The 55,692-nt window shown below is 41.8% G+C and overlaps 1 protein-coding gene and 1 non-coding gene across 2 annotated transcripts; both read left to right on the top strand.

Moving 5' to 3' along the window:
* Positions 1-11,768: 11,768 nt before the first annotated feature.
* Positions 11,769-52,738, top strand: LOC138440990 (putative adhesion G protein-coupled receptor E4P). Its single transcript, XM_069591305.1, has 17 exons — positions 11,769-11,850; positions 13,807-13,901; positions 17,310-17,360; positions 18,507-18,623; positions 23,276-23,428; positions 25,857-25,897; positions 28,724-28,859; positions 30,326-30,433; positions 35,774-35,958; positions 36,521-36,688; positions 38,730-38,924; positions 41,609-41,844; positions 43,466-43,532; positions 44,100-44,191; positions 45,034-45,214; positions 47,838-47,933; positions 52,071-52,738. The coding sequence occupies exons 2-17, from the start codon at positions 13,871-13,873 to the stop codon at positions 52,179-52,181; spliced, it is 1,968 nt and encodes a 655-aa protein (XP_069447406.1). The 5' UTR covers positions 11,769-11,850; positions 13,807-13,870; the 3' UTR covers positions 52,182-52,738.
* LOC138441901 (U7 small nuclear RNA) lies at positions 14,931-14,995 on the top strand. The gene has a single exon (XR_011257471.1). It is a non-coding gene; the product is annotated as a U7 small nuclear RNA (small nuclear RNA).
* Positions 52,739-55,692: the final 2,954 nt, after the last annotated feature.

Below are 55,692 nucleotides of genomic sequence, written 5' to 3'. Positions count from 1 at the left end.
TTTAACCCATTTTATAGTGTATATAATTCAGTGTCTTATCAAAGAGTCAAAATGTGCAACCACATGGGGTCATATGCAAATCATCATATGATTTTAACCAAAATGTGCAAATCACATGGTGTCATGATTTTAACCATCTTATGTTCCAAGCTTAAAATTAAAAGGTGCTGGCTCCTTGAAAGGAAAGCGATGACAAACTTAGAGAGCATATTAAAAAGCAAAGACATCACTTTGCCGACAAAGGACCATATAGTCAAAGCTATGGTTTTTCCAGTAGTCATGCATAGATGTGAGAGTTGGGCCATCAAGAAGGCTGAGCACTGAAGAATCGATGCTTTTGAACTGTGGGGTTGGAGAAGACTTTTGAGAGTCCCTTGGACAGCAAGGAGAAACAAACCAGTCAATCCTAAAGGAAGCAACCCTGACTATTCATTGGAAGGGCTGATGCTGAAGCTGAAGCTCCAATACTTTGGCCACCTGATGCGAAGAGCCGACTCATTGGAAAAGACCCTGATGCTGGGAAATATTGAAGGCAGGAGAAGAGGGTGATGGAGGGTGAGATGGGTGGATAGCCAACATGAACTTGTGCAAACTCTGGGAGACAGTGGAAGACAGTGGAGCCTGATGTGCTGCAGTCCATGGGTCACAAAGAGTCAGACATGATTTTGTGACTGAAGAACTAAGAGGTTCCAAGCACACTTGGTACAAAGAGTTTGTTTGAAACAGAAGTAGTGGTATACTCTACAGTCAAGGTTCAGTTCATGCCCAGTGAGCCAGGCAAAAAAGAAATCACTCACCAGGACCGTTTGACATCAAATCTAAGCTGCCATTCTAATAGGGCAGAGATACTGGGCTTTACTTTATTCTTGTGTCCTGCAGGATGAGACACCTTCATCATATTTTCAACCAATTCCCACACCAAAACCCACCATTTCAAAGTGTGTGTAGTTTGGTGAGAAACACTTGGTTGTAGATGATGGGCAATGGAGGAAGTGGCATTTATGTTTTGTGCTTTAGGTTCATGTGTTGGTCAAAGGAAAATGTTTCCTTCTTTTCTTGAAATGTAGCTTCCTCTTTCATGACATGGATTAGAAAGGTTTAGTTCAGGACTTCCCTGGTAGTCCAGTGGCTAAGAATCTGCCTGCCAATGCAGCGGGACTCAGGTTGGATCCCTGGTGCAGGAACTAAGATCCCACATGCCATGGGGCAACTAAGCCCGTGTGCCACAATTACTGAGCCCAGGTTCCAGAGCCCATTCTCCACAACAAACGAAGCCACCACAATGAGAAGCTTAGGTACTGCAACTGGAGAATAGCCCCTACTTGCCACAACTAGAGAAAGTCAGCAACACAGACCCAGCAGAGCCCAAAATAAATACACAAGATTTTTAAAAGACTATCTTAAAAAAAAGAAAAGTTTAGCTTCTTGGTAGAATGGTAGACATGTTAGAGTGCCAGGGTGTGTATTAGTTAGTGACCTGGTGAGAAGCAGCTGGACCAGTCAAGTGAATTAAACAGAGACTTAATGAAGACTTAATGAAGAGACTTCATAGTGTGGGCAGATAAAAGCAGTTCTGAACCTAGTTCCAATGTGTGTGGTTTTCACAAAACCATTCTCGGACACCAGCTGGTAGTCCAACAATTCAACCCAATGGTGTTACTGTCTACCCAGAGGTAGCATTATAAGTTCAGGGCTTGGTCCCACAAGACTGCCCCCTCCTGCAACTCCCAATTTCAGATGCCAACACAAGTCCAGGTTGTCACCTGTGCTTCTGTTCAAGTGATTATAGATCAGAGGTTCCCACGACCCCCTCCATGAGTTCCATGAGTTTGCTAGAATGGCTCACAAAATTCAGCAAACATTTTACTTACTAGATTACTGATTTATTATCAAAGGTATAACTCAAGATTTGTCAAATGGAAGAGATGCACAGGACAAGGTACTAGGAAAGCATGCCTTATTTCTGTTCCCTATTCCCAAATCTCTGTGTGTTCGCCAACCCAGAAGCTCTCTGAATCCCAACCTTTTGAGTTTTTAATAGAGGCTCATTACACAGGATTCCCTGATGGCTCAGCAGGTAAAGAACCTGTCTGCAATGCAGGAGACACAGGAGACGTGGGTTCAATCCTTGGGTCAATAAGATCTCTTGGAGGAGGAAATGGCAACCCACTCCAGTATTCTTGCCTGGGAAATTCCAAGGACAGAGGAGCCTGTTGAACCACAGTCCAATGGAGTGGCAAAGAGTCAGACATGACTGAGCATGAGCATGGGACATTACATTGGAGTGACTGATTAAATTATTGCCGTTGGTGACTGTTTTGACCTCGAGCCCCTTTCCCTTCCCTGGAAATCAGGAGGATGGGACTGAAAGTTCCTACCTTTCACCATGTGGTTGGTTCCACTGGTAACCAGCCCCAACCATTAGGTACTTTCCCAAAGTCACCTCATTAACATAAACACAGTTGTGGTAGAAAGGAGCTTGTTAAGAATAATTCATATTCACCTCTAGACAGTATATTAAAAAGCAGAGACATTACTTTGCCAACAAAGGTCCATCTAGTCAAAGCTATGGTTTTTCCAGTAGTCATGTATGGATGTGAGAGTTGGACCATAAAGAAAGCTGAGCACTGAAGAACTGATGCTTCTGACCTGTGGTGTAGAAGAAGACTCTTGAGAGCTCCTTGAACAGCAAGGAGATCAAAGCAGTCAATCCTAAAGTAAACCAACCCTGAATATTCATTGGAAAGACATGCTCAAGCTGAAGCTCCAATCCTTTGGCCACCTGATGTGAAGAGTCAACTCACTGGAAAAGACCCTGATGCTGGGAAAGATTGAAGGCAGGAGGAGGAGGGGGTGACAGAGGATGAGATGGTTAGATGGCATCACCAGCTCGATGGACATGAGTTTGAGTAAACTCCAGGAGATAGTGAAGGATAGGGAAGCTTGGTGTACGATAGTCCATGGGGTGGCAAAGAGTCAGACATGACTGAGTGACTGAACAACAACAATAATATTCACCTCTATGGCTGTAATGTGGTTTCAGGAATCAAAGACAAGATATGGTAATAAAAGAAGTTCCCATTGCCCTCATCACTCAAGAAGTTCCAAGGTTTTCAGAAGCTCTGTCCCAGAAATAGGATGAAGACCAAATACATATTTCTTATTTAAAAACACAATATCAGACTTCCCTGGTGATCCAGTGGTTAAGAATCCTCCTGTCAATGCAGGGGACATGGGTTTTATCCCTGGTCTGGGAAGATTTCACGTGCCAGGGGGCAATTAACCCCAGGCACCGCAGCTACTGAGCCTGTGCTCTAGGGCCTGTGCTCTGCAATAAGAGAAGCCACCTCAGTGAGAAGCCTGCACACTGCAACCAGAGAAAGCTTGTGCATAGCAACAAGGATCAAGTGCAGCCAAAAAGAGAAAAGAAATAAATTAATTAAATGATTTTTTAAAACCCACAATACTACAACAGGTTTAAAAGAAACAAAGGAGAGTGGGGCACCCTGGAAGTATAATAGCAGTGGGGGAGGTGGGGTTCTTATAACTTCTTGGCTTAAGCGAGCATCTGGATGGGGCAAGTATAGCAAACTGGAAAGGGCTTTAGCCTGTGACAGAAGAATCCAACCACTGTCCAGATATGCAGTCCCTGCCAGGAAGAAGGAGTTGGGAAAATAAATATCCCCATCTCTCTTTTTTAAATCCTTCTTCCCTCCTTCAAGTGGCTTTGTTGTTGTTCAGTCGCTCAGTTGTGTCTGACTCTTTGCAACCCCATGGACTGTAGCACACCAAGCTTCCTTATCCTTCACTATCTCCTGGAGTTTGCTCAAACTCATGTCCATTGAGTCGGTGATGCCATCTAACCATCTCATCCTCTGTCACCCCTCCTCCTCCTGCCTTCAATCTTTCACAGCATCAGGGTCTTTTCCAATGTGTTGACTCTTCACATCAGGCGGCCAAAGGATTGGAGCTCCAGCTTCAGCATCAGTCCTTCCAATGAATATTCAGAGTTGATTTCCTTTAGGACTGACTGGTTTGATCTTGCTGTCCCAGGGACTTCAAGAGTCTTTTCCAGCACCGCAATTAGAAAGCATCAATTCTTTGGCACCTAGCCTTCTTTACGGTCCGACTCTCATATTTGTACACGACTACTGGAAAAAACATAGCTTTGACTATATGACCATTTGTCGGAATTTTTCAAGTGGTTACCACTGATATTTATCTTGTTCTTTCTCTTACAAACCCAACTGGAAGAGAGAGCACAAGAAGAGCCTGATTATATGATCCATACAGGGCAACTCCAAGTACACAGAGCAGCATCTAAAAGGATGGTAGGATGGAGAGCAGATTCTTTCACAATCATTCAAATTGAGCGGTCTCATGTTTATTAAAGCTTGAGGGGTTGGCCATACCATATTGAACTGTTCCTTAGATGGAACATTTGCTCCCTTGGTTGGTGAAGGAAAGAACTGGAATCCTGTGATGTGTGACAGGCTACTGCTTGACCAAGGAAGGATGAGATATCTGAAGGAGAGATTAAAGAAGGAGGTCATCAGCAGATTCTCCTGTCTGATGATCTCTGCTTTTGTTGTTTTTCAATTTGTTCATTGGTTTATGGGACACTGCATTGTCTGCCTGGATCTCTCTCTAGGGGGCTTTGGATTCAGACTCTCCAAGAGAGGCACAACTTGGATAGATTGATCAATCAACATCCAATAGAGAGAACTGCTTTAAGATAGACTTCTCTGCTTGGGATACATCACAGGTTATTGATGCCCATGAACCAAACCATGGTCCAGTTCTAAAGGATAGGAGGTGAAGTCACATGGTATGATGCCTGGCAACATGTGTGGAAAGAACTCCTTCCAGTCCACTTTGTGAAGTGTATCAGTTAGACTTCACTGTGCAGTAAACAGTCCCCAAATTTCATTTCCTTAAAATAACAACTGTATTATTCTGTTCATGATTTTGTGGGTTGGCAAGTGATTTCTTCTGGTCTAGTCTACCTGGCAAAATGGCTGTCTGGGGAGGCCTTACAAATAGCTGTGAAAAGAAGAGAGGTGAAAAGCAAAGGAGGAAAGCAAAGATATAAGCATCTGAATGCAGAGTTCCAAAGAATAGCAAGAAGAGATAAGAAAGCCTTCTTCAGCGATCAATGCAAAGAAATAGAGGAAATCAACAGAATGGGAAAGACTAGAGATCTCTTCAAGAAAGTTAGAGATACCAAGGGAACATTTCATGCAAAGATGGGCTCGATAAAGGACAGAAATGATCTGGACCTAACAGAAGCAGAAGATATTAAGAAGTGGCAAGAATACACGGAAGAATGGCACAAAAAAGATTTTCATGACCCAGATAATCATGATGATGTGATCACTAATCTAGAGCCAGACATCTTGGAATGTGAAGTCAAGTGGGCCTTGGAAAGCATCACTACGAACAAAGCTAGTGGAGGTGATGAAATTCCAGTTGAGCCGTTTCAAATCCTGAAAGATGATGCTGTGAAAGTGCTGCACTCAATATGCCAGCAAATTCGGAAAACTCAACAGTGGCCACAGGATTGGAAAAGGTCAGGTTTCATTCCAATCCCAAAGAAAGGCAATGCCAAAGAATGCTCAAACTCCCGCACAATTGCACTCATCTCACATGCTAGTAAAGTAATGCTCAAAATTCTCCAAGCCAGACTTCAGCAATACATGAACCGTGAACTCCCTGATGTTCAAGCTGGTTTTAGAAAAGGCAGAGGAACCAGAGATCAAATTGCCAACATCCACTGGATCATGGAAAAAGCAAGAGAGTTCCAGAAAAACATCTATTTCTGCTTTATTGACTATGCCAAAGCCTTTGACTGTGTGGATCACAATCAACTGTGGAAAATTCTGAAAGAGATGGGAATACCAGACCACCTAACCTGCCTCTTGAGAAATCTGTATCCAGGTCAGGAAGCAACAGTTAGAACTGGACATGGAACAACAGACTGGTTTCAAATAGGAAAAAGAGTACGTCAAGGCTGTATATTGTCACCCTGCTTATTTAACTTCTATGCAGAGTACATCATGAGAAACGCTGGACTGGAAGAAACACAAGCTGGAATGAAGATTGCCGGGAGAAATATCAATAACCTCAGATATGCAGATGACACCACCCTTATGGCAGAAAGTGAAGAGGAGCTAAAAAGCCTCTTGATGAAAGTGAAAGAGGAGAGTGAAAAAGTTGGCTTAAAGCTCAACATTCAGAAAATGAAGATCATGGCATCCGGTCCCATCACTTCATGGGAAATAGATGGGGAAACAGTAGAAACAGTGTCAGACTTTATTTTGGGGGGCTTGAAAATCACTGCAGATGGTGACTGCAGCCATGAAATTAAAAGACGCTTACTCCTTGGAAGAAAAGTTATGACCAACCTAGATAGTATATTCAAAAGCAGAGACATTACTTTGCCGACTAAGGTCTGTCTAGTCAAGGCTATGGTTTTTCCAGTGGTCATGTATGGATGTGAGAGTTGGACTGTGAAGAAGGCTGAGCGCTGAAGAATTGATGCGTTTGAACTCTGGTGTTGGAGAAGACTCTTGAGGGTCCCTTGGACTTCAAGGAGATCCAACCAGTCCATTCTTAAGGAGATCAGCCCTGGGATTTCTTTGAAAGGGATGATGCTAAAGCTGAAGCTCCAGTACTTTGGCTACCTCATGTGAAGAGTTGACTCATTGGAAAAGACTCTGATGCTGGGAGGGATTGGGGGCAGGAGGAGAAGGGGACGACCAAGGATGAGATGGCTGGTTGGCCTCACGGACTCGATGGACATGAGTCTGAGTGAACTCTGAGAGTTGGTGGAGGACAGGGAGGCTGGCATGCTGCGATTCATGGGGTCGCAAAGAGTCAGACACGACTGAGCGACTGAACTGACCTGAGTCTACCTGGCTGGTCTTGGCTGGTTCTGTCGTACACTTTTGGTCAGTTGGTGGGTCAGCTGTTTGCTGGATGATCAAACAGCCCACTGCTACATCTGGCAGGTTGGCAATCAGGGTGAGGAATTATTGACTAGACAGCCTTGGTTCTCTTCCATATGGCCTCTCATTCTCTAGCAGGTTAACTTGAGCTCATTTATATGGTGATCTTAAGGTTTCAAGTGCATCAGGAGAGGGAAAGCCCCAATATGTGAGCATTTTTCAAATCTCTGCTTGTATCCTGTTAAATCGATATTTATTCCACTGGCCAAAGTCAGTTACATGGCCAAGTGTAGAGACAGCATGTTTGGACTACACACAAAGATGGATAATTCTTGCATCTATTCATGCAAATAATCTCTCACTTGCAAACTGAACTTCGAGCACACAGAATGCTCAGAATTTCATGGACTTCTCTTGGATTCAGGCATTTCACTTTAACATTAGGCACTTTCCACTTCACCTCAGCTGACAAAGATAGATCTAAACCTTCTTTAAGTTGCCATGCAAAATACACTTTTTTCCAAGTTTTAATAACTGTAATTTTAAAAATTTGATTGAAGTATGGTTGATTTACAAGGCTGTATTATTTCAAAAGAAACATTTTTTGAGTATCACATGAAGCAAATATTTTGAATACTACCAGGAGGGTTGACTGCCAACCTACCTATGCAGCCATATCTAGGTATTATTTGAATATTTTACTGCATTGACTCTAAATGATTTATAACAAGAAACGGGAAACTGAAAGATACTCACTACAAGGATGTGAAGCTGAATAAAGCAAACCTTATTTAAGATGGAGTTGGGAAAGCCAGAAAGGGGTGCTGTCATGCCTTATCATTCACTGCCATTTGCAGACCTCAAACAGAAAGAGAGCTACTTTGCATTTTCAACACGAAGACTACTGCTTTATTAGCCAATGAGAGAAAGAACGGTTTTCTTCTTACTTGGTGACAGCCCAGCCAATGAGAGATTGCCACAGGTCAGCCAATGAAAAGCCACTACACTTTCAACTCCCAGATTCCTCCAATGGACACTTTGTTTACAATAACCCTTCCCAACTGCTTTTCCCCTCTAAAACAGCAGGTCCTCTCCTTTGTTTCTCTGGACTTGCATAGAGTTTTTGCAATAGCATTCTTGTCCCATATTGCAATTCTCTGCTATTTCCAAATAAACTAATTTTTCTGGTAAAATAACTGGCTGTTTTATTTTTTTCTTTATTTAAGAAAATTTTTATTGACGCATTTACAATGTGACATTAATTGGGCTGTTTTATTTTCAAGGTCAACAGGGATATGTTTCAAAACTATAATAAAACTAAGGCAAGACATCAATCACTAAATGTATATTTGAACTTGTCAAACTAGGAGATATTTGCAATGTTTGTGGTGGATCATACCAAGACTCTTTAAATATGCATGAGAAGACAATTTCAGGACACCATATTAACGGGACCGGTCATGAATTTTACTAGTCAAGTGGCTGAACTTAATTACACTGGGTGAAGGGGCTTCCCCAGTGGCTCAACAGTAGAAGAATCCACCTGCAATGCAGGACATGCAGCAGGAGCCATAGGTTTGATTCCTGGGTCAGGAAGATGCCCTGGAGGAGAAAATGGCAACTCACTCCAGTATTCATGCCTGGAGAATCCTATGGACAGAGGAACCTGGTGGGCTACAGTCCACGGTGTCACAACCTAGTGACTAAACAACAACAATAACATGTTGGGTGACCCTATCTCTAAGACCAGAGTTATGGGTAGTCACTTTGCAGAAGTGGTAAGCTGAGAAATGAAAGGATAATAGGGAACTGGGTAACATAAAGTTTATCACACTCTTCCACACTCTGGACTTCAACCCTCTCATTAAAGGCGCCTTCTCAAAGTTGCACCCATTTTCTGGGCATAGATGGAGATTGGGACCACTTGCCATTACCTGGTTTTCCCCCTTGGCCACCATCATTGTTTCAAATTCATTTTCTGAAGTATGGTCCATCCTGGTAGTGTACTATTTAAATTACTTGGATGAAAAGAGAACTAATGGACCCATTAGCCAAGTGTTCTTACTGAAAGGTTGTTATGGAGCTGTGAAAAATGTTGGGATTCTTGGCCTCCGGAGGAAAGAAATTCAATCCAGGGCCAGTGACGAGGCTTGATCACTTGGAGCTTTTGTGTAATAAAGTTTTATTAAAGTATAAAAGAGACAGAGAAAGCTTCTGACATAGACATCAGAATGGGGCAGAATGAGTGCCCCCCTGCTAGTCTTTAGCAGGAAGCTATATACCTACAAGCAGGCTGCTAATTAGAGAAAGGAAATGTCTCATAACTCAGAGAGGGGCACCAGACCCCTCACACACAACATGCATTTTGAGATAACATTGGCACAAGGTGAGTCATCTCGGGTGATAAAATGATTGACATGAATCTTGAAGAAAGGCAGATTTCCAAGCATATACATAGTCTCATTAATATAGCTTAAGAGAACATTTACATGAGTAAAACATACTGGTTTGTTGAATAAAACATACTGATTCGTCAAGTCAGTTCTGAGTCTTAGGCAGAACCAACTTGAAGAAAGACAGTCTAAGGTAAATATGTAGTTCATCAACATAGCTTAAGAAAAATATTTCCATAAGAAAAATGCATTGGTTAGCTCAAGGTTTGAGAAAAGTTAAGCTTAGGTGTAACCAGGTGTTGTCATGGCAACGCAGAATTTTAAAAGAAACCTTTCAATTTTGTATAGAGAAGGGGAAAAAATCTGATACTTGTCCTCCTGCTGCTTAGTTCAGTTCAGTTCAGTCACTCAGTCGTGTCTGACTCTTTGAGACCCAATAGCCTGCAGCATCCCAGGTCTCCTTGTCCATCATCAACTCCTGGAGCTTGCTCAAACTCATGTCCATCAAGTCGGTGATGCCACCCAACTATCTTATCATCTGTTGTCCCCTTCTCTGCCTTCAATCTTTCCCAGCATCAGGGTCTTTTTCAAGGAGTCAGTTCTTCACATCAGCTGGCCAAAGTATTAGAGTTTCAGCTTTAGCATCAGTCCTTCCAGTGAATATTCAGGACTGATTTCCTTTAGGATGGACTGGTTTGATCTCCTTGCAATCCAAGGGACTCTCAAGAGTTTTGTCCAATACCACAGTTCAAAAGCATCAATTCTTTAGCGCTCAGTTTTCTTTATAGTCCAACTCTCACATCCATACATGACTACTAGAAAAACCATAGCTTTGGCTAGATGGACCTTTGTCAGCAAAGTAATGTCTCTGCTTTTTAATATGCTGTCTAGGTCTGTCATAGATTTTCTTCCAAGAAGCAAGTGTCTTTTAATTTTATGGCTGTAGTCACCATCTGCAGTGATTTTGGAGATCAAGAAAATAAAGTCTGTCACTGTTTCCATTATTTCCCCATCTATATGCCATGAAGTGATGGGACCAGATGCCATGATCTTCATTTTTTGAATGTTAATTTTTAAACCAGCTTTTTCACTCTCCTCTTTCACTTTGATCAAGAGGCTCTCTAGTTCTTTTTCACTTTCTGCCATCAAGATAGTGTCATCTGTGTATCTGAGGTTATTGATATTTCTCCTGGCAATCTTGATTCCAGCTTGTGTTTCACCCAGCCTATTATTTTGCTTGATGTACTCTGCATATAAGTTAAATAAGCAGGGTGACAATATATAGCCTTGACGTACTCCTTTCCCAATTTGGAACCAGTCTGTTGTTTCATGTCCAGTATTTCTCAAGAGGCAAGTTAGGTGGTCTGGTATTCCCATCTCTTGAAGAATTTTCCACAGTTTGTTGTGATCTACACAGTCAAAGGCTTTGAAGTAATCAATAAAGCAGAAGTAGATGTGTTTCTGGTATTCTCTTGCTTTTTTGATGATCCAATAGATGTTGGCAATTTGATCTCTGGTTCCTCTGCCTTTTCTAAATCCAGCTTGAACATCTGGAAATTCACAGTTCATGTACTGTTGAAGCCTGGCTTGAAGAATTTTGAGCATTAGTTTGCTAGTGTGTGAGATGAGCACAATTGTGTGGTAGTTGAACATTCTTTGGCATTGCCTTTCTTTGGGATTGGAGTGAAAACTGACCTTTTCCAGTCCTGTGGCTACTGCTGAGTCTTCCAGATTTGCTGGCATATTGAGTGCAGCACTTTCATAGCATCATCTTTTAGGATTTGAAATAGCTCAACTGGAATTCCATTACCTCCACTAGCTTTGTCCATAGTGATGCTTCCTAAGGTCCGCTTGACTTCGCATTATAGGATGTCTGGCTCTACGTGAGTAACCACACCATTGTGATTATCTAGGTCATGAGGATCTTTTTTGTATTGTTCTTTTGTGTATTATTGCCACCTCCTCTTAATATCTTCTGCTTCTGTTAGGTCCATACCATTTCGGTCCTTTATTGTGCCCATCTTTGCATGAAATGTTCCCTTGATATCTCTAATTTTCTTGAAGAGAGCTCTAGTCTTTTCCATTATATTATTTTCCTCTATTTCTTTGCACTGATCACTGAGGAAGGTTTTCTTATCTCTCCTTGCTATTTTTTGGAACTCTGCATTTAAATGGGTATATCTTTCCTTTCTCCTTTGCCTTTAGCTTCTTTTCTTTTCTCAGCTATTTGTAAGGCCTCCTCAGACAATCATTTTGCCTTTTTGCATTTCAGCTGCTTAAGAGAAATAAAAAATGTCTGACTCTTGCAGCCTATTTCCTCCATTTGGGGAGGCTCTACCCTTCTTGCATGTTACCATCTCACTACCAATGCCTGCAGCCATCTCATCCAGCCACAAGACTCCTTGAGAAACTAAAGCTCAAGATAAGAAGAGATGTACTTCCTGTTTCGGTTGTTGTTAGCTCAGAGAAGCTGCCAGACTGGGAGACCAGCGAGGATTTTCATCTTGTGGGTAAGGAGGAACTGGTTTTGTGTTTTTCCACAGAAAATACAAAGTGCTTTGTTTGTGATCTTGGGTCTTAAAAAAATACACTGGCTCTGGAAAGATTTTAAAGGGTAGCTCGTTATATATCCTGTTGTTTTATTTTTTAATTTAAATTTATTTTAAAATTTATTTATTTTTAATTGGAGAATAATTGCTTTACAATATTGTATTGGTTTCTGCCATGCTTTATCTCTTGAAAGATGCTCTAGAGACATTGTTTCTTATTTATTTTCCCATTTCAGTTTAGTATGTATAGAACATACTGAAATATTTTCAAATAGTCAAAAGAAATCATGAATTGTGTGTTGAGGGGATTAAGGAGAACTAAAATAAAAAAGTTTCAATGAACAGAGTCTGAAGCAAATACTCTTTGTGAAACTTGGTTCATTTTTCTCTCTATCTCTGTGAAGTAAAATGTATTTTTTATAATGGGTCTTGTTTAAAAACAAACAAAAAAATGCTCTCTAAATCAATGTTGCTAGATATGCGAAATATATCAGACCCAAAGAACAAATACAATATGATCTCACTTAGATGTAGGAACTACGGTAGTCAAATGCATAGAAGCAGAGACTAGAATGATGTTTTCTAGGGGCTGGGGAGGGAGGAAGATGGGAGGGGAAGTTCATAGGGTATAAAGTTTTAGTTACACAAGATGAAAAACTCCAGTGATGTGTTATACAGCTTAGTGTCTATAGCTAATGATACCGTGTTTTATACATAAAATTTTCTAAGAGGGTAGATCTTATGTTAAGTGTTATTCACACACACACACACACTCAAATCATAAAGAGGGCAGGAGGATATTTTCAGATATGATGGATACGTTAATGTCCTTGATGGTAGTGATAGTTTCATATGTATATGTTTATTTTTAAACTTATCAAGTTATATACATAAAATATGTATTTTTGCATGCTTTTTACATGATGACCATCCCTCAGTAAAGTGGTTGAAAAAAAAAAAGGAATCAACATAGCTAGACGTCTCAGCTTTTCTGAAAAACATTATCACCCTTTTCACACAAGATATTCACTTCAGTTAAAGTGGTTTCAAAAGAGTCTTTAAAAAAAAAAAGAATAACCACTAACTAGACTGGGTTTTGGATGGCATCATTGACTCGATGGATGCGACTCTGAGTGAGCTCCAGGAGTTGGTGATGGACAGGGAGGCCTGGCGTGCTGCGATTCATGGGGTCACAAAGAGTCGGACACGACTGAGCAACTGAACTGAACTGAGACTGGATTTCTCTACATTGAGAGTTTCTATAGTTTATCTTACAGTAGGCTTTTGGAAGGGAAGAGAAATATAAATCAAAAAGGGAAATGAATGTTGAGAGAAGAGAAAGGATCAGGAAGTAACAAAGTATAACTCCTGGCAGATGCCAACATACAGCATGTCTTGAGGTAAAGTCCATGGTCTCCAGATCTCCAAAGTTCTAATTATTCCCTCCAGATCCCCAAGTGGCCTTATTCATTTATATTCCAAGTTTAGACCCAGGCGACAAGGGGATTTGGGCTTCACAAGTGGCATTAGTGGTAAAGAACCTCCCTGCTAGTGCAAGAGACTTAAGAAATGCAGGTTTGACCCCTGGGTTGGGAAGATCTTCTGAAGGAAGGCATAGCAACCCACTCCAGTGTTCTTGCTTGGAGAATCCCATGGACAGAGGAGCCTGGAGGGCTACAGTCCATAGGGTGGCAAAGAGTCAAACAGTACTGAGTGATGACTACAGCTACTACTAACCTTGCTTCTAGGAGCCATTATGCTATAATCATCCTTGCAGAACCTTGCTTATTTCCCAGAACTGGAGTTGTTGAGTCAAAAGACAGGTAGAAATGAAAGGGTTTTGATAAACATCAACCACCTACCTTCTAAATTTTGTGACCATCCAAAATAAATCCTCATGGGGCTTATTTATCCCAGGAATCCTTGTCAGATCCTGCTTGGGAGTGCTTCTAAGGTTGTCATTCCTGGAACCTCAACTGCTATGGGAAGCAGGTGCCTGTTGCTACTCTCTGGTGAGTAGAACAAAGAATTCTCCCCACCCTCCAGTACCCTGCATACCCCAGCTTTGGTTGCTTTCCAGAATTTGGCACTTTCTCCAGAAATTCCTGTGTGTGTGTCCTACTCCAAACTCTGATACCAAGTCTCTTAATTGCTCTCCTCCAATGCAGAACTGAGACAAAAACTTGGGTTCAATTAATTTAGGCTTCCCAGATGGGGCTAGTGGTAAAGAACATGCCTGCCAATGCAGGAGACATAAGAGATGTGGGTTTGATCCCTCAGTGGGGAAGATCCCCTGGAGAAGGGCATGGCAACCCACTCCAGTATTCTTGCCTGAAGAATCTCATGGACAGAGGATCCTGGTGGGCTATGGCCCATAGGGTCCCAAAGAGTCGGACACAACTGAAGTGACTGAGCACATCACACGTTTGGGAAGGAATCCCAGGAAGCCAAAGAGGGAAGAGAGAAGAGTGGCAGTGAGGGATTAGCACTGTGGGTAACTGGCACTCCAGTCCTGCTGGGTATCCTTTCAGTGTAATGTGCTTTAGAAGGGCAAGGAAGCTGGATTATGTGTCCTCCAGTCCTCCTCCCGTGCTTCTTGATGCCCTTCACAGGCTGCAGAAAAACATCCTTTTACAGAAGGATACAGTAGGTTATCTGCTTACTGTGCAATCCCTTCATGGGTAGGCTTAGGGGGCATGGCAAGCATCTAACATGCCAACTGACCACTAAGTGGGTCCAAACTTGGAGGATCGTTGCTTAGCATATTATAGAAACTGGAACCTACCCACCTGTCTACTCTGAGATTTAGGGACTTCAAGATAATAAAAAAATACCATTGGAGGAATCAAACACAGTTTAAGGCTAAGCAGTTTGTAAGCAGTTCTTAGAGGCAAGCACATGATGGCCATTACTTTATGACAGAAGTCAACATATTTTTTCTTTCTATAAAGATCCAGGTAATCACTATTCCCAGCTTTGGGGGCCATTTTGATCTCTGTCTTAATGCCTCAACTCCTTGTTGCTTTATAAAAGCAGCCACAGAGTGGGACAGATCTTTTGGAATTTGTCTAGCGGGGTTTTCATAAAACTGCACTGGAAATCCCCCTACAAAAAAAAAGTAAAAAATAAATAAAAGCAGCCACCGACCCTTCGTGAACTGATGGGCACTGTCGTGTTCCAATAACGTGTTCCAATAAAGCTTGATTTATAGACATAGGAATGTGAATTTCAGGTAATGTTAGCATTCCATGCATGCAATATATTCTCCTTGATTTAAAAAAAATTTAAAAACAACTAAAAACTTGGCAACCCACTCCAATACTCTTGCCTGGAAAATCCCATGGATGGAGGAGCCTAGTAGGCGGCAGTCCATGGGGTCACTAGGAATCGGACACAACTGAGCGACTTCACATTCAATTTTCACTTTCATGCATTGGAGAAGAAAATGGCAACCCACTTCAGTATTCTTGCCTGGGGAATCCCAGGGACGGGAGAGCCTGGTGGGCTGCCATCTATGGGGTTGCACAGAGTCGGACACAACTGAAGTGACTTAGCAGTAGCAGCAAAAACAATTCTTAGCTCATGGGCTGCACAAAACCAGGCAGAGGTCTGCATTTGGCCCAAGGCCATAGTTGGCTGACCCCTGCCCTATGGTCATATTTCTTCTTTATGTGTCAAAAATGCATTCACAAGGAAAATGCAGAGGTTTGAGGGGTTTTGTTTCTTGTTTTTTGGTTTTTTTGGCTGTGCTGGATCTTCATTACTGCTTGCAGACTACTTCCTAGTTATGGTGCACAGGCTTCTCATTGCAGGGGCTTCTCTTGTCGCAGAGTACTGGCTCTAGGGTGTAGGGCTTCAGTAGTTGTGGCGCACTGGCTTAGCTGCCCCATGGCATGCGGGATCTTCCCGGGCCAGAGATCGACCCTATGTCCCATACATTGGCAGGTAGATTCTTGACCACTGAGCCACCTGGGATGCTCAATGAAGTGTCTACAAAAGCCCCCAAATGATGGGATTCCGAGAGCTTCTGGGTTGGTGAACACATGGAGATTTGAGGAAAGTGGTGCTGAGAGGGCACGGAATCTCCACTCCCTTCTTCATACCTTGCCCAGTGTAAATCTTCCATTTGGCTCTTTCTGAGATATATTCTTCTACGTGTGCATGCCAAGTCATTTCAGTCGTGTCCAACTGTGACCCCATGGACCATAACCTGCCAGACACTTCTGTCCACGGGATTCTCCAGGCAAGAATACTGCAGTGGGTTTCCTTGCCCTTCCAGGAATCTTTCCACCCCAGGGAAACCCGTGTCTCTTATGTCTCCTGCATTGGCAGGCAGGTTCTTTACTACTAGTGCCACCTGGGATGCCCAATATCCTTCTACAATAAACTGGTAATCCAGTAAGCAAATGATTTCTCTGAGTTCTGTGAGCTGCTCTAGCAAATTAATTGAATCCAAAGAGGGAGTCATTGGAATATCCAATCCATAGCCAGTTGGTCAGAAGCCCAGGGGACAACTTGGAATTGTGATGGGCATCTGAAGTCTTTGGGACTGAGCCCTTAACCTGGGATACCTGGTACTCTTTCTGGGGAGTTAGTGCCAGAACTGAGTTGAGAGGGACAAATTCAGAGGTTGGGATTGACATATACACACTACTCTATATAAAATAGATAGAGGAATTCCCTATTCCAGTGGTTAGGGCTCTGCATTTCCACTGCAGGGAGCACAGGTCTGATCTTTGGGATCCCACGTGCCATGCTGCATTACAAAAATAAAAACTAGATAATGAATAAGGACCTATTTTAGGCTTCTCAGGTAGCATTAGAGGTAAAGAATCCACCTGGCAGTGCAGGAGACATAAGCAATGTGGGTTTGATCCCTGGGTGGGGAAAATCCTTGGAGAAGGGCATGGCAACCCACTCCAGTATTCTTGCCTGGGGAATCCCATGGACAGAGAAGCAGGGTGGGTCCATAGGGTCACAAAGAGTTGGACACAACTGAAGCAACTTAGCATAGCACAAGGACCTATTTTACAGCACAGGAAACTCTTCTCAATACTCTGTAATAATCTATATGAGGAAAAAAATCTAAAAAAGAGGTGGGGGGAGAGAAAAAGAAAGAACTGAGTTTAATTATAGGATACCCAGCTGGTATACCCAGAGGATTGCTTATTGTTGTGGGAACTCCCGTCGTCCCCCAAACACACTGGACTTGGGTGTAGAGTCTCTGATAGCTGTAATCAGTACTGTATGATGCCCTTCTGTGACATTAGTGTTTATAGCCAATCTAGAAGAATCTACAGTGAAGCTAGCACAAGTATGACTTGACAAGAGGAGACAAAGATGCCGACTCACTCAGGCTTCAGCCAAGCAGAGCCTCAGGGCATCTCCCATCTGCTTTATCTCTGCCCTCCTTCTTCTAGGTCTCAGCGTCCTCCTGGCTCCATCAGGATTGGAAGCAAAGGAGGCTGGAGGTGAGTGTGTTGCTGTTGTTCAGTTGCTCAGTCATATCCTACTCTTGGTAATCCTATGGACCGCAGAGCACCAGGCTTCTTTGTCCTTCACTATCATTGCAAATACTTCATACTTCAATGAGAAAAGAGACACCTTGATTTGTTTTTGTAGTTGCATACATGAACCTCACTTTTCTACACTATTTGCTTGTTGGTTATCCTCCTCGTGTTTCCTTTTTCCAGCCCTCAGTTGTTGTTTTTCAGTAACTAAATCATGTTTGACTCTGCAACCCCATGGACTGCAGCACACCAGGCCTCCCTGTCCTTCACTATCTCCCGGAAGTTGCTCAAACTCACGTGCATTGAGTCAGTGATGCCATACAACCATCTCATCCTCTCTCAACACCTTCTCCTCCTGCCCTCAATCTTTCCCAGTGTCAAGATCATTTCTAATGACTCCACTCTTCACATCAGGTGACCACCGGATTGGAGCTTCAGCTTCAGCATCAGCTATTCCACTCAATATTCAGGGTGGATTTCCTTAAGGATCAACTGGTTTGATCTCCTCGAGAGAATCTCAAGAGTCTTCTCCAGCACACCAGCCCCCAATAGTGAAGTTGCTCAGTCGTGTGTGACTCTTTGCGACCCCGTGGACTGTAGCCTATCAGGCTCCTCCAACTAGCCCCCAAAACATGTAGCCAAAAACAGCTTTATTGTTGCAGTTTTTTTGTTGTTGGTGTTAACTATTCTGGTTAGCTGATTCATATCTAGAATGAGAAGCTGGTTTATTTTTAATCCACTGACTCAGTCAGTCCATCACTGTTTGAGGAAACTAGTCCTTGGGGAAGAAGACCTTGAAAACCAGCATGTGCTGTGCAAAAAGGATGCTAGTGGCCAGAGAGAGCCCTCAGTAAGGAAACACAGGTGCTGAAACATGGAAGTTCTACTGACAAGCAAAAGTGGTATTGGTGGCAGAGGTGGGGAGTGGGTGGGGCGTGCTGAGCATCTATGCTCAGCAGTAGGATGGCTTCCAAAAGGAAGCCAGTAAGCTATTCCCAAGAGGAGGTTCTTGAGACTGCAGCATGTGGTACTTCATAGGTGCTCAATGAATATTTCTTGAATGAAATGAATGAGCAAGCAAATGAATGGATTCTATGTTCCTTGCAGTTTCCTGTCCTCCGTGCCCAGAAAATGCTAACTGCCTCAGTGGCACCTGTGTTTGCAAAGATGGATTTCAGTCTGTGTCTCAGAAGTGGTTCTTGAAGTCCGTTCAGAAATGTGAAGGTAAAGAAGTCCGCATTCATCTTGGCATTTGAAAGGGACAGGGGCAACCCTCTTAGTCTCAAATACTGTGTCACCTAGTGGTGCTGGTACTGCAATGGTACAATGGTATTACAAAGTAGAAAATATCAGCACTGCCTCAATATCCCTATAGAAGTCCCCAGCCCTTGCCTTCTTTTCACGTGCATCCTAATGCTGGCTTCAGTTCAGTTCAGTTCAGTTCAGTAGCTCAGTCATGTCTGACTCTTCGCGACCCCGTGAATCGCAGCATGCCAGGCCTCCTTGTTCATCACCATCTCTCAGAGTTCACTCAGACTCACGTTCATCGAGTCCATGATGCCATCCAGCCATCTCATCCTTGGTCATCCCCTTCTCCTCCTGCCCCCAATCCCTCCCAGCATCAGGGTATTTTCAATGAGTCAACTCTTTTCATGAGATGGCCAAAGTACTGGAGTTTCAGCTTTAGCATCATTCCTGCCAAAGAAATCCCAGGGCTGATCTCCTTCAGAATGGACTGGTTGGATCTCCTTGCAGTCCAAGGGACTCTCAAGAGTCTTCTCCAACAACACAGTTCAAAAGCATCAAATCTTCAGTGCTCAGCCTTCTTCACAGTCCAACTCTCACATCCATACATGACCACAGGAAAAACCATAGCCTTGACTAGACGGACCTTAGTTGGCAAAGTAATGTCTCTGCTTTTTAATATACTATCTAGGTTGGTCATAACTTTTCTTTCAAGGAGTAAGCGTCCTTTAATTTCATGGCTGCAGTCACCATCTGCAGTGACTTTGGAGCCCCCAAAAATAAAGTCTGACACTGTTTCCACTGTTTCCCCATCTATTTCCCATGAAGAGATGGGACCGGATGCCATGATCTTCATTTTCTGAATGTTGAGCTTTAAGCCAACTTTTTCTCTCTCCTCTTTCACTTTCATTTAGAGGCTTTTTAGTTCCTCTTCACTTTCTGCCATAAGGGTGGTGTCATCTGCATATCTGAGGTTATTCATATTTCTCCCGGCCATCTTGATTCCAGCTTGTGTTTCTTCCAGTCCAGCGTTTCCCATGATGTACCTTGCATATAAGTTAAATAAGCAGGGTGACAATATACAGCCTTGACGTACTCTTTTTCCTATTTGGAACCAGTCTGTTGTTCCATGTCCAGTTCTAACTGTTGCTTCCTGACCTGGATACAGATTTCTCAAGAGGCAGGTTAGGTGGTCTGGTATTCCCATCTCTTTCAGAATTTTCCAGTTTATTGCGATCCACACAGTCAAAGGCTTTGGCATAGTCAATAAAGCAGAAATAGATGGTTTTCTGGAACTCTCTTGCTTTTTCCATGATCCAGTGAATGTTGGCAATTTGATCTCTGGTTCCTCTGCCTTTTCTAAAACCAGCTTGAACATCAGGGAGTTCACGGTTCATGTATTGCTGAAGTCTGGCTTGGAGAATTTTGAGCATTACTTTACTAGCATGTGAGATGAGTGCAATTGTGCGGTAGTTCAAATCCCTTATGATTATACAGTGGAAGTGAGAAATAGATTTAAGGGACTAGATCTGATAGATAGAGTGCCTGATGAACTATGGAATGAGGTTCGTGACATTGTACAGGAGACAGGGATCAAGACCTTCCCCATGAAAAGAAATGCAAAAAAGCAAAATGGCTGTCTGGGGAGGCCTTATAAATAGCTGTGAAAAGAAGAGAGGCAAAAAGCAAAGGAGGAAAGCAAAGATATAAGCATCTGAATGCAGATTTCCAAAGAATAGCAAGAAGAGATAAGAAAGCCTTCTTCAGCGATCAATGAAAAGAAATAGAGGAAATCAACAGAATGGGAAAGACCAGAGATCTCTTCAAGAAAATTAGAGATACCAAGGGAACATTTCATGCAAAGATGGGCTCCATAAAGGACAGAAATGATCTGGACCTAACAGAAGCAGAAGATATTAAGAAGAGGTGGCAAGAATACACAGAAGAACTGTACAAAAAAGATCTTCATGACCCAGATAATCATGATGATGTGATCACTAATCTAGAGCCAGACATCTTGGAATGTGAAGTCAGGTGGGCCTTGGAAAGCATCACTACGAACAAAGCTAGTGGAGGTGATGGGACTCCAGTTGAGCTGTTTCAAATCCTGAAAGATGATGCTGTGAAAGTGGTGCACTCAATATGCCAGCAAATTTGGAAAACTCAGCAGTGGCCACAGGATTGGAAAAAGTCAATTTTCATTCCAATCCCAAAGAAAGGCAATGCCAAAGAATGCTCAAACTCCTGCACAATTGCACTCATCTCACATGCTAGTAAAGTAATGCTCAAAATTCCCCAATGCTGGCTTAGTGAGCCCTGATATTGGCTTGGTTTTTCTTCAGAGAAAAGTGGAGTTCTCAGGACCCTGGACACTTAAAGTCTCAAGCACTGGTGTTTTTTTTTTTTTTTTGGGGGGAGGGCGGGGGGCAGTTTCTGAGGATTCCACAAGGGCAGGGAGAATTTCTTTTGTTTATCACTTAATACATAGGAAAAAGAACAATATCACATGGCAGATGCCCAACAAATAAGTGTTCCCCAAAGGGACAAATGAATAAACTCTCTCATCACTCAGCATCTTTCGTGATGTGGTTTCAACTTAGCTTTTCAGTTTCAATTTTCACTGCTCTCATCAGCTCTGGCCAAATCTCTTTTTCATTTCTACAAATTCTAAAGGTCAATCTAAATGCCAAGGGAAATACCACTCCTGAATCCTAATTGCTGGAACTGGTTAACTGATGGCACTGTCGTGTCAATTCATGAGGTGAAACAGAAAATAGTAGACTATTTAAGATGTATTTATTCCTTTTTAACTTCATTTTACTGTGGCAAATGTATAAATTACAGTTTACCGTGTTGCTCAGTTGTGTCCAACTCTTTGAGACCCCATGGACTGTAGCCCACCAGGCTCTTCTGTTCATGAGATTTCCCAGGCAAGAGTATTAGAGTGTGTTGCCATTTCTTCCTCCAGGGGATCTTCCTGATCCAGGGATCAAACCCACGTCTCCTGTCTCCTGCATAGGCAGGCAGATTCTTTACCACTGAGCCACTTGGGAAGCTCTACCAGCTCTACCATCTCTACCATCCAACCACAGAACTTTTTCATCATCTCAAATGGAAGCTTTGTACCCATTAAATGCTAAATTCCCATTCCTACTCCTCCCCCAGCCCTTGGCAACCACCATCCTACCTTCTATCTTTGTTAATTTGACTCCTTTCAGTTCAGTTCAGTTCAGTCGCTCAGTCGTGTCTGACTCTTTGTGACTCCATGAATTGCAGCACGCCAGGCCTCCTTGTCCATCACCATCTCCTGGAGTTCACTCAAACTCACATCCATCGAGACTGTGATGCCATCCAGCCATCTCATCCTCTGTCGTCCCCTTCTCCTCCTGCCCCCAATCCCTCCCAGCATCAGAGTCTTTTCCAATGAGTCGACTCTTCTCATGAGGTGGCCAAAGTACTGGAGTTTCAGCTTTAGCATCATTCCTTCCAAAGAAATCCCAGGGTTGATCTCCTTCAGAATGGACTGGTTGGATCTCCTTGCAGTCCAAGGGACTCTCAGGAGTCTTCTCCAACACCACAGTTCAAAAGCATCAATTCTTCGGCGCTCAGCTTTCTTCACCCAGTCCAACTCGCACATCCATATATGACTACTGGAAAAACCATAGCCTTAGTAGACCGACCTTTATTGACTCCTTTAGGGCCCTCCTATAAGTGGAATCATATGATAATGTATTTATTTATTTGTTTAAATTTTTTTTCAATTATAGTAAAATATGTATAACGTAATTTACCATTTTAATCAGTTACTGTTATTCACTGTTATTCATTGACTATTTTGTTATTGTACTTCACTGTTACTTAGTAAATTCACACTGTTGTGCAACCATTGCTGCCTTTCATCTCCAGAACGTTTTTCATCTTGCAGAACTGAAACTCTTTCCCAGTTAAACATTACCTTCCCTCTTCTCTTCCCCTAGCCCCTGGTACCCACCATTCTACATTCTATCTTGGAATCATATAATATTGGATGTGTTTTTTTTTAGATGTTTTATTTTGAAACAGTTTGAGACTTAAAGAAAAACTGCAAAACAGTTCAATGAATTCTGTAGAGCTTTTACTCAGTTAGCTAAGGTCAGCTAATGATATGACGACCATCATACAGTGAGCAAAATCAGAGGATGAATAATAGTACAATAATATCAACTAGATGAGAGACTTTATACAAGTTTTACCAGTTCTCCCCTAAAATCCACCCCTTTTTTTTCAGTTCTAAGAGCCATTTCAGGGTCTCACATTGCATTTAGTCATCTCAGTCCTGCCTCATCTAATCTGTGACAGATTCTTAATCCTTCCTTGTCTTCTGTGATCTTGATCCTTTTGATAGGACATCAGAGAAGGCCTTCTGAACTTTATTTCACTCAACAGTGCATCCTAGAAATTACTTTGGCTTTATAAAGTAACTTCAGGAGAATTGTCATCTCTATACTGAATCATCTTAACCAAGGACAGATGTTCTGGGTATATTTATAAGTGATGTTGGGTAGCAGAGATCTCATGGGCAAGGGAAAACAATATGGTTTTATGAGAATAAAAAGTGATATTGTCTAATGATATTTTCTCTTGATTCACAGATATTGATGAGTGTGCAAAAGGGCTGGCAAAGTGCAAGCAGAAAGCATATTGCAGAAATGGAATTGGAAATTACTACTGCAGCTGTGTCCCACATTATCCTCTCTTCAACTGGGTGGCTAGTATATTTACAATTAATCATGCAGAATGTTATGGTGAGAATCTCCAAGTATTCCAGTAATCAAATACTCCACCATGAAAAAGGAGACAGGAGAAGATCCCTTGAGAGTTTCACCAATTTCAGGCTAGGGTAACAGGGTAGAGATCTGTCCTGGTCCTCACCCTTCAATCCGTTGTTGTCCTTGGTAACCGTTTCCTGGGAGATTTCACTCAAGCCCATGGCAACAGTCACCATCTCCAAGTAGATACCTTTGTTGTTGTTGTTCAGTCATGTCCGACTCTTTGCGACCCCATGGACTGCAGAACACCAGACTTCCCTGTCCTTCACTATATCCCTGAGTTTGCTCAAACTTATGTCCATTGAGTCAGTGATGCCATCCAACCATCTCCTCCTCTGTCATCCCCTTCTCCTCCTGCCTTCAATCTTTCTGGGCATAAAGGTCTTTTCCAATGAGTCAGCATTTCACATCAGGTGGTCAGTGTCACTTAAAATACAATGCTAGGTAGACAACAACTGATTGTTATTATCTCAGTTAACACCTGTTTCTTTGGGAAGGGTTTCCCACACCCCAAACATGGTCTTTTTCTGTATACTGCCAAGGCGTCTCATCCTATGTATTAATATGTTGGACTCATAATCACTCAATTATTTGCTTGGCAACTTTGCCATAGGCTGCAGACTCCACAAGGGAACATATTTTGTCTCTCTTTTTAAAAAACTGGAGTGTAGTTGCTTTACAATGGTGTGTTAGTATCTGCTGTACAATGAAGTGACTCAGCTCTGTCTATACACATATCTCCTTCCTCACACCCACCTCCATTCCACCAATCCAGGTTATCACAGAGCACTGAGCTGAGCCCCCTACACTGTACTGCAGGTTCCTGCCGGCTATCGGTTTTACACACGATAGTGTATTTAGGTCAGTCCCAGTCTCCCAGTTCATCTCACTCCCTCTACCCCTTCAGTGTTCACATGTCTGTTCTCTATTTCTGCCCTGCAAACAGACTCATCCATAAATTTTTCTAGATTCCACCTAAATGTATTAATATACAGTATTTGTTTTTCTCTTTCTGACTTACCTTACTCTGTATGACAGACTCTAGGTCCACCCACGTCTCTACCAATGACCCAATTTCATTTTTTTGTTGGTTTGTTTTGTTTCTTCTACTTATTTATTATTATTTAATATTTAAATTTTATATTTAATCTGAAAATGGATTTTATCTTAATTCTTATTTTTGTTCACTTTAAAGAAATTATTGTTTTCTAGATTCCACTGTTTCTGATGAGATGTTAGCTATCAGTCTAATTGGTTTTCATTTAAATATAATCTTTTTTTTCTTTGTCTTTGATTTTCAGCAGATTTTTTTGAGGTTTTTAAAAATTTTTATTTTGTTTTAATTGAAGGATAATTGCTTTACAGAATTGTGTTGTTTTCTGTCAAATCTCAACATAAATCAGCCATAGGTATATATATATCCCTTCCCTTTTGAACCTCCCTCCCATCTTCCTCCCCATCCTACCCCTCTAGGTTGATACAGAGCCCCTGTTTGACTTTCCTGAGCCATACATTAAATTCCTGTTGGCTATCTATTTTACATATGGTAATGTAAGTTTCCATGTTACTCTTCCCATACATCTTACCCTCTCCTCCCCATTCCCCATGTCTGTTCTCTATGTCTGTTTCTCCATCATTGTCTTGTAAATAAATTCTTCAGTACCATTTTTCTAGCTTCCATATATATGCATTAGAATACGATATTATCTTTCTCTTTCTGACTCACTTCACTCTGTATAATAGGTTCTAGTTTCATCCACCTCATCGGAACTGACTCAAAGGCATTCCTTTTTACGGCTGAGTAATATTCCACTGTGTATATGTACCACAATTTTTTTTATCCATTCATCTGTCGATGGACATCTAGGTGGCTTCTATGTTCTAGCTATTATAAATACAGCTGCAGTGAACATTGGGGTACTTGTGTCTTTTTGAATTATGGTTTTCTTAGGATCTGTGCTCAAGGGTGGGATTGCTGGGTCATATGGTAGTTCTATTTTTAGCTTTTTAAAGAACCTCCCATACTGTTCTCCATAGTGGCTATATCAATTTACATTCCCTTCAACAGTGAAAGATCTTGGCATCTGTCTCTTTATTCACCTAAGTTTATAAGATTTAGCCTCCTTCTTTTTCTTTTAATTTAAATTCATTTATTTTAATTGGAGGCTAATTACTTTTAGTAGATGCTCCATAAACACCACTGACTGAATTTTTGAATGAGAAACCTCATCCTAATTCCATTTGAAAATTCTACCTTGGAAGAGATTTGGGAATTCTTAGAATGAAATTAGGATGCTATTTGAGTGTAGAAGGAAACACTCAACTTGAATGTGATTGAAAGAAAGATCTATGTTAGAGTGTGTTATTCCCCATATTTCATTTGACTGTTACTTTTCTTTCTCAGAGGATGCCAATAATGAGACACAAGTACCAGGGGACGTTTGGGTAAGTAAGGTGCAGCCTAGGTTTGAAAAACAATCAGTCTTACCATACCTTTCTCCTGCTCAAATACTACCATGGCTCTCTATGACTTTAGTTGTTATTATTCAGTTTCCAGGTCGTGTCTGACTCTTTGCAGCTCCGTGGACTGCAGCACGCCAGGCTCTCCTGTCCTTCACTAACTCCTGGAGTTCTCTCAAATTCATGTTTGTTGAGTCAGTGATGTTATCTAACCATCTCATCCTCTGTTGCCTCTTCTTCTTTTGCCTTCAATCTTTCCCAGTATCAGAGTCTTTTGCAATGAGTTGGCTCTTTGCATCAGGTGGTCTTCCAATGAATATTCAGGGTTGACTTCCTTTAAGATTGACTGGTTTGATCTCCTTGCTGTCCAAAGGACTCTCAAGAATTTTCTCCAGTAACACAGTTCAAAGGTATCAACCCTTTGGTGCTATGCTTTCTTTATGGTCCAGCTTTCACATCTGTGCATGACTACTGGAAAGACCAGACGTAGTCTTGACTACATGGATATTTGTCAGCAAAGTGATGTCTTTGCTTTTTAACATACTGCCTAGGTTTGTCATAGCTTTCCTGCCAAGATACAATCGTCTTCTAATTTCATGGCTGCAGTGACCATCAGCAGTGATTGTAGAGCACAAGAAGAGGAAATCTGTCACTTGCCCTTCTGTTTGCCAAGAAGTGATGGGACAGGAGGACATGATCTTAGTTTGTTTTAATGATGAGTTTTAAGCCAGCTTTTTCACTCTTCTCCTTCACTCTCATCAAGCGGCTGGCTCACTCAATCACACTTTTTTAAATTTAAATTTATTTATTTTAATTACTTTACAATATTTTATTGGTTTTACCATACATAGACATGAATCTGCCATGAGTGTACATGTGTTCCCAATCCTGAACCCCCCTCCCACCTCCCTCCCCATACCACCCCTCTGGGTCATCCCAGTGCACCAGCCCCAAGCATCTTGTAGCCTGCATCCAACCTAGACTGGCAATTCATTCCTTATATGATATTATACATATTTCAAAGCCATTCTCCCAAATCATTCCACCCTCTCCCTCTCCCACAGAGTCCAAAAGACTGTTCTATACATCTGTGTCTCTTTTGCTGTCTCACATACAGGGTTATCATTACCATCTTTCTAAATTCCATATATATGCATTAGTATACTATTAGTATACTATTAGTATACTATTGGTGTTTTTCTTTCTGGCTTACTTCACTCTATATAATCGGCTCCAGATTCATCTACCCCATTAGAACTGATTCAAATGTATTCTTTTTAATGGCTGAGTAATACTCCATTGTGTATATGTACCACAGCTTTCTTATCCATTCATCTGCTGATGGACATCTAGGTTGCTTCCATGTCCTGGCCATTATAAACAATGCTGTGATGAACATTGGGGTACACGTGTCTCTTTCAATTCTGGTTTCCTTGGTGTGTATGCCCAGCAGTGGGATTGCTGGGTCGTGAGAGTTGGGCTGTGAAGAAGGCTGAGCACCAAAGAATTGATGCTTTTGAACTGTGGTGTTGGAGAAGACTCTTGAGAGTTCCTTGGACTGCAAGGAGATCCAACCAGTCCATTCTGAAGGAGATCAACCCTGGGATTTCTTTAGAAGGAATGATGCTAAAGCTGAAACTCCAGTACTTTGGCCACCTCATGCGAAGAGTTGACTCATTGGAAAAGACTGACGCTGGGAGGGATTGGGGGCAGGAGAAGAAGGGGACGACCGAGGATGAGATGGCTGGATGGCATCACGGACTTGATGGACGTGAGTCTGAGAGAACTCCAGGAGATGGTGATGGACAGGGAGGCCTGGAGTGCTGCGATTCCTGGGCTCGCAAAGAGTCGGGCACGACTGAGTGACTGAACTGAACTGAACCGAAGGCAGTTCTATTTCCAGTTTTTTAAGGAATCTCCACACTGTTCTCCATAGTGCTATACTAGTTTGCATTCCCAGCAACAGTGTAAGAGGGTTCCCTTTTCTCCACACCCTCTCCAGCATTTATTGCTTGTAGACTTTTGGATAGCAGCCATTCTGACTGGCGTGAAATAGTACCTCTTTGTGGTTTTGATTTGCATTTCTCTGTTAATGACTGATGTTGAGCATCTTTTCATGTGTTTGTTAGCCATCTGTATGTCTTCTTTAGAGAAATGTCTATTTAGTTCTTTGGCTCATGTTTTGATTGGGTCATTTATTTTTCTGGAATTGAGTTGTAGGAGTTGCTTGTATATTTTTGAGATTAGTTATTTGTCAGTTGCTTCATTTGCTATTATTTTCTCCCGTTATGAAGGCTGTCTTTTCACCTTGATTATAGTTTCCTTTGTTGTGCAGAAGCGTTTAATTTTAATTAGGTCCCATTTGTTTAGTTTTGCTTTTATTTCCAGTATTCTTGGAGGTGGGTCATACAGGATCCTGCTGTGGTTTATGTCAGAGAGTGTTTTGCCTATGTTCTCCTCTAGGAGTTTTATAAGTTTCTGCTCTTATGTTTAGATCTTTAATCCATTTTGGGTTTATTTTTGTGTATGGTGTTAGAAAGTGTTCTAGTTTCATTCTTTTACAAGTGGTTGACCAGTTTTCCCAGCACCACTTGTTAAAGAGATTGTCTTTAATTTATTGTATATTCTTGCCTCCTTTGTCAAAGATAAGGTGTCCATAGGTGTGTGGATTTATGTGGGCTTTGTATTTTGTTCCACTGATCTATATTTCTGTCTTTGTGCCAGTACCATACTGTCAACCGCACTTATGTATATTCCTGCTTTTCAAAGTTTCAATAACCATCTACCTAATTACTTTTATCTCTTTGAAAGAAAATTCTGAGGAACAATGGAAGCAAAAACAACATTGCAAAACAGGTGACCCAACTACTTCAACGTGTAGAATTGACCATATGGAATCAGAGTTTTGTTTCTCCAGGAAAACATGAAGATTCTGTACTTGACATAGGTAAGAAACATTAAGCATTAGTTTTAAGACCAGAAAATTTTATGAAAGTCATCTTTCATCAGACCTTGTGTTAATATGTTCACATATCATGAACAGAGTTCACTTAAGTGATTTTTCCCAAATGCAGAAGATCGCTCCCACATGACTATTCCTTTGGAAAAGTTTTATTTTTTCCTGTTAAAAATTTTAAAATTGAATTATAGTTGATTTATATTATTGTGTTAGTTTCAGGTATATAGCATAGGAGAGCTTCCCAGGTGGCACTTAGTGGTAAAGAACCCACCTGCCAATGCGGGCAACATAACAGACGTGGGCTCAACTCCTGAGTCGGGTAGACTCCCTCGAGGAGGGCATGGCAACCCGCTCCAGTATTACTGCCTGGAGAATCCCATGAACAGAGAAGCCTGGCTTCAGTCCATGGGATTGCAAAGAGTTAGACATGACTGAATTGAGAGCATGCCCACATGCATGTATAGCATAGTGATTCAGTACTTTTGCAGATTACATTCCATTGTAGATTATAATGAGATATTGGGTATAATTTCATGTGCTATTCAGTAAATCTCTGTTGCTTATCTATTTTATATATTGTAGTTTGTACCTGTTAATCCTATAGTCCTATTTTATCCCTCCACACTGCCTCTCCCCTTTGGTAACCATAAATTCGTTTTCTGTGTCTGTGAATCTGTTTCTATTCTGTACATACACTCATTTGTATTATTTTTTTAGATTCCACATGTAAGTGTTTTCTATTGTATTTGTCTTTCTATGACATTATTAAATATTATATTCTCTAGGTCCATCCATGTTGCAGCAAATGGCAATATTTCATTCTTTTTAATGGCTGAGTAATATTTCAATATGTACCATATTTTCCTAAGTCAATCATCTGTTGATGGGCACTTAGGTTGCTACCATGTCTTGGCTATTGTGCATAGTCCTGCTGTGAACGCTGGGGTGAATGAATCTTTTCAAATTAGAGTGTTTGTTTTTTCTGGATCAATGCCCAGGAGTAGAATTCCTGGATCATATGGTAGCTCTATTTCTAGTTTGTTTTTTTTTTTTTTAATGAAAACTCTATTACTTGGAAAACTTTTAAATGCTTAGCTTCCCTTGCTTAAAAATATTAGTTCTCCTTTCCCCAGACGCCCCATTACACATTGTTTAAAGAAAACTTTTCCCTTTAAATATTCTGTGGTAAAGGCTGAGCTTGCCTAGTTTAGTGCCAGCTCTGGGAAGCATGACAGTCTTCTCTCTTCCCTTGAGTTGTGTGACCTATAGGTGTTGCCTATACTTTCGACATTTCATCTCCACCAGTCAGAAATGTTAGGGGAGGGCCAAATGGTCTACCTTGCATGCAGTAAATAAAATGACTAGTAACAGATCTGTCAAAGAAGGGAGTTGTTAGCAAGTTTTTTAGGCATGAGAACTGAGCAAAGCAGGACTCACTTTCCTAATGTTTCCAGTTTATGAAACCAAGAAGTGCAATGAGACAAGTGAGAAGACTGTTCTAGAAGCTGGAAACAACACAATGGATATCGATTGCCCAAATGCTTTCAAAGGAACCACAAGAGGTACTGTGTCTAAGATGACCTATACTCTTGACCTATAACTTCTGGGCACTGTTGTCTCATTTCTAGGTGATGGAACCAAGCTTCCAAAACATTCAAGGTAAGAAGACTCTTCTGGCAGAATTTAAAAGTCTGCCTTGACTACTAACCAGGCAATTTTGAGGACACAGTTTGTATGGACTTTGTGATACATACGGAGGTTCAAACAGGGATTCCTTGACTTAGCTCCTTAAAAGGGATGGGCTGGTGCATGCTCAGTTTCATGTGCTGATCCAAAAAGCTTACTCTTTAAAAAAAACTTTATTTTTTAAGTGAAGTCCCTGGTGGCTCAGCTGTAAAGAATCTACCTGCAATGTGGGAGACCTGGGTTTGATCCCTGGGTTGGGAAGATCCCCTGGAGAAGGGAAAGGCTATCCACTCCAGTAGTCTGGCCTGGAGAATTCCATGGACTATATAGTCCATGGGGTTGCAAAGAGTCAGACACAACTGAGTGAGTTTCACTTTTGTAGTTGATTTACAATGTCATGCCAGTCTCTGCTATCTAGTGAAGTGACTCAGATAATACATTTCTCTTTCTTTTTAAAATATTCTTTTCCATTATGGTTTATCGCAGGATATAGACTGTAGCTCCCTGTGTTATAACAGTAGAGCCTTGTCGTTTGCCTGTCCTCTATATAACAGTTTATGTCTCCTCACTCATCCCACACTCCCAGTCCTTCCCTCCCCCATCTGACTCCCCATGGCTAGCTCAAGCCTGTTTTCTGTGTCTGTGAGTCTGTTTCCATTTTGTAGATAGGTTAGTTTGTGCCGTATTTTAGATTCCACATGTAAGTGATATCATATGGCATATCTGTCTCTCTTTCTCACTCACTTCACTTAGTACGATAATCTCTAGGTCCAACCTTGTTACTGCATATGGCATCATTTCATTCTTTTTTTGCCGAGTAATATTCCCTTGTATATACATACCACATCTTCTTTACCTGTTCCTCTGTTGATGGACATTTTGGCTGTTTCCATGCTTTGATTATTGTGAACACTGCTGCTATGAACACAGGGGTACATGTACCTTTTTGAATTATAGCTTTAGCAAGAAATATGCCCAAGAGTGGGACAGTTGGATTGTATATTGGTTTTTTGAGGAACCGCCACACCATTTTCCATAGTGGATGCTCCAATTTACATTCCCACCTAATGTAGTGTAGAAATGTTTCCTCAGAGAAGCTCACTCTTGATGGTGGCACATGAGTTGTCTCAAACACTCTTTCCCTTGAGAAGCATTTTATACTCTCTCTATTCTGCTAGCCTACAAGTTGGCAAACTTTTTCTGTAAGAACACAAGAGGACAAATATTTCTGGTTTGGGGGCCAGATGATTTTTGTTTTATCTACTCAACTCTTGACATTGTAGTATGAAAGCAGCCATAGGTGATATGTAAATGAAGGGACATGGCTGTGTGCCAATCAAACTTTATTTACAAAAACAGGTGGTAGGCTGGATTTGACCCCCAGGCCATAATTTGACACCCCTGCTTTATTCTATCATTTTATTTAAGTCTCTGCATCACATCCACACTAAAACCTTTCTAACTTATTTTTTTGTTTGTTGTCTGTCTCTCCCACGACATCATCTCCCTGATGGCAGGGACTCTGCCCATTTTGTTCCCTGTTGTGTTGCAATGCCTGGAACACTGTCCAGTACACAGTAGATGCTCAGTAAACATGTGGCAAGTGAATGAATGAATGCATGCATGAAAAGTATTTCGAAGAGAAAGACCCAGTTACCTGGAGAGAGTGAAGTACTTGTTCCTATGATTCTTCCAGAAAATTCCTGGCTACTGGTTAATCTTCACTGTTTACTGTGAGCTACAGAAGAGAGAAGGGAGAGGGGAAAACATCTAAAAATGAGTTTATTTTTATTATTTTTTTCAACCATTCACTCCTTTTAAAAAATTTATTTTTTATTTCTTTTCGGTTGTGCTGGGTCTTGGTTATTGCTTGTGGGCTTTCTCTAGTTGCAGTGCTCAGTGTTTCTGATTGTGGTGACTTTCTCATGCATCCAGCTTCCATGTGATGCATGGGCTTCAGTAGTTGTGATTCACAGGCTGTAGAGCACAGGCTCAGTAGTTGTGACTTAGTTGCTCTGCGGCATGTAGAATCTTCCAGGACTAGGGATTAAACCCATTTCCTCTGCATTAGCAGGTGATTCTTATCCACTGGACCACCAGAGAAGTCCAGTTGATTTTTTAGATCGGGTGATATAGGTGATAAGTGGTTTGGGGTGAAACTGGGATGGTGGCACATGAATGACTGCAGTTTAGGAAACTGTGTCATACTGTGCATTTAACTTCTATGACTTAAATTCTTCTAGCATGAAAAGGGAAAGGAAAGAGGGTGGGAGGGAGACAGAGAGAGAGAAAGAGAAAAAGAGAGAGAGAGGCTGAGAAAGAGAAGTAGGAGGAGGGAGTGAAGGAAGGATGAGAGAATGAATTAAATAGAATGGGCCATCCTGTCTACCTTTCCATTAAATTTGATACCCAAAAGTCAGCTTGAGATGGAAGATGGGAATTATTTGGAATATTTTAAAAATTAATTTTTGTTGAAGTATAGTTGCTTTATAATGTTGTGTTAGTTTCTACCATACAGCAGAGTGACTCCGTCATGTGTATACACATATCCCCTCTTTTTTGGATTTCCTTCCCATTTAGGTCAGCACAGAGCATTGAGCAGAGTTCCCTAGCTATACAATAGGTTCCCATTTGCCGGGGTCCAGCCCCAGTGGATCCAGGGAATTGGAAGCGGGGACGGAGTCGGCTTCCTAGGAAAGAACTTATTTAATTACAGATATAAAAAGAGATTAGAAAAGGATAGTGTAGTAGGAAGTATTAGTGGAGAAAAGAGGCTGAATAACTTGGTTTACACGGAAAACCAATAAAACTCCGAGACAAGGAGTTTGCACCACCTACGTAGGCCACTGGCGCCCGCTTAAATAGCAGAGGGTGCCCCGCCTTGGGCTCCCTCTTGCATGGGTCTTAGAAGCCAGGGCAAAATTAGTAGGCTTGACGAGCCTCCACACTCCAGATGGGAATTCAGCCAGAAAAGAAGAGAACGAGAAAAGACCACACGGGGGAAACCAGTCTTTCCAGGAACTGGTCCGTTTCTTAATTTTCCAGGTCCACTTCTATATTTTTAGTTATACATAGAGATAAATGCAAGAAACAGAGTCACACAGGGTCAGCTCCTCCAACCCTTATCTAAAGACAGTGTCCTCAGCATATCTTTGTTCTTACAAGGGTCTTACCTTTGTTCACAATATCTTCTGGTCTGGAGACCGATTAACATTTTATGGCCTCACCTTTCTATTGATAAAGGTTAATCGATCAGAAAACTTCTTTTCCCTTAAGATCTACTTAGTCTTAAGACAGTGATAAAGTTACATTTTTACATAGCAAGGACACAATGATTTATAGCAAAGAAAGAGGAATACAGTGATCTATAACAAAAGAGAAAATTCATTAACTCAAAAGCCTAGTATTGCTAACATCAAAACTGCTATATTTCTTTTTCTACATTCCAATTACATTGATTAACATACTCCCAGGTGCCTAAGGATATAGAGGCCTGGTGGCAATCATTAACTCCACAATGAAACCCTTCACCAACATGATTTTTATCTTTAGAAAAACCCTATGCTAACTAAGACTTTCAAAATACTCCAAACTCTCTGTGCTGTTTATGGTTGAGAGGTTGTAAACAATCATGTACATAGTAGCAAGAGTGTGGATAATCCTGTCACACAAGCTAGTCTGCCAGCAGAGAGGTTTGACCTGAGACACTCCTTTTATATGCAGGAGACTATTATCTGGAGCTCTAAGTTAATTTTCCAGAGAAAGGTGGTTGGGGATAGCCTCTGTTAATGTCAGAAGAGTAGGTGAAAGCATAATGCAGTAAGGCAGGCAGACTCTGGTTTTGGGGCAGATGCACGAGCAGATCCAGCGAGGCTCGCTTAAGGCCCGACTCGCCTTTGCCTGTCGGGCCCCTTGACCTCATGACCTTTGCCACGGGCGGGACTCCTCGTGCTGGCTCCTGGCACCATTAGTTATGCATTTTATAGAGAGTGTTGATAGTGTATGGGGCTTCCCAGGTGCTGCAGTGGTTAATAATTCACCCACCTGTGCAGGAGATGCAAGAGGTGTGGTTCAGTCCCTGGGTTGGGAAGATACCCTGGAGTAGGAAATGGCAACCCCCTCCAGTGTTCTTGCTAGGAAAATTCCATGGACAGAGGAGCCTGGTGGGCTACAGTTCATAGGGCTGCAAAGAGTTGGACAAGACTGAGCAACTGAGCACACACACAACAGCGATATATGTCAATCCCAATCTCCTGTTCATCCAGCGCCCCACTTCCCCGCTTGGTGTCTATACATTTGTTGTCTAGGTCTGTGTCTCTGTCTCTGTCTCTGTCATCTGTACCATTTTTTCTGGATTCCACATATGTGTGTTAATATACAATATTTGTTTTCTCTTTCTGGCTCACTTCACTTTGTATGACAGTCTCTAGGTCCATCCATGTCCCAACTTCATTTCATTTTAAAGTTGAGTAGTATTCCACTGTACATACACACCACATCTTCTCCATCCATTCCTTTGTTGATGAACATCTAGGTTGCCTCCATCCCTTGGCCACCATTGACAGAGTACAGGAATGCATATGAGGGAGTCATCATCTATTCAGAAACATTTGATTTCTTCATCCCACATGAGTTCCAGGCTTCCAGGTGGTGCTAGTGGGTAAAGAACCTGCCTGCCAGTGCAGGAGATGTAAGAGATGGGGGTTTGATCCCTGGGTCGGAAAGATCCCCTGGAGAAGAAAATGGTAACTCACTCCAGTATTCTTGCCTGGAGAATCCCATGGACAGAGGAGCCTGGCAGGTTACAGTCCATGGGGTCGCAGAGAGTTGGACGTGACTGAACGCGCACAGGCACTTGTATGAGCACACACACACACACACACACGCACACCTGAGTTTCACCTTCTGGAGACAAACATCTTGCCTTATGATTTTCCTTTTGATGTCTAATGTTCATACATAAATATTTTACAACACATCAATAGAATATTTTGCACATATATCCCTTATAATGTGTGATACATTAGACTATATATTACATATACAGAATAATAATCCCTAAGCCACATGTAATGTATTGATTGGGCAATGGAAAAGACTTCCAAGTGCAATTTTGACTTTATATAACCCTTACAACCCTCACACAGAACACTAATGTACCAATTCCCCAACCTCTAGATACCCTAGAAAACGTGACTTTTCTTCCATTTTCTCAGATAGGAGTGCAGTGGCGCTTATCACTTATCGATCTCTTGGGAGTGTTATAAATGGATCCTTTTTCAGTGATAGAAGAGGGATAAAAGAAGTCAACCTGAACTCTCAAGTGATAAGTGGCTCCATTGGTGTGAAGGAAAAAGTTGATCTATCTAAACCTGTGTTCCTGACCTTCCAACATACTCAGGTGAGCAAAATCTCGGCTTTACCTTGAACAGGTGAATTATCAGTCCAGGCAGGAAACTGAATTCAACTCTGATCACTCAGAGTTAAGAGAACTAACAAATGTTGAGGCACTCAGAAATGACAAATGTGGGACAGCTAGTATCACACTTAAGCATAAAAAGGCAATGGGGGAAAAAAGCACTGGAAGGATGAGCATTGCCCAGTGAAGGCTGCAGGTATACAGGAAGATTGCTCATTGGAGATGGAGGCAATTTGCAGCAGAAAAGCAGTACAGAAGAAATACCAGAGCTGCCTCTTCTCCCTCTCATCCGTTTCTCTCATTGGTCTTATCAATGACAAACAACCTGGGGAAAACAGTGCATAACAGTCAGTCCCAGAGATAACCAGAGAAGGGCAGAATAAATGAAGAGCAAACCCCACAGTGAAAGTGGGGTATGCAACACTTCCCCACAAGGGTTTCAGAATTTTTCCAATCCAGTTTCCAACCCAGTGCACCTCAATTAACCTATAAAGTTGAAATGATAAAAACCAGAAGATCCACTTTCACGCTTTTCTCTTTCCAGCCAGGTGGTGGGAGGAGAAAATATTTCTGTGTCTACTGGAAAGGATCAAAGGATGGGGGCGGCTGGTCGACGGAGGGCTGCTCTCATTCGGGCAGCAACGATTCTCACACCCAATGCAAGTGCTCCCACCTTTCCAGCTTTGCTGTCCTCGTGGCTCTTGCTCCCAAGGTACAACGATTTATGGTCCCTTACAGTGAACTTGATTGTGTCCAGGAAGACTCTCGGAGTCTCAGGGAAAAAAAAAAAAAAAAAAAAACCTCTGAGATAAGGAGTCAAGCAGAAGAAGATTACTTGAGGTAATTCCAGGAAGCATCAGTAAGGGACTGGGAAATGAAATGGGAAAGAGACAGAAGCCAATCAGAGAAGCCAGATGCCAGTTACCACTATGAGTAACTGGGCTTACTTCCCTCTGGGAGATTTTTGGAGTCAGGGTAGAAGACACACCTCAGAGTCATCCTAACTGAATGGCGAGAAAGCTGGGTTATTTATGCACCACCTCCCTTCAGTCATTTGTTGAAAGCTACATCATCGACTCAATGGATATGAATTTGAGCTAATTCCAGGAGATAGCAGAGGACAGAAGAGCTTGGCGTGCTGCAGTCTATGGGGTTGCAAAGAGTCAGACAAGACTTAGTGACTGAACAACAACAACAACAACATCCAGGGTGTATTCATCCTCTTGACGTGTCCATGGTCTTGGGCATGTGCAGAGTGTGCTCAAGCTAGCAGAGAAGGCCCTCAATCATTGAAAAGTCAGTTGTCAGCCCCTATGGTGGAAAGATCCATGGAGACTTGTTACTCTGGAGGAGTAGAGCTAACCCCCATCACCAAAGCACACCAGAACAACTGACCATCACCCATGTAAAAGCATAGCCCTCTAAACTTCCCAGGTCCCAACCATATCTCAGATAACTCAGATTTAAAGAAATTTACCTAACTTGTTTCCCCATTTATTTTAAACTCTCATTTATTGAGCATTGACTGGAAGATAACACCATATTTCTTATGTAAATGCATAACCTCATTTTGTTAATTTAACAAATTTATATATAAGTATCTTTGTTGTTGTTGTTGAGTCCCTAAGTTGTGTCTGACTCTTTGAGACCCTATGGACTACAGCACATCAGATTCCTCTGTACTCCACTATCTCCCAGAGTTTGCTCAAATTTATGTCCATTTATAATCAGTGATGCTATCTAACCAACTCAATGGGCATGAATTTGAGTAAACTACCATATGTCTGATGCCATTCCAGGCATTGTGGATATTACAGAGAACAAAACAGCCTTCATGAGATTATATTTGATTGCCGTCTTGTCCAATAGGATCATCACACGTGGTTATCGAACACGTAAAATGTGACTAGTATGACTGAAGAAACAAATTCTATTCCATTTGAATGTATTTAAATTAAGAAATAGTATAAAATATTTTCCCACTAAATACAACTTTGCTTTTTGGTAGGACCACGCTTTACTTTCACTCTTTAAAATATAGCATTTGATTGAGATTCTCAGTAAGTGTTAAGTACACACTGGATTTCAAAGACTGAATATGGAGGAAAAAGTGTACCAACTAATTCATTAATAACTTTTACACTGAATGTAATTTGAACTGATTATATTTTTGTTATATCATTATATTAATTATATGACATTCAACACATTGAAATGATAGTATTTTGAAAATGTGTACATGAGTGCTAAATTGCTTCAGTCGTATCCGATTCTTTGTGAGTGTAGCCTGTGAACTATAGTCCACCAGGCTCCTCTGACCATGGGATTCTGCAGGCAAGAATACTTGAGTGGGTTGCCATGCCTGTCTCCAGGGGATCTTCCTGACCCAGCGATTGAACCTGCCTGTTACATCTCCTGAATTGGCAGGCAGGTTCTTTACCACTAACACAACCAGGGAAGCCCAATATTTTGAACATGTACTATTAAATCAATTTGACTTGTTCCTTTTGACATTTTCAAAACTATGGGTACTAGAAAATTTTAATACATGGCTCATCTGTTTCTATTTTTCAATGCTTGGCTAGCTCTGTGTGATAAATGCTATAACTGCCCGTATTTTGAAGAGGGAATCACCAAGTCTCAGAGAGATTAAGTCATTTCTTTGGGAGCTGAACTGGAAAGCCCACCTGATGCTCCATCAGGAACATACCAGTAGAGCTGGAATAATAGATTCCTTCTTTGGTGTCTTCTAGGAGGATCCTGTGCTGACCATGATCACCTATGTGGGGCTGAGCCTCTCTCTGCTCTGCCTCCTCCTGGCGGCCCTCACCTTCCTCCTGTGTCGATCCATCCAGAACACCAGCACTACCCTCCACCTGCAGCTCTCCATCTGCCTCTTCCTGGCCCACCTCCTCTTCCTCGTGGGGATTGATCAAACGGAACCTGAGGTAGGTGAATTAACATATTATTTATTTCATGGTCCTAATCCAATCTAGCCACTTAGTTTGAAGGAAAGATGGGATGAATGACAATAAACACCAATGATTATGTAGGGTAAAAAGCAAGAGCTCCCATTTCATCTCTCTGTGTAATTTTGAACATGACTCATAACTTCTTTTTTAAATTTTTATTTTTCTTTTTTAAAATATAAATTTATTTATTTTAATTGGAGGCTAATTACTTTACAATATTGTATTGGTTTTGCCATACATTGACATGAATCCGCCATGGGTGTACACGTGTTCCCCATCCTGAACCCCCCTCCCACTTCCCTCCCTGTACCATCCCTCTGGTCATCCCAGTGCACCAGCCCTGAGCACCCTCTATCATGCATCGAACCTGGACTGGCGATCTGTTTCACATATGATATTATATATGTTTCGATGCCATTCTCCCAAATCATCCCACCCTTGCCTTCTCCCACAGAGTCCAGAAGACTGTTCTATACATCTGTGTCTCTTTTTGCTGTCTCGCATACAGGGTTATCATTACCATCTTTCTAAATTCCATATATATGCATTAGTATACTGTATTGGTGTTTTTCTTTCTGGCTTGCTTCACTCTGTATAATAGGCTCCAGCTTAATCCACCTCATTAGAACTGATTCAAATGTATTCTTTTTAATGGCTGAGTAATACTCCTTTGTGTATATGTACCACAGTGTTCTTATCCATTCATCTGCTGATGGACATCAAGGTTGCTTCCATGTCCTGGCTATTATAAACAGTTCTTCGATGAACACTGGCATACACGTGTCTCTTTCAATTCTGGTTTCCTCGGTGTGTATGCCCAGCAGTGGGATTGCTGGGTCATAAGGCAGTTCTATTTCCAGTTTTTAAAGGAATCTCCACACTGTTCTCCATAGTGGCTGTACTAGTTTGCATTCCCACCAACAGTGTAAGAGGGTTCCCTTTCTCCACACCCTCTCCAGCATTTATTGCTTGTAGACTTGGATAGCTCTACTGACCCACAGGAGAAAATGAACTACTCTTGTGATAAACCACTGCTGTTTTATAGTTTCTTTGTTGCAGTAGCTATTGTAACCCTAACTAACACCATCAGTCTGACACTCAACAGCACTCGGTGCTGTGCCAATGACCATAATTTCTGAGGGGTTATTTAACAAAATGTTTGAGTGTCAGACTGATGGTGTTAGTTAGGGTTACAATAGCTACTGCAACAAAGAAACTATAAAACAGCAGTGGTTTATCACAATAGTAGTTCATTTTCCCCTGTGAGTCAGTAGAGGGTGAGTGAACAGGTGTAAAGGGTATCTCTTCTCCAACCTCAGGCCATGGGAGGCTCTCTCATCTTCCATACACAGTTTCCAAGGTCATCCTGAGATTCTTTCCATTTTGACCAAGTGGAAAGAGAAAGAGTGTGGTGGAGTCCTAGGAGAGGGGTTTATATGGACCTCTCGAATCCCATTGGCTAGAATCCAATCACATGGTCAAACTAACTGCAAGGAGTGCTGGGAAATGTAGTCTCTGCTTGGTAAGTCACGTCCTAGTGACAAACTGAGGGTGGATGGAGGCTTCACATTTTGTTGAATGTGACTTTGCTGGTTTCTGCCATACAGTTCATAAATAAAATTTACTGGAACCATGACCTTTGATATCTGAGAGCTAGGGAAGATGGATGTCCCAGTTCAAGCAGAGAGAGCAAGTTCTCCCTTTCTCCGACATTCTGTTCTATTCATAACCTTGACAAATTGGATGATGCCAATCCTCATTGGTGAGGGCCATCTTTGTTACTTAGTCTATTGATTCCGATGCTAATCTCTTCCAGAAACATCCTCACAGACATGCCCAAAATAATGTCTTATCAGTTATCTAGACATGCCCTAGCCCAGTCAAGCTGAAACATAAAATTAACCATCCCATCCCCCCGAAGGGCAAGGTCGATGGAGTATTAATTTGCTAACTCTTGTCTATTATAGATTTGAGTGCTGCTCCCACAGTGGCTCAGATTGTAAAGAATCTGCCTGCAATAGAGCAGACTCAGGTTCAACCCTTGGGTTGGAAAGATCTCCTGGAGAAGAGCATGGCTACCAATCCAGTATTCTTGCCTGGAGAATTCCATGGACTGAGGAGCCTTGCAGGCTACAGTCAATGAGGTCACAAAGAGCTGGACATGACTGAGTGACTAACACTTTCACTTTTCACCCATGACATGACATTCATTTCTTGGCACTTCTGGCTTGCCCCATGCACAAGATAGGCAGATTTCAATGGTGGGTGAGGTTCCCTAGAAGATGTGTTGCCCCTAAGCAAAATGGCACAGGTGTAAGAATTGAAAGTCCAGGCTAGCATGCAGGAAATAATAAGTGTTAAGGATATAATTTGACTTCCCAGGTGGTGCTAGTGGTAAAGAACCTGCCTGCCAATGCAAGAGACATAAGAGATGCAGGTTCGATCCCTGGGTGAGGAAGACCCCCTGGAGGAGGGCATGGCAACCCACTCCAGTATTCTTGCCCAGAGAATCCCATGGACAGAGGAGCCTGGTGGGCTACAGTTCATGGGGTCGCAAAGAGTTGGACACGACTGAAGCAACTTGGCATGCACACAGACAAGGATATAATCAGGTACAGACCACATCAGCTCCATGTTCCTAACTCTACTCTCCCTTCCAGGTGCTGTGCAAGGTCATCGCCGGTGTACTGCATTACCTCTACTTGGCCGCCTTCACCTGGATGTTCCTCGAAGGGCTGCACCTCTTCCTCACTGTCAGGAACCTCAAGGTGGCCAATTACACCACTGCAGGCAGATTCAAGAAGAGGTTCATGTACCCTGTAGGCTATGGGGTCCCAGCTCTGATTGTGGCTGTATCGGCAACAGTAGGACACAAGAATTATGGAACGTATACTCAGTAAGCATGATGAGTGCATTCATGGTGGAAGTGGTGTCCATTACCAATACAAAATCTGAAACAGTGGGGTAGAGAGGGGCTAGCAAACTTTCCTTTTAAAAAAAAAGAGAGAAACAACAGATGGTAACTGTTATTGTTTTGCAAGCCATATGGTCTTTTTGGAAATTACTCAACATTGCCCCTGTAGTGTTGTAGACAATTTGTAAATTAATGGATGTAATTGTGTTTAAATAAAACTTTATTTACAAAAACAAAGAGTGGACCAGATTTGGCCTGTGGGCCATAGTTGTAACCCTTGGAATAGAATCAAGTATGGGAGATTTTCTGCCTACTAAGTATTGGTAATTGCTTACTTTTACCAGTTTCATATTGCCATGTCCTCTTTCAGAATAAATTATATTGATAAATTATACTATCTTTGCAAATATAAGCTATGACAGAATACAAAGTATTGGGCATTAGAGTGCTAGGTACATGAAATATGCTTGATTATTCGTGTTGATAGTTTTTGTAGCTGAAAATTACTACTTTTACTCTCTTATTTTAGCAATAATTATTGTTAGAATCTACCTTAAATGTGGGAGACCTGGGTTCAGTCCCTGGGTTGGGAAGATCCCCTGGAGGAGGGCATGGCAACCCACTGAAGTATTCTTACTTGGAGAATTTCATGGACAGAGGAGTCTGGTGGGCTACAGTCCATGGGGTTGCAAAGAGTCAGTCATGACTGAGCAACTAAGCACAGCACATTATTAGAATACATTTATTGGAATTCCCTGGTAGCTCAGCTTGCAAAGAATCTACCTGCAATGCAGGAGACCCTGGTTCGATTCCTGGGTCAGGAAGATTTTCTGGACAAGGGAATGGCTACCCATGCCAGTATTCTGGCCTGAAGAATTCCATGGACTCTATAGTCCATGGGGTTGCAAAGATGCATATAAGACTTTCAATTTTCACTTTCACATGGTATTAGAACACATTATTAGCTACATTCATTGATCTTTAATTCTGTCAGGAAATTAAAATTTTAAAATGTATGCACATTATCTCATTTAATCTTTACTATGAGATCTATATGATGAAAACCTTGATAAAAGAAATCAAAGAAAATTCAGATAAATTAAGTGATAGTCCATGTTCATGGACAGAAAGACCCAATATTGTCAAGAAGTCAGTTTTTTCCAACTTGATCTATAGATTGAATGTATTCCCAACTAATAATTATTTTGTGGATATTGACAATCCAGTCAATATAATATAATCTGTCAATATAATCTGATGTTTATAGGGAGTGGCAAATGACCCAGAATAGCTAACACAATATTGAAGGAGAAAAGCAAAGTCAGAGGACTGATAATACTATCTGACTTCAAGACTTGGTATATAGTCACAGTAATTACTTAATCTTTTCAACACTTCAGTTGGCCCCACTTTACACTTGGGAAACTGAGGTTCAAAGCATGCAGTTTGCAAGAGATGAGGACCCATGTTTAATTCCACCTAAGATTCAGATCTGAACCAAACAGGTATGGACACTGCTCAGATATTGCTACAGCAGCCCGAATTCAAGTCCTTTGCTTTCTCCTAAGAAATCAGCAGCTAATGCTTATCTTTCTCTCAACAGCTGCTGGCTCAAACTTGATAAAGGGTTCATCTGGAGCTTCATGGGGCCAGTAGCACTCATTATCTTGGTAGGTGACTGACCAGTGATATTTACTGGACAAACACAGAGTGTGTTTCTTACCTGTTAAAGTGGAAATGAGATGTGATGAGGAAATATAGCCTAATGTGATCAACACTTCTTGCTGGAAATATTGTCTTCAGATGTCTTTCCTCAGCTTCCCCCAGCTCCCTGGTTCCTCTGATATAACATAACCCTCTGCTGGGAAGTCTTTTAAAAATCCATTATTTGTTCATTTGACACACCTTTAGAAAATATTCACTCTGCATAGAACATTTTTCTGTTTGCCAAGAAATTCCTGATTACGTCCGTCATCCTGGTATAGATGTGAATAGCATTCTTTCATGTTTAAAGTGTCCTGGCTTGAATGATATATTATATAGTCATGCTAATCAACCATCAGATGTTATGTGTTCTATAGTCTGTGTTGTATAAAAGACCAGAGCCTATGTGCACATCACCACCCTTATAAAGTCTATATCTTTGGGGAACAGATTCTTAGGTCTACCTCAAGTTGGGTTGCATGACATAGCTTCAAAAGACAGTTCCAAGTCAATTCTCCATTCTGTTTCAACAGATAAACTTGGTGTTCTACTTCCAAGTTCTGTGGATTTTGAGAAGCAAACTTTCCTCCCTTAATAAAGAAGTTTCCACCATTCAGAACACCAGGTAAGAATGCACACCAGAAATAGTGGTACCCATAGATTTTTTTTCCTATAAGACCACATTTTCTGGGACCACCCATACAAAAACAGGGTATAAAACTTCCAGGTAAAAGACTTTGCAGAGGAATAATTTTCAAGAGTGAGAAAAAAGCATTATTCTCAGAGGTCATAAACATTAGGTTTTCCATTGCTGCTGTGCAGAAAGGTTCATCAGTACCATCTTCTTAGATTGCATGTATGCATTAATACGAGATATTTGTTTTTCTCTTTCTGACTTACTTCACTCTGTATAAAAGGGTCTAGGTTCATGGAGATGCAGACACAGAGAACAGACTTGTGGACTCAGCAGAGGAAGGAGAGAGTGGGACGAATAGAGAAAGTAGCATTGAAACAGATACATTACCGTATGTAAAATAGATAGCCAGTGGGGATTTGCTATATGATGGAAGGAGCTCAAATTTGGTACCCTGTGACAACCTAGAGGGGTAGGATGAGGTGGGAGGTCTGAGGAAAGTTGAAGGGGGGGGGCATACCTATGGCTGATTCACATTGATGTATGGCAGAAACCAATACAATATTGTAAAGCAATTATCCTCCAATTAAAAATAAATTTTAGAAACTACATTTAATTTCAAAAGAAAAAATGAATTGGGTTCTGCCTTCTTCAAGTTGCATGACTTCAAGGAAGACACTTCACCACATGAGCTATTCATGAGGTTTAACTAAGGTAATACATGAGCGGGCTTCCGAGGTGGTACTAGCGGTAAAGAACCTGCTTAAAGCCTTTAGTGCCCTGCACACCATGTAGTGATAAATGAGAGGTATTACTGTTTTTTCCTTTTTCAGAGTCATGACATTTAAAGCCATCTCTCAGCTGTTTATCCTGGGATGTTCTTGGGGTCTTGGTTTTTTCTTGGTTGAAGAAGTTGGGGAGACCATTGGATCGATCATTGCCTACATGTTCACCATCATCAATGTACTGCAGGGGACTTTGCTTTTTGTGGTACACTGTCTTCTTAATCACCAGGTAAGGCAAATCATTTTGTGTCTCACCAGCTTAATCTGAAAGTCTTGTTGAATTGTTGTTCATATCTTTGCCCTTCTCTGGCCTTATGAAAGTCACTTAGTCGTGACTGACTCTTTGCAACCCCATGGACGGTAGTCTATGGGATTCTCCAGGCCAGAATACTGGAGCGGGTAGCCATTCCCTTCTCCAGGGGATCATCCCAATCCAGGAATCAAACTCAGGTCTCCCACATTGCAGGCGGATTCTTTACGATCTGAGCCACCAGGGAAGCCCTGGAGTGGGTAGCCGTTCCCTTCTCCAGGGGATCTTTGCTCTGACCTTGTATATTTATTATTTTAGAGTTGCCTTGATTCTAGGAAGAGGGTTTAGGTGCTTCTTGGGTAAACCATATGCTCTGAGTCTCATCCATTCATCATTCCAATCTGGACATGCCATATGGAAAAAAAAGACTGTTAGTCTAGTTATTAATAACTTCTTTTTAAGTAAACTTTTTATTTTGGAATAATTTTAGAAGTATAAGAAAGTTGCATGCATTTGTCTGCTGGTGACTGCCATAAAAAATACCATAGACAGTGTGATCTGGTCAATAGAAATTTATCTTCTCACAACTCAGGAGACCAGATGCCTAATATCAGGATGCCAGTGTGTTTGGGTTCTGAAGAGGACTCTTCTTGGTAGATGGTCATTTTCTGAAAGTGTCTTCACATGGGAGTGAGAATGAGAGTTTACAGTTCTCTTATAAGGATGTTGTTAATCCTATCAAGCAGGGACTCAGTGCTTATGACCTCATGCATGCTAAGTTGGTTCAGTCGTATCCGACTCTCCGCAACCTCATGGACTGTAGCCCACCAGGCTTCTCTGTCCATGGGATTCTCCAGGCAAAAATATTGGAGTGGGTTGCCATGCCCCGCCCCCAGGGGATCTTCCTGACCCAGGGATTGAACCTGTGTCTCTTGTGTCTCCTGCATTGGCAGGCAGGTTCTATACTGCTAGCACCACCTGGGAGCTTATGACCGCATTTAACCTTAATCACTTCCATCAAGGTCATACCTCCAGATACAATTACATTGGGAAAGTTAGGCCTTTCATATATGAATTTCCAGGGGACACACTTTAATTCATAGCAGAACACATATCAGTCTGGATAGGGGAGATTCTGCTGTAGTAACAGTTAGCTCATCCCCCTCTGATTTCAGTGGCTTACAATCTTGCTTATATCTTGCTCATGCTACATAGCTGCGGTTTGATATGTATCGTCTTCACTCTGTGATGGAGGCTGAAGGGGCAGCCCTTATTTATTAGTAGATCATTGGTGTGTTCATGGCAAAGGGAAAGGAGATTATGGCAAAGCACAGTTCAACTCCTTTCATTGGCCAAAGCAGACCCCATGGCTGTACCTGAATTTGTCAGAGAGAGGATGAATAATCCTCCTAGTCAGGTGCACTGCATGGAAAAGTGCTGGCTTATTGGCATAATTTTATATTACCACAAACCCAGAAAGACCAGCTCTAATCCTGGTATTTCCACTAATTGGGTTGCTATGTGACTCTGGAAGGGTTGCTTACTCTCTCCGAGCCTTGGTTTTTCTCATCTGCAAATATGGCAATACCTGCCTCGCCGGATTGAGAATTGAATGAGATAACATAAAACAAACGTCTTAGCAGTTTGTGGCACACATGTTCTCAGTGAGGGTCATTATAATTTCACTCTTTTTGGGGTAAAGAGTGAAAACAACTTTCCTGGCTTTTCCCCCTTTGCTGTTGAGTAGAACTACCAACAGTTAAGATGCTGGTGGTGAAAAGACCATCTTAACACTTTACAAATTTCTCTTTCACCTTTTAGTGCCCTAATGCTCGGTGCTCCTCACACACAGAAGAAGTAAAATATACCTTAATGCGAGTTAATGTTCAGTATTAAGAATTTAGATGTCTTTTAAAAAATATGATAATGTGGTTAAAGGAAAGCAATTCATGGAGTCACAGTGGGTGGTCTAGCGTCAGAGCTCTGAGTAAAAGTGACAAGGTTTTGCATGCTGGCTATGTGATCTTAGGCAAGTCAATTTACTTCCAAGAGTCTCAATCTCTTCACATTTAATTGGGGGAAAGAGAAGTATCTTTCTTCTCTTGTTTCTTCTGAATGTTACATTGCATTGGTTAACGTATTAACTGATACATTGCCTATAAAGTACATTAAATGTTGCTAGTGTTCAATAAATAATGGCCTTCATCATGGTAATCATCACATCACCATTACCTTCTTTGTCAATCACCACCACAACCATAATCCTTTCCATCATTATTACTATCAGATCACCACCACCTCCATATGGTCACCATCATACCAACATCATCAGCATTTTCACCATCACCCTCACCACCATCAACATCATCATTATCATTATCCTATATAGAACCCTTATGGTGGCTTTCATTTAGTGAATGCCTCTTTAACAACCAAGCAAATCCAATCTAAACTAAATGTATCAGCATGAACACGGCAATATTAGACCAAGAATCAGTATAAGGGTGGCGGAGAATATGTCTCTATACCTAGAATTTCCTGTTTTAGGGTCTTTTCTCCCAAACCAAGCTTTGGATGTAACACAAGCCTCTATATTCCTTAGGTGCAGATGGAATTCAAGAAATGGTTTAGTGGGGTGCGGAAAGGGGTTGAAACTGAAAGCTCTGAGGTATTTCGCTCTGCTACTCAGACCAAAATGGTAAGATGGGCTCTTCTGCAATGCCATGTACTTGTCTGAACTCAGTTTCTCCTGCTACTAAGAACTTCCTGGTTGTTTGATCTGAAAAAAAAGAGAGATTACATTAGATTCCCGCATTAAGCTGTGGAAGTTTCTGGATTTTGAGACCAAACCCAGAAAATCTCTTTTTTTCCCCTTTTTCTTCCTCTCCCTCTTTTTTCCTTTCTTCCCTTTTCCTATCTTTCTTCCTTCTTTCCTTTCTTTCTTCCTCTTCAGTCCATTAACAAATACCCAATGATATTTAACAGAAATATTACATGTATCCAACAACATTCTTTTAACAAAAATTAACTGAGTTCCTAGTTTGTGCAGTCACTGTTTTAGATATTGGGGGGAAATCTTCACCTTCACAGACTTGATATTTCAATAGGGAATAGACAGACAGTAAATACCAAAAGTCGATTATACAGCATGCTACAAAATGATATATGCTATAGAAAAAATATAGAGCAAAGGACTCACAGATATAGAGGACAGACTCATGGTTGGACTTGAAGAGAGGCCCTGTATAGGAGTGGGGACATGGGAGATATTAACAATTGGGTATAAGATGGGCTCAGAGATCTATTGTACAACACAGGGAATACAGCCAATATTTTGTAATAACTTCAAATGGAAATTAACCTTTAAAAATTATATTAAAAGTTTAAAAAGAAAATAAAAAGGAGAAAAATTTAGAAAGCAATCAGGAATGCACCAGGCTGAAAGAGTCTTGTTGTTCTTTAGTGGCTCAGTTGTGTCCAATTCTTTGTGACCCAGTGGACTATAGCCTGCCAGGCTCCTCCATCTGTGGAATTTTTCAGGCAAGAATACTGGAGTGGGTTGCCGATCCCCCTCTAAGATCCAGGGGATCTTCCCAATACAGTGATTAAACATGCATCTCCTACACTGCAGCTAGGAAAGCTCTGTGGAAGAGTTTATTTTTAAATAATGTGGCTGTAATGAACCTCCCTTCCCAAGTGGCACTAGTGGTTAAGAACCTGCCTGCCAATACAGAAGACGTAAGAGATGCAGGTTTGATCCTTGGGTCGGGAAGCTCTCCTGTAGGAGGAGGTGGCAACCCACTCCAGTATTCTTGCCTAGAGAACCCCATGGCTGGAGGAGCCTGGTGGGTACACTTCACAGAGTCACACAAAGTTGAATACAACTGAAGTGACTTAGCACACAGCACAGTGAACCTCCCTAAGACTCTGGCACTTGAGTCCTCAGTCCTGTCCAACTATTTGTGACCCCATGGACTGTAGCCCAGCAAGATCCTCTGTCCCTGGAATTCTCCAGGCAAGAATACTGGAGTGGGTTACCATTTCCTTCTCCAGGGAATCTTCCAGACCCAGGGATCAACCTGGGTCTCCCTCATTGCAGGCAGATTCTTTACTGTCTGAGCCACTAGGGAAGCAAAAACTTGATGAATATATCTGATTTTTAAAAAATGACCTCTGGGGGAATCCTCTGGTGGTCCAGTGATTAGGGCTCTCTGCTTTCATTGCTGAGGGCATGGAGTCAGTCTGTGATGAAGGAATTAAGATTCCCTAATGCTAAGACCCTAATGCCGGGAAAGACTGAAGGCAGGAGGAGAAGGGAGCAGCAGCAGACGAGATGGTTAAATGGTATCACCGACTCAATGGATACGAGTTTGAGCAAACTCTGGGAGATAGTGAAGGACAGGGGAGCCTGGCATGCTGCAATCCATGGGATCGCAAAGAGTCAGATACAATTTAGCAACTGAACAACAGCAACAAAACAAGAAATTAAGACTCTCATATCCAGCGAGCAATTTCCACTGGCCAGGCATTGCCCTAGGCAGAAGGAAAACAATAGTTACCAAAACAATGAAATCTATAGAGAGTAGAGATTGACCAAAATACCTTTAGGGGCAAGACAAATATCATGCAATGAGACAAAGTATGCAGGGAATTAGAATATAGTGATAAGTAGTGAGGGAAAGACTATTACGGAATGAATGGTTAGGGAAGAACTGAGGAGGTGACATTTCAACTAACTATATATGAGTCCAGAATAATCATCATAATCCCTTATTTTTTTTAACGTGGATTATTTTTAAAGTCCACATTCTTGCCCGGGAAATCCCATGGATAGAGGAGGCTGACGTGCTACAATCCATGGAGTCTCAAAGAGTCAGATGCAATTTAGCGACTAAACAACAACAACAACATTTTTAAAGTCTTTCCTGAATGTGTTACAATATTGTTTGTTTTATGTTTTGGTTTTTTGGCCCCGAAGTATATGGGGTCTTAGCTCCCCAGCCAAGGATCGAACCCACACCCTCTGCATTGAAAGGCAAAGTCTTAACCACTGGACCCCTAGGATAGTCTCATAATCCCTATCTTTGTTACATTCTAAAAAGCACATAATCAGAGACTTTCCTGGTTGTCCAGTGGTTAGGACTCTGCACTTCCACTGCAGGGGGCATGGATTAGATACCTGGTCCGGAACTAAGATCCTGCATGCTGTGTGGTGGAGCCGACAATAAATAAATTAGTAAGTAATCAACCTAACCAAGCTTGCAACCTCCATTAATCCTCTGTAGCGTTTAAGTGATCCATCACTATTGGGTTTACATAGAGCCCAAGTGTCTGGATTCAGATCCCAGATTCTACCATCTCCAGGCTGTGTGACCTTGCACAAGCCACTTGATATCTCTGAACCTCAGTTTCTTCATCTGTAAAATGGGAATGATAATAATATCTGTCTCATCATGAGAATTAAATGATATCTTGTAGGTTAAGTGCTTCAAATTCTACCTGGCACACAGTGTGTGTTAGTTGTTCAGTCATGTCTGACTACTTGTGACCCCATGGACTGTAGTCCACCAAGCTCCTTTGTCCATGGAATTCTTCATGCAAGAATACCTGAGTGGTTGCCATTCTCTTCTCCAGTGGAACTTTCTGACCAAGGGGCTAAACCCAAGTTTCCTGCATTGCAGGCAGATTCTTTACCTCTGAGCCCCAAACACTTAATGTTTGTGAAGAAATTAATTTTTTAAACCCCATCGTAGATGGTGTTATGGGGTGTTGAGTAAAAAAAAAAACACACACACACAATCTAAAAGTTGGGAATTATGTTTTATTTGTCAGACTTTCTGAGGACTTTAAGAAGAGCTCTGAGGGACTGCTCCAAAGAGGCAAGGGAGGAGTCAGGTTATATAAGAGTTTACAACAAAGATCAGGTAGTCAGAACAGCAAAAGATTACTGTTAATTAAGGGAAATTAACTTAAGGGACATCTTAAGTTAAGGAATTTAGTGCTTTCCTATGTACAGGAAAATGCAAGTCTGCGTGTGTGCTCTTAAGTCCCTTCAGTCATTTCCCACTCTATGCGACCCCATGGACTGTAGCCCTCCAGGCAAGAATACTGGAGTAGGTTGCCATGACCTCCTGGATCTTCCCGACCCAGGAATAGAGGATCTTCCCGACCCAGGAATAGAGGATCTTCCCAACCCAGGGATGGAACTCAAGTCTCTTAAGTCTCCTGCTTTGCAGATGGGTTCTTTCCCACTAGTACCACCTGGGAAACCCACAAGAGCCTAGGCTCTTTGAAATAATTCCTTTGATAAGCATCTTAGCTATTTACCTCCGTATCCCATTCTTTCTCATCCTGAGTCCCCTCAGGGTGCACCTTTGTGGGTGGCTGTACCATCCTTTGTTTACTGATACATCAGGCAACATTAATGGCACCTCATTCCAGTACTCTTGACTGGAAAATCCCATGGACGGAGGAGCCTGGTAGACTGCAGTCCTTGGGGTCGCTAAGAGTCGGACACGACTGAGGGACTCACTTTCACTTTTCACTTTCATGCATTGGAGAAGGAAATGGCAACCCACTCCAGTGTTCTTGCTTGGAGAATCCCAGGGACGGGGGAGCCTGGTGGGTTGCCCTCTATGGGGTCGCACAGAGTCGGACACGACTGAAGGGACTTAGCAGCAGCAGCAGCAGCAACACCAGCAGCTTTGGATTTACTGAGCTTTGAACCGTGGGGCAGTTCTAGCTTATCAGTTCCAAGCACGCTTAGAAGTTTTAGTTAATTTCTGAGGTGTTCATTTCCCTTCAGCTTTTTCTTCACATTGTTTCCCCCAAATAGGAGAAACTGGAGAAGTCATCGGAATTCTTTTGCAAAAGAGACTCTGCGTCTATCCAGCCACCGCCTGGGCCTCACGTTGTTGGTATTTCTTGGTTCAGAACAGACAACTGAGCTGCGTGTGGACTGCGCCCCCTCGTGGTCATGTATGGATGAGACCAATGCCACTGTTGACCTTTCCTGTGAAAATGAGTCCGGACTGATTTCCTCATCTTGGTTTCTCTCTCCATAGAAAGAAAGGGACACCTGGGAGAATTCTTAGATCCAGAATCCAGTATTGTGTGTCAGGTGCAATCAAGTGGTTAAGAAATCCTTTTTAATGATGAGAGAATATGTGGATTTTCCTGCTAGACATTACCAACTTGCCTATGACTGACTAACATCTGGATCCAGCTTACAGATTCTCCTCTGGCTTCTCTGTTGCATTTTATGCTCCCCAAGATTTTGCATCTCGGGACACCTGCATAATTCAATAATTATCATGTGAATTAGTATGAAAAGAGAGTTGCATGCTTGGCAGTGCAAAAATGGGACACCACCACCAGTCCCACTTAGGGGTGAATTGTCTTCGGGAAGAATTTTGCAGTCAGAACACCAGCACTTTTCCGTTTTCTTCGCCCAAAGACTTTTTTGAACTTACCCTATTCTCTGATTAAATATAATTTTGTTTACTTAGTTTCATCTCTGAAGGAAAGTTACAGGGCTCAAAATAGCCTGGAGTTAAAATTCCCCTCCAGGTCCTCCCCACTATTCTATGCAAAACAAAGAACTCTCTCATCCCAAGAAAAAATGGACATTAAGGTTGATTACGCCCAGCTCCCAGCTGGTCCAGCCTCTGGCCAATCTCCAAAATTCCTCGCCCCAGCTGTTTAAGAGATAACTACTCTGAACAACCTTGGAGAAGACAGGCCCCTTTAAGACAGTAGATTTCCACATACATGCTTATACATACTTACTCTTTTCTTGGATAAGTGCAACAGCTCACTAATCTGACTGCTGCCCCTTCTCACCTCATCAAAGGTGATCTGTTCCTGTAAAGTGCCGGTCTCATTCTTTTTCTGAGCCTCACCTTCTATAACTCCTTTACCCTACAATCTCCATGTCCTGGTATAAATGCTCCCAAACTAAAACAGTGTGGCATATCACATCAGTAATTTGGTTTGATTTATTTTGTTCTACTATTTCTAAATTTGTTTCCAAACATGTTGGGTTTTAGGTGTGTGTTTCAGCATTAGAATTATTAAGTGCATGGATAACTTTGTGACCAGACAATGTTTCCAAAACAATTTTAAATTGTAATGACAGTACAATTATGATTCATTAAAGAAGAAAGTGTAGGACATACTGTAAAGTTAAGCACATAGTCAAATTCAGAATAACCCAATACTGTAATTATTATAGGCTTCCCAGGGGGAACTAGTGGTAAAGAATCCACCTGCCAATGCAAGAAGTAAGAAACTCAGGTTCAATCCCTGGGTTGGGAAGATTCCTTGGAGAAGGAAATGGCAATGCACTCCAGTATTCTTGCCTGGGAAGTCCCATGGATGGAGGAACCTGGTGGGCTACAGTCCATGGGTCACAGAGTCAGACTAGACTGAGCATACAGCATACACAGTACTATAATATGGTGGTGTGTTAACAACTTAGTCTGGTGTAAAGGTTAAAGCATGAGATGTTCAAAATAACTGTGCTGCTGCTGCTGCTAAGTCGCTTCAGTCATGTCAGACTCTGTGAGACCCTAGAGACTGCAGCCCATCAGGCTCCTCCATTCCTGGGATTCTCCAGGCAAGAACACTGGAGTGGGTTGCCAGTTCCTTCTCCAATGCATGAAAGTGAAAAGTGAAAGTGAAGTTGCTCAGTCATGTCCGACTTTTAGCGACCCCATGGACTACAACCCACCACGCTCCTCCGTCCATGGGATTTTCCAGGCAAGAGTACTGGAGTGGGGTGCCATTGCCTTCTCAAAAATAACTGTAGCTACCTTAATTTGTTAACAAATACAAAATATAAAAAGAGACTGTAATTGTGATATCAAAGACAAAAAAGGAGAGAAGAAGAGTGGAGCTTTTATGTGTGATTGGGGTTAGTGAAAATGAAAGTCACTCAGTCATGTCCTACCCTTTGTGACCCCATGGACTATATAGTCCATGGAATTCTCCAGGCCAGAATACTGGAATCAGCAGCCTTTCCCTTCTCCAGGGAATCTTCCCAACCCAGGGATTGAACCTAGGTCTTCCCACATTGCAGGTGGATTCTTTACCAGCTGTGCCACAAGAGAAGCCCAAGAATACTGGAGTGGGTAGCCTATCCCTTCTCCAGTGGATCTTCCCGACCCAAGAATCAAACCAGGATCTTCTGCATTGCAGGCAGATTCTTTACCGACTGAGTATCAGGGAAGCCCTTGGGTTAAGTTGCTATCAACTTTAAATGGATGATTTTAGCTGTAAGATGTTTTATGGAAGCTTTGGGGTAACCACAAAAGCAAAAACATATAGTAGATTCACACCCACAAAAAAATGGAATCATTGTATGCTAACTCGCTTCAGTTGTGTCCGACTCTGTGCGACCCCATAGATGGCAGCCCACCAGGCTGCCCTGTTCCTGGGATTCTCCAGGCAAGAACACTGGAGTGGGTTGCCATTTCCTTCTCCAGTGCATAAAAGTGAAAAGTGATAGTGAAGTCGCTCAGTCATGTCCAACTCCTAGCGACCCCATGGACTGCAGCCTACCAGGCTCCTCCGTCCATGAGATTTGCCAGGCAAAAGTACTAGAGTGAGTTGCCATTGCCTTCTCTGGGAATCATTGTATACCACCTTGGAAAATCATCAATTAATAAAGGTAGGCAGAGAGGAAAAAGGGAACAGTGGAGCTTCAAAAAAATTGCCAGGTAATATTTAGTAAAATGACAGTAGTATGTCCTTAACTAATAAGGACCTACTGTATAGCTCAGGGAACTCTATTCAGTACTCTGTAATAGCCTACATGGGAAAAGAATCTTTAAAAAGAGCAAATATATGTATACCTATAACTGATTCACTTTACCGTACAGTAGAAGCTGGGGAGCCTGGTGGGCTGCCATCTGTGGGGTCGCATGGAGTCGGACATGACTGAAGTAACTTAGCAGAAGCAGCAGCAGCAGAAGCTAACACAACATTGTAAATTAACTATATTCCAATTAAAAACAAAAACATTTATACAATGGAATATTACTCAGCTGTTAAAAAGAATGAAATACTGCCATTTGTAGCAACATGGATGGACCTCTAGATTGCCATACTGAGTGAAGTAAGTCAGGCAGAGACAGAGAAATATCTTTATTATGACATCTCTTATATGTGGAATCTAAAAAGAACTGATACAAATTAACTTACTTACAAAAAAGAAACAGATTTAGAGACTTCAGTTCAGTTCAGTTCAGTTGCTCAGTGGTGTCTGACTCTTTGCGACCCCATGAATCGCAGCACGCCAGGCCTCCCTGTCCATCACCAACTCCAAGAGTTCACTCAGATTCACGTCCATCAAGTCAGTGATGCCATCCAGCCATCTCATCCTCTATCGTTCCCTTCTCCTCCTGCCCCCAATCCCTCCTAGCATCAGAGTCTTTTCCAATGAGTCAACTCTTTGC

The sequence above is a fragment of the Ovis canadensis genome, chromosome 5, assembly GCF_042477335.2.
Source record: "Ovis canadensis isolate MfBH-ARS-UI-01 breed Bighorn chromosome 5, ARS-UI_OviCan_v2, whole genome shotgun sequence".
Classification (NCBI taxonomy): Eukaryota; Metazoa; Chordata; class Mammalia; order Artiodactyla; family Bovidae; genus Ovis; species Ovis canadensis.
This window is presented reverse-complemented; position numbering and strand designations above follow the sequence as displayed.

Coding starts and splice junctions, on each gene's coding strand:
- LOC138440990 (XM_069591305.1), top strand. CDS start 13,871: ATGGGAAGCAGGTGCCTGTTGCTACTCTCTG. Junction 13,902..17,309: donor GTGCCTGTTGCTACTCTCTG/GTGAGTAGAACA, acceptor TCCTTCTTCTAG/GTCTCAGCGTCCTCCTGGCT. Junction 38,925..41,608: donor TTGATCAAACGGAACCTGAG/GTAGGTGAATTA, acceptor TCTCCCTTCCAG/GTGCTGTGCAAGGTCATCGC.